The following is a 72,089-nucleotide window of genomic DNA, read 5'->3' on the forward strand; positions in this document are numbered from 1 at the left end:
TTACTTTAATATGTGTTAGTTTATAGGTGTATAGGATTATAGTCTTATACACTAAATATTATTATATTTATAGAGTACACAGAAATTCCCTGAGGACGATGTTGGTAAAAGGCTAGAAACAATGGAGATTTCAGTAGTTCCATAATAAGTCACCAGAGACATGAATGCCTTCCTATGAAGTCAGTAGACAGATTGGGAGAGCATGGGGGGGGTCATGAAGTCGCTGGAAAGAAGTGTTTGGCACTCCCAATATGGATGCAAAAGGACAGAGGTCCAAGTCTTTAGAGTCCTGGTGCTTCCTGTATTGGTATATGGTTGCGAGACTTGAATGTAATCCAGTGACCAGTGAAGACTGGACTACTTTGGTACTGTGTCTATTCGGAGAATTCTTGGTTACCAATGGTTTGACTTTGTGTCAAATGAGCAGTTGCTCATGGAGTCCTAAATGAGGCACATTGCCTGCACTGTGATGGAGCATCATTTACAGTACTATGGCCATGTGGCACAATCCCAGAGGATGATCCAGCTCACAGGATCCTCACTGAGGAAGACCCAAGTGGCTGGACCAGGCCAAGGGGATGCCCACGTAACACTTGGCTGCGGCAGAAATAGGGTCATTTCCGGGGGGTGGGACTGGACAGCGTGTCTGCCTAGGGGGATGCCAACCTGGATCTCAAGCTCTTTTTTTCATGTGGTGGGTGCAGCAACGCGCTGTACCAGTGCATGCTCCCCAATCTGACCTGACCTGTTAATGAGCGATGTTGATTTTTTCTCTTTATTAATACTATTGCTATTAGTACTTTATCCCTTTGTAAAAAGTTAGGCACACCTAGATTCTTGCATTTAATCAAAAACAGATGACAAGCTAGTAGAATAACAAAAATTATAACAAATGCTTATAGAAGTTATTTCAATAAACAATTAAAAGTAATAAGTAGTTTATGAGTTGAAGACATTTCAAAAACATTTGGCTTATGATATGAGTCTGGTCAAAGTTCACTATTAAAGGTGTCAATGTCCATTAGTTTAATGGAATATGACTTAGATCAGTGTTTCTCAACCTAAGTATTTGTGAGCCAAGTTCTCATAACATTTTTAATCGTGCTCCCCTAACATTTTTTGAAACCCTAATAAAATGTATTCCTAAATTTTTTGCTGCTGATACATTGCTACAAGTTTTATTATACCTATTTAACTTTTATCAACATTTATCTAACTCTATACTTATTTTTCTAGTATCAGAAAGTAGTTTAAGTTAATTTGTTTAGGTTTCAATAGATGTATTTTTCATATTTAGATTATTTTCTTTTTTTCACATCTTCGCCTCACAGGTTGAGAACCGCCAACTTAGATCCATGTGTGGGTCTGTCACTCATTATTGGGTCCTGGTCCAAGGACAGAATGGATAAATTAGTCAAAGTAGCTGCAATGGCAATTGTCATTGCAGAATCCTAAGAGGAGCACCAGAATGGGACACAGTTAGCCAGACATGATGTTTGTCCCTATTACTAAAACAAATTAAGAGTAGTCTCACCTATATGTCTAAAATGAGTAATTAATATTAAAATAACGACTTTTTAGCTTTACAACCTTTGTACTGGCAGTTAGATCATGCTAGAATAATTTTATACTAACAATAGAATATTTGAATATTTAACACTAGAATTACCAGAGTCTACGAAAAAACTCGTAAATCCGTCCCACCTTAAATCGCTTCTTAAATCCCTTCACACCTCTCCGCCAGCGTCCTTTGTCCTCTAAATGTGCTGATAAAGAGAAGCTAGAAGCAGCCAGCTATTCCATCCCCCCACCAATTTAGAACTTGCACAAACTTCTCACAGCTCATGCCTTGATTGAGTATCTGGGAGTGAAGTGAAGTTTTAGAGTGGAAATAATAGATCGTTATTTGGAAAACACGCATTTCATGTCTGTTCCATTTCTACAGTAATCTGTGTAAACACATTGTTAAAACAGAAACGTTTTTTATATTCTAGTAGTAGATGACAAAATGTAGGCATAAACTATATAATGTATGAAGCCTGAAGTCCAGATATCAAAGAAACATTTTCAAAAAAGGTACAAATATAACACAAAAATTGCGCTTTTATTCAAAAATATAACTGCAGAAACAAAAAGCCACCTTAACAAGTGAAGCAGAAGTGTTACTTTAGCAATAAGTGCTTTTTATTAAGCAACTGGGTTGGAGCAAAAACCTGCAGCCACTGTGACTCTCCAGGACTGTGATTAAGGACCCCTGCTCTAGATCAGAGAATGTCCAGTTCCATTGCCTCAAAATGCTACTCTCATCTACAGTTATTCCCAGTTTCAAATAAAAACTAACAGTGTCAGATCCCTAGGGCGGTAGTATGTATCGTGATCATGAGTGAGAGAATAAAAGTGAAAAAAAAGTTAAGTTTTACAAGTACAGTACTATAAATATACACGGTCTGTTACAGACGCAAACCAAATGTATGTGTGTGCTGTATAGTATTAACAATAAGAACAGCTCACTACTGGAAACAGTAAATATAGGAGACAGTCAGGATCGAGCCGGTGGCCCCTTGATTACAAGTCAGCAAATCTTACTGCTTCACCACAGAAGCTGTTGTATTGTCCCTGAACCTTTGTGAAAGTGTTTATTTGATCTTTGGACTTCAGGCTTCACACATTCTATAGTTTATGCCTACATTTTGTAACATTTATTACTAAAATATGAAAAAGTTTCTGTTTTAATAATGTTTTTACACAGATTACTGTAGAAACGGAACACACATGAAATGCATGTGTTCCAAATAGTGATCTATTATTTCCACTCTAAAACTCCAGCAGTTCACTCCCAGATAATCAAACAAGGCATGAGGTGGGAGAACTTAGTGAAATTTCTGCAACGGTGGGAGATGGAATAGCAGACTGCTTGCTGCTTGTCTTAATCGGCACATTTACAGGACAAAAGGCGCTGACAGAGAGGTGCGAATGGATTTAAGGTGGGCCGGATTTACAAGTTTTCTCGTAGGCTCTGGTAATTCTAGTGTTAACGTGTCTTCTTCTAACTGTGATATTTGCCCAAGAAGACACCACTGAGTTTAGGTTTCGCCATTCTTTTGGCTCTTATCAGACTGTAATGTGATTGGATTCAATTTGGTTTGAATTAGGCTGAATGACTTGAAAATAAACACTAGCATTATGCAACTCTACTTATTAATGAATAAACTAGCCATTATGTATTATTCGTATCAGAAAACTGCCCTGGTTTTGTGAAAGTTCTAAGCAGAAGGAAGCAGCTCTAAAATGTGAAAAATTAAATTTAAATAAGTAAAACACCTAAAATTTGTATGGATTTATTTATGTGTTTTCTAAATCAACTTAATCCATATTTTGCAGACACAGGAACTGGAGCTTAGCTCAGCATCATCAGACACAAGTTACAAATCAACTCTATATGGCAGGGTACACACATTCCAACACAGACTGGGCTAGTCTTTGGTATATGGGAGGAAGACTGGAGTACCCAGTCTCTTTACACTCCTTATATTGTCCTTCAAGATGTTTCAAGCCCCTATCATGAAAATAAAATTGTGTAAATATTACAAAAAAAGAACAGCAAAAAGAAATCCAGTGTCCATCTGTGGCAAGCAATGCCCCTGAATTAGTAGTTACATAGTGTATTGCTATATTCAAGTTTAGTTTAAAGGAATAGTTATTAAGAAATAGTTTAAAAGAAGTAACTTGTCTTTGACGAAGTAAAAAGTGAATAGGAGTGCTCCTATGAGTGAATGTCACTGCTGTGGAGGTTACATGCTTGCAACACACAGGACTTCATTGAACATGTGGAATAAGCGGAGACCTGTGCAGCTTCACATGTTACCATGGTTCAAGCATTGGCATCTGCCACTATTGGAGGAAGAAGTGGAGAAGCTTAGTTAATGGCTCAGCATAATTAAGTTAAAAGGGGTTTAAAAGACTGTGCTTTAAACTCACCTTAAAGATGGTATGTGTTCACATGAGAAAATGCGTGAGGAAACAAGCCAAATAAATAAAGAATTTGCACAACAATGTAGAGCAGTGCCATGTTAAGTGTAATTGTTTCTACCGCTATTGGTTCAAAGAAATACAGTGATCCCTCTCTATATCGCGCTTCGACTTTCGCGGCTTCACTCGGAAGCCCGGGGGAGATACTGTTCTGGATAGGCTGTCTCCCCTGATCCTCCCAGCATGGAGGCGTACCAGCCGGGCAAAGGTCCCAGCCATCCCCCACAGTATGCATATACATATACAGTAATCCCTCACTATATCGCACTTCGACTTTTGCGCCTTCACTCTATCGCGGATTTTAAATGTAAGCATATCTAAATATATATCACAGATTTTTCACTGGTTTGTGGATTTCTGCGGACAATGGGTCTTTTAATTTATGGTACATGCTTCATCAGTTGCTTTGCCCGGTTGATTTCATACAAGGGATGCTATTGCAAGATGGCTGAGAAGCTACCCAATCAGAGCACGTATTACATATTAAATAAAACTCCTAAATGATATACGGTATGCTTCCCGTGCGGTGCTTCGCATACTTGAAAGCCCAAACAGCACGTATTGATTTTTGATTGTTTGCTTGTCTCTGTCTCTTTCTCTCTCTGACATTCTCTGCTTCTGACGGAGGGGGTGTGAGCAGAGGGGGTTTTCACACACTGGCTTAGAGGATACGGACGCGCCTCTAAAAAATGCTGAAAGACTACCTTCACATTGCTGCCTTCCTTGTAGCTGCTTTGTCCAGCTGTACCTCACATACTTAAAAGCCCAACAGCTTGTATTGATTTTTGATTGTTTGCTTTTCTCGCTTTCTCTCTCTCTCTGACATTCTCTGCTCCTGACGTGCACTCCTTTGAAGACGAAGATATGTTTGCATTCTTTTAATTGTGAGACGGAACTGTCATCTCTGTCTTGTCATGGAGCACAGTTTAAACTTTTGACTAAAGGGTGTTATTTCATGTCTAGAGGACTCTAATAATGTTAGAAAATGTATTTAGAAGGTCGTAAACAGGTTTTCTATGCTCTAACTGTGAAAATCTTAGATTTATAAATAAAGAATCCTATTTCGCGGAAATTTATATATCACGGTAGAGTCTGGAACGGATTAACCGCGACAAACGAGGGTTGACTGTACACACGGCAAGGGATTGGCTTCTTAATCTCCAATATTATATAAAATAGATTTGAGTCCAGTAGTGGTCATCTTTTGACCAAGGGAACAATCAAGGGGTTCTATCTGTTGACCTTTTGTGAAAGTAGGAAGGAGAATTGGCGTGTGCTGTATTTTTTTTATGAATATTTATATAACCCTTTGAGTGTTAGTTTTAGTGGAGGTGTTTTGTGTTTGCATGTACACTTTTTCTTTTTGAATATTTTTGCATCATTTTTGTTTAAAGAAAATTACTTCCTGAACTGTATTTTTTATAGAGGAAGACTGCTTTTTGTGTTTCTTTGCATCATTATTTGGATTTCAGGGAATGTGCTGTAAAAATTGTATATAGTTTTTGTTTTTGCTTTTTTTCCTTTAATATTTTTTGTGTGTGTCACTGAAGAAGAACTGTGTCCTAAGAGCTACATGATGCTAAATTGTTTTTACATGTACTCTTTGTAAATAAATTTCACGATTGTTTTATGCAATCTATTTGTCTGTGTCTCCACCTCTCACCCTGATTTGCTCAATCCCGAACTATAGGAGACTCACAGTGTAGGCTGATTCCAAATTCCACTATGTGGAGTATCACCTCATGATCTAAAAGTAAGCTGCCACTGTCTTGACTTGCATTTTTAGTTTTTTCCTGTATGTTCCTTAGTCTTGCAGTTTTTATTTGACATTGTTTTTTTGGTGTTTTGGATATCAAGGAATCTACTGTTTATGATTATTTTGTGTTTCAGCTCATTTTTAACAATGTTAAATATTAAATGCATTTTCCTGCAATGCCAATTTGTTTTTCTTATGAATGCTGCCATTTTCTAGCTGTGTTGCCTTGATGTGATGGCTCTCGTTGTTAGGGAGCATGTCCCAGAAGTCACATTGTATGACATCATCAGCACCTGACCATATATAAGCCAGCTCTGCCCTGAGACATTTCATCCAATATGTGTGGTCAACTCAGTTAGTTTTCATTATTTTGCTGTGTTTAGACTTTTCTAATTACAAAATTTACCCCATTATTGACTGTGATTTAAGACTTATGACCTGTGTCTAGTTACATGTTCATTTATTGGTTTACAAAATCCTGAGCTGACTGACTAACTTACCAAGCACACAGTTTTGTCCAGGCTGCATAATACCATGAGTTAGATTATTGGCTGCTTCCTCAGTCATCATATCTCTCTGCTGTAGTGTGGAGTTTAACACTGTTCAGTATATGTAGTAATAATAATCAATCCATGTTTTTTTTTTTGCCTCATAGCTGCAATCAATGAATTAAGGCTAGAAAGGCAAATGCTGTCAACTTGTCCCTCCCATAAATGAAATTGGGTCAGACAAGGTTGAAAATAGAGTAATGAGTTGTTGTAGGCAGATATTCTGTAGTACTCTTACAATGCTTGTTAAATGTACAAAAACAACCTGAAGTAACCACGGTTGAGTTTCTGTGACATTTATGTAATACAACCTTTCTATACTACACACACCAGAGATACTGTACATTAAGTACATTAAAACAATTCAGTCACTCATATCTGTTGCTATCCTGCCTGATCAGAATGTATGCAGGCAACTTGGCCCTAATCTCAAGAGGCCCAAAGACAGGGAAAAAACTTTACAAGTCAAAATGGCCATAAAAGAGAAAGAAAAGGTAAGCAGAAGAGAAGAAGGAGAATGCTAATAAAACATCTGGCCAAAAAACAAAAAGATCCTTTAACATTTATATATTTTATTTAAGTAATATCAAAACAAAGGCAGGGGCAATAAAAGGTAAACCTAAAAGTGAATTCAATAACACAAATCATAAACAGTACCTTATACTGTAATAATGACACTAAGTTATAAAACAGGGAATTGAAATCCAAAATGAGAAGAAACAAAATGACAGGAACATATGCAATGCAGCCATTTCTTCTGCTTCTTCTTGAACAGTGGTGGGGGTAGTTCCCCAGGTTCACTGCAAGGTGGCCCTGCCCACCTAGGCTCAAAATACAGACTGCAAGAAACATTACTTAAGAGACAACACACTATAAAACAAACATCAAGCATACATGCAAAAATAATAAAAAAAAAAAATATGAATTAGATCATACAACATAAAAACGAAAAGCATAAAAGCAAAATAAAAATATTTACAAAATGATAAAAACGTAACATTCTCAATGTTCCAAAACCACAACATTTTTTAATATGATCATTAAAAAATGAAAAGACTTTTTAATTAGCCTCATTTCTAAAATCATATGTAAGCACTTTACCAAGTCTTACCTTAATAATAAATAACATCCTTTATTTGTCCCCCAAAACAACATTGTTAAAATCACAGATAATTTCCCAGTAGACATTATTTTGGATATTATTTTTGTTGTTTTGCCCCATCCCCAGTAAGACTCGTAACTGACAGTGGCACACAATTAGATCCACAAAACAAAGCCCTCTGCTGGGGTTCATCAATTCCAACCATTTTTCTGACCTGATTATCCTGAGCGAGGCCAAGGGTCAGCTGGAACAGTCCATCACAGGGCAAATACAAATCACACACACACGCTACGAGCAATTTAGCAACATAAGTTCACTTAACGTGCATGTTTTTAGATTGTGGGAGGAAATCATAGCATCTGAAGGAAATTTACACAGTTACAGTGTGAACACGCAAACTCCATGGAGACACAAACCCCCAGAATCCTTACTGCAATGAAGAAACCAGGAATTCTTATGATTACACTAAGATGTCAACAAGGCAAATATGAAAACTCAAAGTCATTGTTCTGAGTATAATTATACACCTTATCTGGTGTGCAGTATAATAAAATACTGCACTGTTTTGTATAATCCAATGAATCCAATGCCCCAGTTTTCAGTTAATTTTAAGGGCTTAAAAAAGTTATAATTGAGGCATATCATAGCCATACTACAGTAGTTATTCTATTTTGATGATTCTGCTGATTCCCATGGAGGCTATCAGAATATAAATGTTTTAGCAGTGTTTGGTTATTTACATTATTTGGTCCCTAAATTTAATTTACACATAATAAACTAAAGGTTTTTATGGCTATAAAGATGAGTGTCATAACTATAGCAACAATGAATATGATATCTAGCTACTGTTAGGTGAAAACTGAATTTAACAAGCATTTATAAAAATGAATTGTTTTTTATTGAGTAACTGTAATGCCCTTGCTAATTATATTAGTCTTATGTGTACTATTCTCTTTTCTTATTATATCCAAAGATCTATTTTTAAACTTTGCTTACTTGCTAATTATATTCCCAAACAACATATAATGCTTTATTGAAATCATATTTTTAGGCTAAGAGAATCAGGATTCAATTCAAATAATTTTCTTGCTTTTATATTTATAATTCATTAGACACTATATCCAGTATACAGATTTTTTTATTTGCAGGAAATTTGTATATGGCTTTAAATAAAACTGTCACTATAACAATAGTCAACAAAGCAGTAGAAATCTTTTATTGAACTGATATTTAGAATTGTTCATTTTTGTTTAGTTATGCTGAGATTTTGGTATAAAAGATAATAAATGTTCACTAAAATATGTGTTAAATTCAAAGTTTGTGGCAATTAAGTCTTGATGTGCATGTATATTTTTCAAGAAGACAGTTTAAATTACTGTGAAATATTTTATATGCACATTAAGAAATATACAACCAAGATCTTATGCAGATGAAAAAGCTTGTCATTTCCAAGCTCTATGATTTTATCAGTCCTACTTTGCTATACTACATAAAGCCATTGTGCCACAAACAGCTAAGCTTTCTGCTGCTAATTTATACCTTTATATGGTTTTTCGGCAGCATAATAACTGTGTAATTAAGCAGTACATCTTTATTGCCCACTATAACTCTGTAAACATCATGGGTATGATAAGATTTGTTCAATTTCAGAAAAGATTAAAGCTATATTGGCACCTGTAGCATAATATCATCGTTTTTATGGTGATGAAGATTGTTAAAATTGACAGCACAGCATTCTTTAGTTTTTATTGTCCTTTCAGCAGAACAATGAAGATGTGAAAAAACAATAAATAATATGATCTCTTCTATGTATTTTACAACAACTAAAGATCCTTCCAATTTATTCAGTACAGGCTTACTGTTTTTTTCTTTTTTTTAAAGATTTTTCTTAGTGGCTTAGTAAAAATGTATTTCATGTGGCAAACTTAAGCTTGCAGATTTTGGGTAAGTTATATCATTGTGACTTTCAAGGAGAAGCATTCAATTAGTAAAATATAAGGATATACTGTATATGAAGGTTTATCCAAACTAGAATTTTCAGGTTTGTAGGCATGTATTGTTCTGTGTTTGCCAAGATATGAATGCTATTTTTTATTTCTCTTAGTAGAATGATTTTTTTGAAACTCACTCATCCATGGGGGATGTACAAACAAGTGTGTTTCTTTGTGCCAGTTCCAAGCCCAGATTAAAGGATAGGGTTAGGTTAGGAAGGGCATCAGTTGTAAAATTTTGCCAGATCAATATGCAGACAACAATACAAATTTCCATGCCAGATTGGGTTAACAACAGCTGCCACCAGTACTGTTAGCCAACAGGGTGCTGGAGGAAATTGGGCTACTGTTGGATGAAAGAGAAAAAGATGGGAAAGGTGCATGCAGAGGTAGGAGGAGAGGTGGATGGTTAGGAGAGTGAAAGCTGATATGATGGAGAGAAGGAAGGCTGACATATTGTGCATGCAAGAGACCAGATGGAAGGGGAGTAAGGCCAGGTTTAATCGGAGGCGGGTTCAAATTGTTCTACCATGGTGTGGACTGGAGTAGAAATGGGGTAGGGGTTATCCTGAAGGAACAGTATGTCAAGAGGTGTTTTGGAGGTGAAAAGAGAGTCGGACAGAGTGTTGATTATGAAGCTGGTAATTGAAGGTGTGATGATGAATGTTGTTAGTACATATGCCCCACAAGTTGAGTGTGCAATGGATGAGAAAGAATATTTCTGGAGTGAGTTGGATGAAGTGATGGACAGTGTACCCAAGGGAAAAAGAGTAGTGATTGGAGTGGATTTCACTGGACATGTTGGTGAATGGAACAGAGGGAATGAGGAGGTGATGGGAAAGTATGGTATCAAGGAGAGAAATGCAGAAGGTCAGATGGTAGTGGATTTTGCGATAAAGATGAACATGGCTGTGGTGAATATGTATTTTAAGAAGAGGGAGGAACATAGGGTGACATATAATAGTGGGGGAAGATACACACAGGTGGATTATATCCTATATAGGAGGGTCAATCTGAAGGAGATTGAAGACTGAAAAGTGGTGGCAGGGGAAAGCGTAATTAGGCAGCATAGGATGGTGGTCTGTAGGATGAGTTTGGAGAGCAAAAAGAGTAAGGACACAGCCAAGGATTGAATGGTGGACACTGAATAAGGAAAACTTTAAGGTGGTGCTCAGGGAAGAGGTAAGACATGCACTAGGTGGAAGTGAAGAGTTACTGGGTAGCTGAGCAACTACAGCATAAGTGGTAAGGAGACAGCTAGAAGTGTGTTTGGTGTGACATCTGGACAGAGGAAGGAGAACAAAGATACCTGATGTTGGAATGGGGAAGTAAAGGAGAGTATATAGAGGAAGAAGTGGGATAGTCAGAGAGATGAAGAAAATAGACAGGAGTACATGGAAATAAGGAGTAAGGTGAAGAGAGAGGTAGCGAAGGCTAAAGGAGGGAGAAAAGGACCTGTACCGATAGGCTAGGCAGAGACAATGAACTGGGAAAGATGAGCTGCAGGTTAGGCTGATAAAGAATAATGATGGAAACATACTAACAATTAAGGAGAGTGTGTTGAGCAAAAGGAGAGAGTACTTTTACAGGTTGATGAATGAAAAGAATGAGAGTGAGAGAGAAAGTGGGATGATGTTAAGATCGTGAACCAGGAAGTACAATAGATGAAATGAAGAAGTAAGGACAGTTATGAAGAGGATGTAGAATGGGAAGGTTGTTGGTCCAGATGACATATCTGTAGGAGCATGTAGGAGTTTGGGAAAGATGGCAGTTGAATTTTTAACCAGATTGTTTCATGTAACCTTGGAAACTGAGAGGATGCCTGAGGAGGGGAGAAGAAGCGTGCTGGTACTGAATAAGGGTGATATGCAGAACTGTAGTATCTACAGAGGGATAAAACTGATGAGCCACAGCGTGAAGTTATGGGAAAGAGTATTGGAAGCTAGGATAAGAAGGGAGGTGATGATTAGTGAGCAGCAATACGGAAAGAGCATGTAAGAAAAGAGCACTACAGATGCAATGTTTGCTTTGAGGATGTTGATTGAGAATTATAGAGAAGGTCAAAAGGAGTGGCATTGTGTCTTTCTGGACCTAGAGAAAGCATATGACAGGGTGCCTCGGGAGGAGCAGTGGTATTGTATGAGGAAGTTGTTAGTGGCAGAGAAGTATGTAAGAGTTGTACAGGATATGTATGAGGAAAGCAAGACAGTGGTGAGGTCTGATGTATAAGTGATGGATGCATTTAAAGTTGAGGTAGGATTACATCAGGGATTAACTCTGAGCTCTTTCTTACTTGCAATGGTGATGGATAGGTTGACAGATGAGATTAGACAGGAGTCCCCGTGGACTGTGATGTCTGCAAATGACATTGTGATCTAGAGACTACGAGACTAGGGAGCAGGCTGAGGAGACTGTAGAGAGGTGGAGATATACTATATAGAGGAGAGAAGAGGAATGAAGGTCAGTAGGACCAATACAGTATACATGTGTGTGAATGAGAGAGAGGTCAGAGGAATGGTGAGGATGCAAGGAGTAGAGTTGGCGAAGGTGGATGAGTTTAAATACTTTGGTTATATAATACAGAGTAATGGGGAGTGTGGAAGAGAGATGAAAAAGAGAGTGCACGGTGGAGTGGGCTGAGAAGAGTGTCAAGAATAATATGTGATTGACAGATATCAGCAAGAGTGAAAGAGAGTGTCCAGAAGACATTAGAGAGACCAGCTACTGTATGTTATATGGGTTTGAGATAGTGGCACTGACAAAAACATAGGAAACAGAGCTGAAGTTGGCAGAGTTAAAGTTGCTAAGATTTGCATTGGGTGTGATGAGGATGGACAGGATTAGGAACAAGATAAATTAGAGGGTCAGCTCAGGTTGGACAGTTTTGAGCCAAAGCTAGAGAGGCAAGATTATGCTGGTTTGGGCATGTGCAGAGGAGAGATGCTAGGTATATTGGGAGAAGGATGCTAGGGATGGAGCTGCCACGCCAGTGGAAAACCTAAGAGGAGGTTTATGGGTGTGGTGAGAGAGGACATGTAGGTGGTGGGTGTAATAGAGCAAAATGCAGAAAACAGGAAGACATGGAAAAAGATGATTGTAATGATGAACGGGAGCAGCCAAAAGAAGAAGAAAGAAAAAAAGAAAGATTTTATGAAACTACATTTTTTGCGTTTTCTTTAGGAATCTTTTAAAATATTGGAGGCATGTCCTTCCATCTCACAATTGATTTCAATTAAACTCTGCTTCTTATCACTTATTAAAATACCTAAACAAGGGTCTCTTTTTGCAAAATAATATGGTGCTTCTTTAAAAAGATCAATGTCTGTGGCAGTACCATGGTTTGGTGTGGTGTGGCGTGGCAGGCATGCATCACCCCACAGTTATTAACTGCAAAATGTCCTTCTGCCAGTAGATCAAGTAAATTCTGTACTCTGCAAGTAGAGGATTCTGGGGTGATCAGGACAGAGTGATGTAGTGCTGAGTTTATTTTCTGAATAACAGAAGTGTGGAGCAAGCATGATAATCGAACGGCTTTAGCAAATTTCAAATATTTTATTGAACATTTCAACATTTTTTGTACATGTTAATTGCTGGTTCTGCAGAAAAGAAGGAACATTTTTAATGTGCTGCTCAGTCTGCAAAACATTAGCTAATTATTCTTATTCTTGGTTTACTCCCAGAAGGGCTTAACGTCGAGAAGGACAGCTTCATTGAAATTGCTTATGCAACACTACTAGCACATAGACTTATTCTGCTTAACTGAAAGATTGTCAACCCACCTTTTATAAGTCAGTGGGTACCTGGGGTTCTATACTATCTGAAATTGGAAAAAAATCAAACTCTTACTTAGCGGATCTTTTCAAAACATTTTTAAAATATGACAAGATTTAATTAATACAATTTTAGAATAAACAGTTATTGGGGAAAAGAACATTGTCCCTTCCCTTATTTTCTTTTCTTTCTTTCCCATGCTTTTGGCTCTCCTCTCTTTCTCTCATGGGGTGTTGAATTCTATTTTGTTAATTTTGAAGTGATGGTATGGAATGTTTTTTTCTTTGTTGCATAAGTTTGCCTTGATTGTATTGAATGTTATTTTGCTCCAATAAAACAATAAAAATATATTCTTCTTGTTATTATCAAGTTTGTCCTGCATTGCTTCAACAACAACATTTATTTCTACGAGTATAGCACATTTTATACAAAGGATGTAGTTCAAAGTGTTCTACAACATGTCAAAGAAGTAGTTACATGCAAAAGAAAAACAAATTAATAAATAATGCCCACACAATAAAGATATATAATTAAGAGAAACAGAGTCCTTAAAATGTAGCATTTTTTAAGTTGCTAAGTGACTGTCTGATGATGAGGTCAGATATATACATTTATATATATAATATAAAAAAATGTATAATAGAAAAAAAAATTAAATCCAGTTGAGCTGCAGGGGGTTCCAGGCCAAAAGACTGCCCTGCCCTCAAATGTTGTTAAGTCTTTCTTCATTTGTCTAGAGCAAAGGTTCCCAAACTCAGTCCTGGGGATCCACTGTGGCTGCATGTTTTTGTTCCAACCAGATTCATCATTAATATTGGGGGCATATGGCTCCCCAAACCCAGACACAGACAGGCACAGACACAAGTGTAGGTGCAACACACGTTTATTTCTCATGGGGCAGCGCTTGTCCCCACTCCCCACTACAGAGCACAGTACAAATGCACCAGCATTAATGCTCAGTCCCTTCTTTTTTCTTCTTCTTCTTCTTTCTCTGCCGTCTCCTCTCCTTTGCCAGCAAGCTTTGTCCTCCTCCTCCTGACTCTGGATCCCAGTGTGGAGGTAGGCGGCTCCTTTTATTCAACACTTGGGAGTGCTGCAGGTGGTTTATCAGGATTACCTGGAATCATTCTCAGGTGTGGTGGAAGTCCATTATACAACTCTGCAGCTCACACTGGTGGCCCCCACATAATCCAACAGGGCTGCACCAAACTCCTGTTCCCAGTGTGCCCTGTGGGAATCCGTGGTGCCACAGCCGCCCAGGAGGGCTGCCCTCTAGCTTCCCAAGGGAGGTTTTGGCTCAGTGATTCTTTCTCCCCTGGTCCTTCTATTCCAATGGCATCCCAGCCAGGTAATGGCTGTGGCCACCAGACACACCAGCATGTATATGACACAAGTAACCCACGGGTACTTATTGCCTCTTCTGTTGCATGCTCTGTGGTTACATTAACACTGCAAAGTGGTGTGATTCCAATTTTTGCCTCATGTTGGATTTTTGGTTTGGCTGTTCAAATATGTTTTGTAAGCAGTCTAAATCCAATATGGGTGTGTACAGATACAGTATCTATCCTGAATGTCAACTGCATCTGAAAAATTAATAAAAAACAAATTAAGCTACAGATTGTACTTACAGTAGTAGACCACCATGAAACGTAATGACCTGAAGACTGCTGCCCTACTTTACACTGATTACAGTTCAGAATATCTATGAATTTAATAGCTTGTGATGGCATCTTGAGAACAAAGACTCCTACATCAGGATGCTCTTTGTTGAGTACAGCTCTGTCTTTAATATGGTTATCCCCCATGAACTCACCCATAAACTGTCTGCACTTGGCTGCACCCCACCCTCCGTGACTGGCTCCTAGACTTCTGACTGGCAGGCCCCAGTCTGTCAGGATTGGTAATAAGATTTCAGCCACCATTATCGCAAACACAGGCACTCCACAGGGATGCGTCCTGAGCCCCATCCTCTACAACCTGTTCACCCATGACTGTGTCGCCTCCCACAAAGATGACATCATCCTGAAGTTTGCAGATGACACTGCAGTGATTGGACGCATCACTGGTGGGGATGAGGTGGCCTACAGGAGGGAGGTGGACAGTCTTGTGTCATGGTTTGAGGACGACAACCTCACCCTCAACACAGACAAGATGAAGGAGATGATAGTGGACATGAGGAAGGACAGGAAATCTTACCGGTCACTGTTCATCCAAGAGCTTGAAGTGGAAAGGGTGAGCAGTATTAAATACCTGGGCGTCTACATCAGTGAGGACCTCATTTGGACTCTTAAGACCACACAACTGGTCACGAGGGCACATCAGTGGCTGTACTCTCTGAGGAGGCTGAGGAAGTTTGGTATGTCGACTAAGATCCCCGGCAAATTTTACAGCTGCATTGTTGAGAGCATCCTGACCAGCTGCATCACCATGTGGTATGGCAACACTACTGCTATGGACCGCAAACGCCTGCAGAGAGTGGTAAAGACTGCTGAGAAGATCACCAGGACCTTACTGCCCTCTCTGCACAGCATCTACAACTGCAGAGTCAGCAGGAGAACTCTTTTCTCACGCTATGTCTATACTGTCATTCGGTTTGTTTTCCACTGCAAGGATATCCAATTCAAGTCAGTTTGTTTTTGAATAATGCTCTTCACTGAGTGCAGACACAGAGCACTGTGACAAGTTGTTAGACAAAAATGTAAATACAGACTTTACAAATTAATAATTGCATTATGAGCATATAGACACAAATTAAAAAAAAAAACAAAAAGAAGGTAGTCTGAAGCTGATTCACATAATGAAACCCAACAGTATGTATTAATTAAATTATGGTCGGGCACTAAATAAGGGGTTGCAAAAGGTACATTGCGTGGGAGCCTATAAGGAGTCTCACTCATTTAGCTAACCCAAACACCAACCACTATCACTAGAATCTATTCCCCCTGCCAATCTGTCATAGCTGAGAAAGGGAAAATTGTTTAGTCTTCAGTGGGGATAAAGTACAGGGCTGACTGAAGTACATCACTATGGGGTTAAAAACAGCTTGCATAGCCATTTCAAAACAGTTTGTTGCACCCATGATTACAGTCAGTTGACAATGGAGAGAGTGGTAGAGAGAAATGATAAATATTGCATAAATGGTAAAATAAAATAGTGTAGTCTAAATCTGAAAAGTTAATAATTTTGGTGGGTTTTGTTTACCCTTCACACATCTCTAAATAGGTATGAGTGAAAAATAAGAATTGAAGTGCAGTGTAAATGTAGCCCTGTACCTGTATATATACTCCTGTATGAACATTTTAAGAGCATATATCTTCAGAATGGGGTCCATAGTAAGAATCAGACCTGACAGATTTTGTGGTATATCACTAGACAATCAGAACTGAAAAATAAAAACATTAAATAGAAAAATGATTAATGAGAATAAGCTCCCATAGTAGTGAGGAAAAAAAACTTCCTAAAAAACAGCCTATTCAATAAGTCTGTGCATTTATCATACTGGGATTTTACAGGAAGCAGTTTCTCATCTGGCAGTTATTTTTGGAATTGCAAAATTTGTAAAAAGAAAAAATATAAAAAATTAGATGCTATGACTTTAGTGGGTTTGGGTTTATACATGTTGGGTTGGGTTTGGCAAGATGCCACCATATAAATAATATGACACAAGCGAGCATGACAAATTTATGAGCAACATTGTGTGTGCAGTTTATTGTAGCCAGAGCCACAGCAAGCTGAATGATTATATATGTAAAAGGTGAAACAGGAGCAGAAAGTGGAAGGTTGCATCTTTAATCTGCACAGATTATTTGCTTATAAATGTAATGTATTAACCAATTTTGTAAGCTGAATTTGTCTACTATAGGAATTTAGGGAGACAGATCTTATGCTGATGACATCAGTTCTGTAATAGACAGAAAAGCTTATAACCACACTCACTCACTTATGCAAGGCCATTAATGGAATAAAAATGCCTTGGGAAAGGCAAACTAATGCAGAACAATGGAAAATTTGCACATTTCATACTGTGCTTAGGCCAGGAATTGAAGCAGGACATTTTCGGTGTGAAGGATGGCCAGCCATTTATCCCGGCCAATACCCCCAAGCCGCCAGGTGGAGCCCTCCTTGCAGCATGGAGGTCCCCAGAAGACCAGCAGGGCATCATGGACAATGGAGTTTTTATGCAAAGCCCTGCTGGATGCCATGGGGGCCACAGGAGGGAGCTGCAGGGAGGACCGAGGGCTTCTTCGTGCCCTGTGACCCGGAGGTTCGTCATAGGAAGAGCGAAGGACTTCCGGGTTGAAGAAAAGGACTATTTACCCTGACCCGGAAAGAATAAGGACTTGTGGACTGTTGGGCAGAAACACCTCTGGGTCAGGGAGTATAAAAGGACTATGGGAACTCACAGACAATGAGCTGAGTTGGGAGGCAGGGTGGCTAAGCATCTGGGAGTGGAGGATTGTGATTTATTGGTGTATTGTTTGTTTATTGAAGAATAGTGGAGTGGTGGTGCTTTGTGCACAATTATTATTATAATAAATAATTATTGGATTTTTATCTGGTGTCTGACGTGTGGTCCGAGGGTACAAGGGTGCGAGAAAAACCCGTAATCTGTCACATCGGGTAGCTTCTGTCCCATGTAATGTCTTCAAAATTCAGTTTAGTAACCAAAATTAAGTTAATTTAACACATTATCAGACTGTGTTTCCAGCACAACCTGCATACGAAGTCCACAGCAGTGGTAATGCGCATAGGTGGTATAAATGTGAGTAGTAAATACTAAAGCTACAGTGAGTGAGCACCCTTAATTTTGATTAAAACAGTATTTCTTTGATGGAATGTTGTCATATTTGTTAAGTTTAGGAGTTTAATTAAAATAATGTAAAATGCTTGTTCAAGCAAGTCATTATTCTTATTATGTTATTATTCACTGATTAACAAGCTAATGTGTTTACAACCAATCAACGCTTTTGCTTATAAAAGCAGAGCTTGTAGAATGCTATATGTTGTATGTTGTATCATGAAATTGTCCACAAAAGGTGCTTTATCGTGCAATCTTTCTTTTTTAATCTGTGGACAGGCAGATATGCCCTAATAATATTCCTAAGCTTATTAACCTTGTTTTACTTGTACACCCTGAAATACTTACCTATAGATTCCTCAACAAAGGCAGGGCTTGTTGCTTCTGGGGCCCCAGCACTACTTTAGTCTGTTCCTAGTTCACCTCCACTCTGCAAGGCTTTAACATGAAGCCTCTGAGTACTTTCGCCATGTAAGGCCATTTCGCTTTCAGGACCATAGCAGTACATGGGCTGCTCTCTGTTTACTATCATTGAAAGAATTTAACCTGAACAAGAATCTCCCTGTTGTTTGTAGGCTGATTTATCTGGGGAAAGCAGAGAGTAGATGAATGGAAGGAAACTCTTTTATCCAAATTTTGGTTAGCAGAATCAAACTCTTTCATGATGTTGAGCATTAACTACAAAAAACACTCTTTGCAGAAGTCTCATTAATCTTTGCGGCCTCCGCAAACCTAGCCATGACTTTCCAGATGTTTCCAGGATAGTATGTGCCCTGTGACAAAACAAGACGACTTGAGTGCAGTTCAGCATTCTACGATTCATTGAATAAGAGCCAACAAGTAGAGCCAACAAGTTAACATGCATCTCAATATTTGCCAATACTGATGTGATCTAAATTTGAATAACTCCCTCAGACCAGGGGTCGCCAACTCCAGTCCTGGAAGACCACTGTGGCTACAGGTTTTCATTCTAACCCTTTTCTTAATGAGGATCCTGTTTTGTTCTGCTAATTAATTTTTGAATTAATTTTAACTGACTTGCTCTTGAAGACTCAGACCCATTAATTGTTTCTTTTTCCTTAATTAGCTGCCAAAAAATAATGATATACAAAATGAGCCAAAAAAACTGGTGTCCATCATACAATATCTGAAAATAAAGAACGATGAAGGTTTCAGGAATGTTGGTCTGCTCGGGTCCCCAAAACATTTTAACAGTGCTCTTAGAAATAGAAAATCAACAGTTTCAGAAATGTCTGCTAATGCACCACGAGAGCAGCAACAAGCCACAATTAAAAAACGTGTTTAATTAATGACAATAATCGTTGGAGTTTGAGGCCCTGACTTGGTCGGTCTTCTGTTGGCTCCCTCACTTCACATTTCATTTCTGTTTGGGTGCTATTTTAGGAAAGAAATGAAGCAATTCAGAGGAACGATGAAGAACTCTTAAAAAAAGCAATTCAATTTAAGTGAATTCACAAGAAGTTAATTAGCAGCACAAACAGGGCACTCGTTTACAAAAGGGTTAGAATGAAAACCTGCAGCTACAGCGGTCCTACAGGACCAGACTTGGTGACCCCTGCCTCAGACTTATAAGTTTCTCTCCAGAACACAAAAACACACCATACCCCCAAAATAAAACCTCCCAAATCAACTCCTGTGCTCAGAACGTAATTAGCTGTTTAGATAATTTTGTGTACATAAAGGGATTGCCTTTAAGAACTTTTGCATTGAACTACTTTAACTTCTGATAAACAGAATTGTATTTCTGTAATAACAGAAATGTTATTTGTGCCAAACACACTGACTTCACTAACAGACAATCTGCTATGCTTGGTGATGTTGACACTTTGTTGCTCCACTCTTCTCATCAGAATCCTCACAAATGTCCAATAGACCATATTGTACACCCTTAGTCTCATTGACATACTGGACAATATATGGGAAAAGCTTTACGTTACCTAAATTTGATGCCTCAGAACATACACTGAAGGCAGGCTGCTTTTTTCAGTTGTTCTGCTAAATTAACCTGGCTGTACAGTATGGTGTTTAGACATTCTAGGCTATAGCTTCACTTTTAGTTCAACCATCAGCCATTTTGGTAGAAGTGCTTGAGTCATAAAATTTTTGTGTTGATCTTTGTACCACAATTTGTGGAGAGAAACCACTCATATTCATTACACAGTCTTTGGTAGACAGCTGTCAGCTGGTGTCTTGGTCCATTTCAAAACATTTCTTTGTTATAAAAGGAATTAGTTTTTCTTTTCTTCCTTTCCATGCATATCAAAGTTTGAATTTGTCACTGTTCTCATGGCTCTAAATTTCTGCCACCACCATAGTTTACACTAATTATAGAAGGACAGATGTTCACATTGCTGAATAATGATCATTTGGACTAGGCTTCAACCATTTGGCATACTGTTTTTCCCATGCTTTTGTTATATGATGCAAAACGTTTGGGTCTTCTAGCTGGATTTCTCACTCTCTAATGCTCATTTGTTTTGTCTTTCATTTCCACAATCTCTCAGTTCAGTTATCTATTGGCCCTACCTAATAATATCATCAAACCGCACCTTTTATTGTTGCTATACAGAGGGTGTAAGTTAAACCAAGAAAATGTGTACTTTGTGTAGAAGTTTGATTAGGTATAAAAATACAGAAACAATGGAAATGCCTGCAACACACAAAAATGTTCAGATTCTGGGACATTTTGTGACTTGGAATGGAATTAATTCTTTTCAGAATAGATGGTGAAAGTCAAGAATGGTCCTAGAAAATCATGGACAGGTGGTAACTCTACCTGTCACCCCTTCTCATTACAATAGTCTGAGTTAGACTTTCTTGTAAGATTGCTGCATTTCCTCAAAAGGGACTGAAGGAAAAACAATTTGTGCTTGTGTGCCTTGCATGTATGATTGTTGGTCTGTTAGTTCTTTTGGAAACCATCTTATTTTCAGAAAAATATTTTTGGAGACCCTGTACATTTTTTGCACTTTCTGAAATCTAGCCACTATTATGTCAACTTTTACTCAAATTGTTATCTTTCCATGTAAGAGAAAACATACAAATTATTTCTGCTAACAGATCAAAATATTTCTGATTTTTATATTATATTTTTATGCTCTTATTGCTCATGTTAAAGATGTCAATTTCATGAAGTGAAAGTAAAATTGTGTTACAGTAATTATACATTATGAAATTTGTCGATATTGAACATTGTGAATGCAACAAGCCAGGCATCCTAAATCTATGAATAGTACCAGCTTTTTCAGAACTTCATCATTAAAGCTGGTGAGCATGAGGGGGTAATTGGAACAACTGGACAACTGGAAGAACCTGCTTAAATGTCCTTTAGGGCACCAAACTGTGATAGTTGGTAAAGCTCCACTATTGAACCTAGGCACAGAGGAAGAGGTGCACTGTTTAGGGACATTAGCCAGAAAATTTCTTCATCCTCTATCATCCCTTCATGGAAACTGACTGAAAATTCTGGACCGACATAGTTGGCAGGAATGAAGTGTCACAGTGGGCCGCTTCTAAGCCAATCCCTAGAAGGAGAGAAGTTATGTATATTTGTTCTTTTTTAATTAAAACTGATATATAGCAAAAAGGAATGTCATACAGTAAATTAAAAGTGTTGAGAAACCTTAATCTTCCAAATACAAACTGGGAAAACCTCATTAATAATGGAACACACACATGTGATTCAATGAAGTAATAAGTGATTGAGGTTTATCTCAGTATACAGTATCACAGTACCAAACCAAAGATTTGAATTCCCAATTTACCGGGGTTGGCAGCCCTTTAGCGCCATAGTGGCTGCTGATGTTCATTCTCTCCTGAGTCCTAATTTGTAGTCAGACTCTTGTTTTAACTGAAATCCTAATTTGGCGTGATACTCTTTTTAATTTCACAGAATTGTTTTTAGTAAATATATCACTAGATGACTGTTTAATAATGAAACTAAATTAGTTACAGCTCAAGCTGTAAGTGTGGCGTACTCCTCATGGTATGCTACTGAGAATGAGGGAGGCTCGAAATGCTGGGTGAGTTAGGGTTGCTGTACTGCATAAATGTGTTTGTCATTGTCATCTATGCAGCTGAGTCAGCCTGTTTTCAGTCCTGATTAAGTATGTGTTCTGTCCCAAGGGGTGTGAATAAATTTCTTATTGTTGGTGTCCATTGGATGCTGAGTGGGAAACTGTGCAAATCTTTATCTCTGGGCACACCCTAACTGCATGTAGGCTGCAGTCCAACACTGTCCCGAGGAAGCACAGGTGAAGTATTTACTGTAATAAAACATGATTTATCAATGAATATAAACAATAATTTACAATAAAAATATGTTTTGCTCTAGTGGTAAAGCCTGAGGTGCTAACTTATGTGGTTATAAAAGTGGCAGGTACAGTTGGACTAGATTCTTTAGTTTAATAAGGATAATCATATAGTATTATTACTCAAAGATATGTTTATTGTTAATTTATCATTGATACTTTCTGAATCACATGAAAAGCAAACATTATTTTTAAGCTGTGCTGTCATGGTTATAAAAGTGGGGAAAAAAGTAAAAGAGCAGAACACACCTACTATACATCTAACTCCATTCTCTTTCTCAGTATAAAGTCTTGGACACATCCATAAATAGATGCAGGTCCTCTAAAATGTCTTCTACCCCTTGAGAGTTTTCATATTTCATTATTATACAACATTTAATTACAATGGATTTAATCTGGCTTTGACTTTGAATCAATTACAAATATATAAAACAAAATAATTGATTTCACAAATGTTTACACCCTTTAAGTTTAGCGTTTAGTAGATGCCACTTTGACAGTCATGACAGCCTTGAGTCTGTTTGCATTGGCCTCTCTCAGCCTTGCACTATATAAGCCACTCTAGGACATCAACATTGCTGTTTTTAAGCCATTTCTGTGTAGTTTTGGCTTTATGCTTGGGGTTGTTGTCCTCATGGAAAACAAATCCTCTTCCATGGCACAGGGTTCTTCCAGTCTGCATCATGTTATCCTCTGGGATTTGTCTGTATTTTGCTTCATTCATTTTACCCTCTAACCTCAAAATCTTTTCAGGGCATGCTGCACAAAAGCATCCCCACAGTGTGATGTTGCTAACAACATGTTTAATAATGGGGATGGTGCGCAGTGTTTCACTTATGCCAAACGTGGCATTTACTCTGATAAACAAAACGCTCACTTTTATTTTCATTAGAACATAACAGTTTTTTCTAGCTGACATCAGAGCCTCTGTGTGCCTGGCCAACTCTAGTCGCGATGTCATGTGTGTTTTTTCTCTCTGCCCCTCTCCCAACAGTTGTCTTATACACTGTCTCTAAAATCTCAACTAGCTTGTACCTTCATCAGAGTTATGATTGGTCTCTTGGTGGCTTCCCTCTAGTCTTCTTTTTATTAATTACTCACTTTTTGAGGACAGCCTGCTCTAGGCAGATTTACAGCTCTGCAATACACTTTTCATTTCCTAGCCACTGATTTAACTGGGATGCAAAAGTTATTCTGTGACTAGGATATTGTCTTGTAGATCTCCTTGGAGTGTTCTTTTTGCCTTTATTGTGTAGTGTGGGCCACCATACTAGCTCACCACCAATTGGACCTCCCATTTATACTACAGTCAGTTGAAACCCCTGGACTACAGAAAGGTGATCTCCATGTAACTAATTATGTGACTTTGAAAACCAACTGGCCACACTAGTGATGATTCAGGTGTGTCATTTTAAAGGGGTGAATATTAATTAGATTCGTTATTGTCTTCTTTATTCACTTTGACCTTGAGGGGTCTTTTTCTGTTGATCAGTATTATTCCTGTTAACAAAAACTAAAAGCAATATGTCATTAGCAAATAATCATCATTTCATTAAGTAAAAATTAAGTAAAAAATGAAACACTTTCTGAAAACTAGAACTAAACAAAATGAAAAAATAAAAATAAAAACAAAAACGACAGTTTTTGTCATTTTAATTTTGATTTGTTGCCACGCTAGGCTTTGTGCATACTGTACATACAATTGTGAAATTACCAGTATATTAATTATATATTATTTTAAACTAAGAGTGAGAGACAGAAGTTAGGAGCATGCACTGATACAGCACATTGCCACGCCCACCACATGACAAACCCACTCAGGATCCAGAGTAGGACCCGAGTGCAGCCATGCAACGGGTGACACCTCAGCACCACACTAGTTCAGATGGAATGGAACCAGTGTAAGGTTTTTTATGGTGGTTGGAGTGCCAATTCTGCCACCAACCCCCTGGTTTATCCCTGCAGGTTGGAGGGCCTACACGCAGGACTGGATGCAGATTAACGTCAATACCCAGGATGGAGTAATTGCAGGTTAAGGGCCTTGCTCAAGGGCCCAACGAAGTAGAGTCATTTTTTGGGGATTACAGGATTCAAACTCAGTGCAGATCCCTAACCTCAGAGCCTCCACTCCCCCCCAGAAGTTGTAAATTTGGGAAGGATCGAGCATTGATTTGTGCACATGTGCAATTTTCCCTCACTGCTGGCATCTGAATCTCTTGGATTTTATTGGTCTTTTCCTCCATCAGTCAGCTTTCCCTTGAGAGCAGATTCCAAAGTCTCATCACTTGTCAGTGACTTAATCTGTTGATTTCAATCACCATCATAGATGCCCCACTAACAGTGAATGGCAGGCAACATTTACTAAATTTAAATGAAAAGGTGATTAAATTAAAACATGCTGCATATTACTTTGGCAGATAAAGCTAAATAGTTTGAAAATGTTATCTTTATACCCAAAGAATGTAGGAATTTCAGCCATTTAACTTTACTTGCCACAAACATTGCTTATGTATTGATAGTATCTTTGCAGTGACAAATAAAGCAGATGCATAGAATGCAGTCAGATTTCTCAACTGAGCCAAAGTTACATGTATACGTTTAGTTTTAATCAGGTTATTAGTAGTAATGTTTGGGCAGTGCGGTGTCAACTTCTCCATGTCAAATTCTTGGTTGATTGCAAATGGATGGATATATTTAGGATGACGCAGTACTGCAAAGTTTTTAACAGAGGATCTTCGTCTGAATATTTACTTTACAGCAGCGTGGAAGTCTTACAAAACAATAGCCATTGAATAGTTGATTTCCGTTCTGTGTATGGCTGTAAAACTGATGATAAAATCCGTACTTCTCTAATTTATTGATCCTTTTCATTATCATCATGGCTCATCGTAACATCAATATTTATAGTACTAGCTAGCGTACAAAAATTTTATTATTTGTTCATGGCTTTCTTCTATTTTCCTGCTTATTTCCTAATGTAATTCAAAACTATCTTTGCAACTATTTATATTAAGAGGGACGTTCAAAAAGTTTACACATTCAAAAATTCAAAAACAAATTTCGTCACTTTTCTACATAGTCACCTTTGTTTGCAATGCAATTTTCCTAGCGTTGTACCAACATTTTTAATGCCCAAGTACTACTCCTCCCGCCTTAAGCATTTACCAACGAAATATAAACGTGCGGAAACTTTTTGAATGTCCCTTGTATATTCCTTCGACTATTTGTGAAGTACTTTAAGCATTTGAAAGGTGTTATAAATAAAATGAATTATTATTATTACTATTAGTGTACAGTACCACAAGTTCAGGTTTGATTGCTGGCCTGGTTAGTGTCTCAATGGAGTTTGCATGTTCTCCACATTTGTATCTGGACCGAGTGTGCAAAATTTCTGATATTGTTTTAATATCTGGATATTAGAAGTGATCATTAAGCACTCTCAATTGGCAAAATCTTTTTATTCCTACTTGTGTTGTTAAATTGCATTCTCCTAGGTTAGGCTCACAGGGAGTTCCTCATGTTTTGCATGTTGCTTATTAAATTAATGATCTGAGATGTTGTAATAACAGATAATCAGTATTTAATGTAAATGGTATGCTTATAAAAATGCAGTATATACATTGAATATTTCTGTTATTATTATTAACACAGTTCAAGTAGTGACTTCAAGAGTATTTCAAAAAATAAGCAAAGCAATAATTCCCTTAAAAAAGAATATTCTTTTAAAGTTTCGAAATAGGTAGATGACATATAGTCTGCATCAGGAGATAAAAAAAATAAACATAAAATAAAAGAATGTGTGTTCAGTGATCTTACTGCACTAAAAAGGGATCTTAAAAATAAAAAGAAATGTGTTTTTGATATTAAATACTAATTTGCTTAAACTTGTTGCAGGTTAAGGTAACATGACTTCAGAGCACATTTCTAAGTTGATTCTTGCATTTGTCTGACTATACTGAAAGCCTTGAACTGTCACATTAACAGGAGAAAATGGAGGTCTGTCACAGACAGTAAAATTGTATGTATTAAGTTGACAGGTACAACATGAATGATATACAAAAGAAACTCAGTTTTTACAATTGCAAGACTTAGTCTGTGTGCACAAGAAATAGTGAGAAACACAAAATTAATGAAATATAACAAAAACTAAAAGTTAACTGATGAAAAACTATTACTAAATAAAAGCAATAAGAAAGCAAAACAAAAATTAGAAAAATGGCAAAAAGCTAAAACTAAATAAAAAATAAAAAAATAAAATCAAAAACTAAATAAAAAAATGTTAAGATTTAAAATATAAACATAAATTTAAATTAGAAAATCCATTGTAATTCAGGTGTCAGAATAAAGGACCAAAAGCCAGAAAAAGATTTGGGGTAGACACCCCGCATATTGTAGGTTGGTCGCAGTAAGATGCAAAGAAATCGATTTTCAAAACTGAGTTCAAGACAGAACTGATGGTTTTAAAGTCTGGCAGAGGAAGTGAGGTCATCAGTGCCGGAACCAGAAGTGAGCTCATCAGGGCCAAAAAACTGGAAGTGAGGTCATTGAGCCCAGAATTAGAAGTGACAGCATTGGGGCTAGGGGGAATTTTCTGTAACTGGTCTGCAGGAGAATAACAGAATGGGTTAGTGCACTCTGCCACCCCCTGGTCCAGCATGGTATTACCCTCATTCAAGCCCTTTGACTGCCTCCCATGCTCATGTGTGTGACAGGGGGACAGAGGAAAATTTCCAAGGGGATGAATACTTTTTATAGGCACTGTAACTGATTAGAAATTTACATTATTTCTGTCCAGGATATTGATGTATTACAGCAACTGAAAAAGTTTAAAATGTCATTTTTACTTCTCTTAAGAATAAAATGTGTGTGCTCCTGTTGTTGTGGATTTAGCAAAAGGATTTGATTTATTAAATATCCTGTAAGACTGAAAATCATCGTAATAAATCTTAACATTTTTGGTTTTCAACTTATTTTGTTGTTAATCCTACAACAACCTAAAACTGCCCATATTCCAGGTTTTTACTAATGCACAGAACAAGTTTGATCTCAATTTGAACCCTGTAATAAAAATAATTAATATTGTTACCGGAGTTTAAGATCTGCGTGAAAATGATGCTGACTGGTAATGTTGTTTTACCTATACTGAGTATAATGTCTCTGATCTTTCCTTTAATCTTAAGACTAACAATTCAGTGTGTGTGATTTTTAGAAAGAGGAAAAAGACTATGATCTCCGTTTCCCACTGAACTTCATGAAATCATTTTGAAATAAGTGAAGGATTAAATAAATTGTTTTATACTGTTTCCTTGTTGCACCTTGTCAATATAAGATCTGTAATGGCACCATGCAAGCTAAAATTAAATTAATTCTTATTTTTGTATCACTTTTTTACACTGTTTTCATGTTCTGAATGTTAGTTTTTGTGTGTTGAACCATTGATAGCTGTGCACTGCTTGACTTAGATGTTGCTATGAGTCATGTTTTCAGTTTATTTAGCAAATCTATAATTTCTTCACATGAACATGGTGTCTTCTGGGCAACCTACTCGACAAATCCCTTCAATATTTTTTATGTCAGAACTTTTTGAAGGGTACTGTTTATGAAAATACTAGCTGTGTATGCACATGCTGTAAAAAGCCCAGGCTAGTAGAAACCATTGAAATCATCAAAAAAAAAAAATTGAAATGTAGAGTTGGCGGTTTCATTTTGTGGACTTGCTAGCCCCCCTTGTCTATCAGTGGCTCATTAGTCTTTCCTCAGCGGTTTCACTTTGCTTTCCCTTTCTTTCAGATCCTTGCTGTAGCCTCGTATGTCTTTCTTCTTCCGACTCGTTAACTTGGGGCCACCTTGCTGGCTGTTTGAGCTTCATGCTGTAGCCTCGCACTTTGGGCCGCCTCACACTTCCGGGCTGGACAGACAGACAGACACACTTCCATGCATAGACATTTATATATAAGATATCTCATAAAAATTAAAGAAAATATTTCATCAGTGATATCCACTAATGAGCAAAAAAAAAATTGAAATTATGAAAGTTTACTATAGATGCTAGAGGAAGCATTGGAATCTAGTCATGGAAAAATAAATAAGCAATATTTTTTCACACTTGTAAGGACTAAAAAGTGGTAATTGGTCAATTGTGTCATAAGGAGGTAGAGAGAGAATTCAGGTTTCTTAGTTCTCTAATAATGGAAGAGGCAGTCAGTCAGCCAGTCATTTTCCAACCTACTTTATCCTAACGCAGGGTCACGGAACATACACACACACACACACCAAGCACACACTAGGGACAATTTAGGATTTCCAATGCACCTAACCTGCATGTCTTTGGACTGTGGAAGAGGCAGATTTTCATAAATTTCCCAGGATAAATTAAACTGATTTTGAAAGCAGAGCCTTTACTATAGTGACCCTAAATAACAGAAATAACTTTACAGATGATTTTAAAATTCTGATTCTCACATAAGCAGTTGCAAATGATTTATTCATCTCTTATCTTGGAAGTTTTCTGAATGATATAAAATTACAGCATACATTTTAGTGTAGCATGGTCTTATTACAGTTGCTACTAAAGTTATTATCATTCTGTTTATTTACTTTTCATTCAGTAGGATAGAAGATGCCACTTTCTTTGTTTTGGGATGGATCAAATGTCTAATTTTAACAATGTTCTAGAAGTGATTCCCTGAGGGTGATCCAGCCCACAGGATAATAATAATAATAATAATAATACTTTTTATTTATTTGTAGGCGCCTTTCTAAACACTCAAGGACACCGATCAATAGACAAACACAGATTATAAACAAAAGTAAAATACAGAAGTTAAAATCAGACAGAGCAATTGTAATCAAAGGGATCATTTGTCTTAAACAAATGAGTTTTAAGTTTAGATTTGAAAAGTGAAAATGATTCAATATTTCTAAGCTCAGGTGGTAGTGAGTTCCAGAGCTGGTAAGATGGACGAAGGAGACAGTCAAGTGGATAGAGGAAGAGGATCTGAGGGTGTGGAAGGGAATGGCAACATGAAGGAGGTCAGACAGATACGGAGGGGCAAGGTTGTGGATAGCCTTAAATGTTAGTAGGAGAATTTTGAATTGAATTTGGAACAGAACTGGAAGTCAATGAAGCTGCTGTAAAACGGGTGTGATATGGTGAATAGAGGGGGTTCTAATAATTGAATTCTGGACCAATTGAAGTTTATAAAAAGATTTGCGAGAAAGACAAAAGAAAAGGGAATTGCAATAATCCAGACAAGAAGTGACAAGGCTATGAGCAAGGACAGCAGTGGTGTGGGAGTGAGGGAGGGGCAAATATGATTAATGTTATGCAAGTGGAAATATGCAGACTGGGAGATGTTATTGATGTGGGACTGAAAGGATAAAGTACTGTCAAGGATGACACCCAGACTCTTAACATGTGGGGAAGGATGTGAGACAGAGAAATTATCAATAACAAATGAAAAATTATCAGTTTTTGATATGTTGATTTTGTACCAATGAGGATAACCTCAATTTTATCACTATTTCATTTAAGAAAATTTGAAGAAAATCAGGATTTGATTTCTACTATGCAATCAGTAAGGGAGGAGGGTGTAAAGGAAGCAGTAGGTTTGCTAGTGAGATAGATCTGGGTGTCATCAGCATAACAGTGGAAGCTAATGTTATATTTACAAAAGATATTGCCAAGGGGAAGGAGGTAAATAATGAAAAGGAGAGGCCCCAGTTCAGAGCCCTGGGGCACACCTATAGTAACAGCGGTGGGTTGGGATGTAAAAGTTTTAAGCTGAACAAACTGAGTGCGGCCTGAGAGGGAGGATCTGAACCAATCTAGTGGAGTGTGGGAAATGCCAATCGAAGATAATCTATTGAGAAGAGTATTGTGACAAATAGTGTCAAAGGCTGCACTCAGATCAAGAAGGATGAGAATAGTAATTAAACCAGAATCAGCTGCCATAAGGAGGTCATTAGCAATTTTTATAAGTGCCGTTTCTGTACTGTGGAGGGGACAAAAACCAGACTGGAACTGTTCATATAGATTATTTTGAGATAAATGAGAATGAAGTTGAATAGCTACTATTTTTTCAAGAATTTTGGAAATGAAGGGTATATTAGAAATAGGACGAAAATTACTGAAATTAGTCAGATCGGCACCAGGTTTTTTCAGTATTGGGGTTATTGCAGCAGTTTTAGTACCAGTAGTGAAAGAAGAGTGGATTATAGCAGAAATAAGAGGGACCAGAGAGGGGATGCAGGCTTTGACCAGAACTGTAGGGAGGGTGTCCAGTTGACAGGTCAATGGCTTAGATCTGAGATTTCTGAGAAGCTAGGAAGCTGAAAAGAGGAAAATGAGTGAGTTGGTGGGTGAAATTCAAATGCAGTACTTCAGGAATCCACATAGAGAGACCGGTGAATCTTTTGGATTTTTTCATTAAAAAAGGACATAAGGGAATTGAAAAATTCAGTTGAGTAAAGGTGAGAAGGTAAAGAATCCGGGGGTTGTGTGATATTGTTAAGTTGTGAAAACAATGACTTGGTGTTTCCTTCATTGGAAGAAGTAATGAGAGTATAATAGATTTAGTATGGGCAATACAGTCCTTGTAATAAAGTATATGGTTTTTGTACTGTACATCTCTTTGTGAACAAAGAGTCCAGTTTTTTTTATATAACTGTTCAAGTTGCCGGCCTTTGGCTTTCAAAAGCTGAATTTCAGGCATGGACCAGGGAGCAGAAAAGGAGGAAGAAACAGATCTAGTTTTTAATGGAGCGACAGAGTTAAGAATACCGTTAAGTCTAGTGTTATAATGTGAGACCAGTTCTTCAGGAGTGGATAAATTGTCAATGTCTAGAAGGGAATCAATACTAGAGGAAAGAGAATCTAGGTTAATATTCTTAATATTACGGAAGACACAAGATGGGAAAGCTTAGTGTTGGAAAGTGCAAGTATAACATTGAATGAAATAAGAAAGTTATCAGTTATGGGGAGTTCATCTGCAGTACAATCAAGCGGGGTAACTCCAGAACAGCAAACCAAGTCCAAGATAAGTCATTTGGAATGAGTGGGAACATCAGTGTGCTGCTGGAATCCAAAACTCTCAAGGCAGGATGTAATGTCTCTAGTAATAAGGACATTGATATTATCCATATGTATATTGAAATCCCCTAGAATTATTATGTTTGATGAAACAGTAGATAAGGAAAACAGCAGTCGTTCAGAAAGTCATTATTTGGTTTAGGGGGCTGGTTGCTAGTTGCAATGATAGTAGGAATGGGTCCATTTAATTGATATCTAAGAGATTCAAAAGAACTGAAGGAAGGAACAGATAACGGCAAGACTTTCCAATTCTCACGATGCATTAACGCGAGACCTCCACCATGGCCAGAGCCACGGGGTTAAGAGATGTAAACAAACACCTGGGGAGTGGATTCGTTAAGTTGGGAAAAGTCATGGGGTTGTTGCTATGTCTCAGACAGAAAAACTCAAACTTGGATGAGAGGCCCCTTGCTCGTGAGTGAGCGGATGTTCAGCAGACCAAAGTTAACAATGGTGTTATCGCATTTAGTAACAGTGTTAGCTGACCAGGCTAGGCTGGCTAACACACTGTGGTCAGCGACACTGTTACGTTAAATTACGTCGAGGACGTCGAGAACTAGACCACATGGAGTTTATTATTTTTGAACTGTCAGCTTCGATACTCCAGCGGGACCTGCGGTGGATGTATCTCTGACGGGGGAGGAATACGATGTCTGGGTGAAGATATAGGTCGTTCAGCGGAGGCTCGGACAGGTGAAAGTGGAGTCGGAGTAGCTCGGCAGCTGAGTACTGGAGCAGGCCCATCGCAGGTTGGATAGCAAGCGACATGAGGGACCAAACAAACATGAACCAAATAAATATACTACCGGTCCACAAGTTAAGTGAGGACGCAGACAACTCGGATGTCTGGAGAACAAAGCCAGGTAAGTCTTAAGGCAGGGATAGGCCGAAAAATAGTTCATATACAGCCAAATCAGCAGTCAAACTGGAAATCAGTCTAGCTTTAAATGATTGAAAAATAAAACTAAATGAATAGATGTGCCCGAAATGAAAATGAAAACAGCTGCTTAGTCCATTAGATTGTGAGTGAATCGTAAAATAAAAATAAAAAAAAAAGTTAAAGAGTTACCAGAGATCAGCGGCGAGCAGTCACATCAGCGTTCACTCAACCGGAAGTGAGGACCCAAGTGGCTGGACCAGGCCAAGGGGACGCCCACATAACACCTGGCTGCGGCAGATAGAGGGTGGGATTGGACTGTGTGTCTGCCTGGGGAATTGCCAATCAGGATCCCAAGCTGTTTTGTCATGTGGTGGGTGTGGCAACGCATTGTACCAGTAAATGCTTCCCGACCTGATCTGAAAATATTATGCCATTTCTTTAAAAATTTGAAACATTCCTCCACTTTGTCAGCACCATCTCTCCACTCCAGCATTGTGGGTAAAGGTATTTGTAAAAAAAAAAAGAATAGAATAGAAAACTAAATAAAGAACCAGACTATCAATGAGAGCTTGCTGAAGGCTTTTGTGTTGCTAATTACCAGCCATCCCACCACAAGCCAGCTCAATAGTAGATACCCACTTACTGATATTGGAACTGGATAACCCATTGATCCTCATCACAGAGAGTTTGAAAAGTAACAAAATTATATAAAAATGACTTCCAGAGATAAGATGTGGGAGGAGCCCGAGAAGGCTCTGTGAGATGTAAATGCCACCTTGGTCACAATGGTGCTCAAAGAAAAAAGCATCAGCTCTAGGATAGGAAAATGGAGAGCAGAGAGATCCAGGAGGAGAAAGATATGGGGGTGAGAAGAGAATAACATTAGTGAGGATCAAAGTAGGAGCGTGTTGTGGGGTACAAAATCTGTACATTTTGGTTTATATTTACATTATATTTTGTTAAAGACAGAGGTGTGTTGCAGAGGCGTGTTAACCAAGACAGTTCTACAACATCCAGAGACTTGAGGAACTCTGGGTGTATCTCATCCACCCCCGGGGCCCTGCCACCAAGGAGTTTTTTGACCACATCGGTGAACTCAGTCCCAGAAATGGGGGAGCCCACCTCCAAGTCCCCAGGCTCTGCTTCCTCATTGGAAGTCATGTTAGTGTGATTGAGGAGGTCTTTGAAGGTGCACATATGAACACCCCTATGCTTGAACATGGTGTTCATTATGGACAATCCGTGACGAGCACAGAAGTCCAATAACAAATTACCGCTCGAGTTCAGATTGGGGGGGGCCATTCCTCCTAATCACACCCTTCCAGGTCTCACTGTCATTGCCAACGTGAGCACTGAAGTCTCCCAGCACTACCCTCTAGCAGCCCCTTCAGGGACTCCAAAAAGGGTGGGTACTCCAAACTGCTGTTTGGCGCATATGCACAAACAACAGTTAGGACCCATCCCCCTACCCAAAGGCAGAGGGAGGCTACCCTATCATCCACCCGGGTAAACCCCAATGAACAGGCTCCAAGTCGAGGGGCAATAAGTACAGTATGCCCACACCCGCTCAGCGCCTCTCACCGGGGGCAACTCCAGAGTGGGCGAGAGTCCAGCCCCTCTCAAGGAGATTGGTTCCAGAGTCCAAGCTGTGCGTCGAGGTGAGCCCAACTATATCTAGCCGGAACCTCTTGACCTAGCGCACTAGCTCAGGCTCCTTCTCCTTCAGAGAGGTGACATTCCACGTCCCAACAGCCAGCTTCTGTAGCCGAGGATCAGACCGCCAAGGTCCCGCCTTCGGCCACTACCCAACTCACACTGCACCCGATCTCCTTGGCCCCTCCCATAGGTGGTGAGCCCATGGGAAGGGGGACCCACGTTGCCTCTTCGGGCTGTGCCTGGCCGAGCCTCATGGGTGCAGGCCCGGCCACCAGGTGCTTGCCATCGAGCACCACCTCCAAGCCTGGCTCCAGAGGGGGGCCCCGGTGACCTGCATCTTGGCGAGGGAAAACGGCGTCCAAATTTTTTATTCTTCATAGGAGGTTTTGTTGATTTTTTTTGATCCCTTAACATTCCATACAAAATGAGAGATGGGGGATCTGACAGGGGCCAATATCTAACTGTAAAAGAGGGGAGTATGGCACTGACCAATTTAAAAATGAGGAACCTTATTAATTTTGATAATAGATAATACATCTTCTTGGGGACATGGTGTATAATGGTAAGGGTACTTAGGTCCAATATATGCAGGGTGAGAGAGATAGTTGGGACAAAGGGAGAAAGACAGATAAAAAGCTAAAAGAGTTAGGTGCAGCCCCTTTCTCATTTAATTGAAATTGGAGCCAATTTCAGTTAAAATAGGATCTAAGGAAGGATTTATCATTTGCTGGATTTATCATGACAGACCCAACATTAAACTTTCATTATCAAGCCAAGTTCTTTACACTGTCATACACTGCAGAAAACCCACAGAGGGGTTGAATGTCATATCTGGCCAAAGCCTAATATAAAATTAACAAAAAGCCGCATATATCTATCTACCACAGGGTGCTGGTGCCTATCCCCAGATGTGTACTAGCCTACTCACACACATAACCACATTTACTCCAAGCATACCAATTTAAGTGTATCAAGCAACCTGCTATAAAACTCTTCAGGATGTGGTTGGAAACCAGAGATGTTACAGAAAAATATCTATAGACAAAGGGGAAACTCGCAAACTCTACACATTCAGTACCCAGTAAGGGATTTCAGCCTAGGACTGTGCAGCACATTGTGTTATTGCACGTGTCTTTGTGTTTTATTGTAAAACTAAAATAATTGAAATATATGCACATTCCTAGATATGGTCTGTTAGTTGTACTTTATCATATTAAGGCTAGATTGAAAAATAAAGTCTTTCTTAAGATGGATGACAGGCAATACTACAAACATAGGTATGGAGCTAGGGAATGATACATTAAGAAATTTAAAACTTATCATACAAATAAGTACACAGACTCAAATGCACATTCTTGGGTCCGGAAGGCTAAATGTTATGTTGAATTGGCATTGAGAGGAAATTTCTTTGCAGGAATTAAAAGAAGATATACTGAATTTGATCATAATGGAAAGATGTGCAACAATAGAAGGTGTCAATTGTCAGGTTGTAGGAATGGGGTCAAAAATATCTTAAAAATGATAAGCCTAAGGCTGTATTATACTTAAGAAATCAAATAAGATTGAAAAATAAGAGAATGCATTGACAGAGTAAATTTGTGTTGGGAAAGTGTGTTTTATCATCATGAAATATTGATTTACACATTGTGTTGCATTAACAGGCAAGTAAAAAATAGCAGCTTCAAAAGATCAAATCTTTCCCAGAAAGGTATACCATTTGTTGTGCACCTACAACAAAGTGGAAGTACATACAAAACAGTTTTGACAAACATTCATATAAAAATATAGGCTTTATTGATTCTTGTGCCAAAAGCTGAAGTGGTCATCATTTAACATATGATGTGAAAAATTGCTTAACTCTTTGAAAACTGTCTTCTTAATATTTTGATTTAAAATGTAGATGATTGGAAGGAATACTGAAAATGTAATAGAATGACCATTACTGTAAATGTCTCTGATTCTTAGTTGTTCTCACGTTTTAAATTAGGTAATATCCTTTTTAGTTTAGTTGAAACTATGCTTTTACTTCATATGCCACAGAATAGTTTATTTATTGCTTTTGAATAACCACTAGATGACACTGTTTAACTGAATACCATTTTCAAAATAAATGATGCCAGTCTAAGTTAGATGAAGGTTTATACTATATGAAACAAGAACATTTATTTTTATTGAGTTAAATACCTAACAGTATTTCTTATGACGAGTATAGTGCTCTGAGCGTGTAACTGGGATGTAAGCTAAATTAAATATGCTGAATTAAACCAAATTGTTCACAGGATGACCGCAATAGATACTGTCTAAATAAAAAGCATATGAACGTTCATCTGATTAAGTAACTGAAATGGATAGCTGGATCTATAATGAATTATATTATATGGTTATATTCTAGTATTTATATTACAAAGTGTAAGAAAACTCTAATCCATTTTCTGAGCCTATTTTTCTTATTATAGGTTTGAAGCGGCAGTAGCTTTTTCCACTACAAAGCACACTAACACATACATACATCTATATTCACTGGTATAGAACCAGTAAACAGACACTAAGCTACCTATCATGTGTGATTGTTTAATGACACTGAACATAAGGTAAACAAATGTACAGTGGGTACGGAAAGTATTCAGACCCCCTTCAATTTTTCACTCTTTGTTATATTGCAGCCATTTGCTAAAATCATTTAAATTAATTTTTCCCTCATTAATGTACACACAGCACCCCATATTGACAGACAAAAAAAAGAATTTTTGAAAATGTTAAAGATTTATTAAAAAAGAAAAACTGAAATATCACATGGTCCTAAGTATTCAGACCCTTTGCACAGTATTTAGTAGAAGCACCCTTTTGAGCTAATACAGCCATGAGTCTTCTTGGGAAAGATGCAACAAGTTTTTCACACCTGGATTTGGGGATCCTCTGACATTCCTCCTTGCGGATGTTCTCCAGTTCTGTCAGGTTGGATGGTAAATGTTGGTGGACAGCCATTTTTAGGTCTCTCCAGAGATAATCAATTAGGTTTAAGTCAGGGCTCTGGCTGGGCCATTCAAGAACAGTCACAGAGTTGTTGTGAAGCCACTCCTTTGTTATTTTAGCTGTGTGCTTAGGGTCATTGTTTTGTTGGAAGGTAAACCTTCGGCCCAGTCTGAGGTCCTTAGCACTCTGAAGAAGGTTTTTGTCCAGGATATCCCTGTACTTGGCCGCATTCATCTTTCCCTCAATTGCAACCAGTCATCCTGTCCCTGCAGCTGAAAAACACCCCCACAGCATGATGCTGCCACCGCCATGCTTCACTGTGTATGCTGTATTGGACAAGTGATGAGCAGTTCCTGGTTGCCTCCACACATACTGCTTAGAATTAAGGCCAAAAGGTTCTATCTTGGTCTCATCAGAATCTTATTTATCACCATCTCAGAGTCCTTCAGGAGTCTTTTAGCAAACTCCAAGATAGAACTTTAAATATAGAAGTGCAGTATGTTTTAGTAATTTACAATTACATTATAGCTGTAAAAAGTACCCCAATCCTGTACTCAGTAAAGAGTGCTATTATGAATGCCTGGTAAAAAGGCAAGTCCAGTTGGACAAATGGAAGTTTTAGCCAGGAGATGGCAGGCATTCAGATTGGTACATCAAGAGGAACATTAAATAGGCAGGCATTGATCTGAGCATGTTTGAATAGGAAACCAAGCGTGGAGCCAGAAACATTCTGTAGTGAAAAAGTGCAAACTTAACCAGTTAAACTTTCCTTTTAGTGCTAGTACTTTGATATTTAATAGGTCTTTGAACCAAACTTCCAAGTGCACCACCATATTTAATTGAGGAAGTGTGATAATACGGTCATAAATCGTGTGTTTATCAACTTGGGTTGCTGCTTCAAACAATATGGTGGAATCAATGCAACAAACACACAAGACGGTGGCAATGTGACACCTGGGAAGAAAACACATTATACAATGGTGGCAGCAATGACATATTAAGAAAAAAATAAATAACAAAAATAAAAAATAATATTACATCCAAAATACCTGAAAATGGTTCAAGAGGAAATCATATGAGCTCATGACAGCTCTCTATACAAAAACAAAAGCCAAGCAAAATGACACCTTTTATTGGTTAACTAAAAAGATTACAATATGCAGGCTTTCAAGGCAACTCAGGCCCCTTCTTCAGGCAAGATGTAATACAGAAACTGGAGTTCCCTGTGTTTATATACACACTAGGACAAGAAACAAAACTGGTAAATCTTTAAGTGAGAAATCGTAAATGTAAAAAATGAATACATTTTTTTAGGCTAGGGTTCATTTAACAAGAGAGAAGAACAAAGTATGGTCAAGATCTTTGGATAACTGTCTGACAAAGTCTTTTGAAGTTTCTAATGAGTTTTTCAAAACAATGTGGATCTGTAGTCAGGTTGTCTGTGTCAGTCTGAACACATCATCATGAACACATCAGATTATATTATACAGGAGGCACAAAGACAATTGTCCAATACTATGCATTATTGCAAACTGCAAGAAGACCCAACAGATCTCTACAAACTAAAAAAGATAGTAAGTAGCTTTCCTCTTGACATGAGTGATCATGTAAACAATTTAATTCCTGAGAACTCCAAAATAGGTTACTTCTACATGCTTCCTAAAATCCACAAAGAAGGGAACCCAGGAAGGCCTATAATCTCAGGAATTGGCTCTCTCACAGAAAATATTTCAGGTTGGGTGGAGCACATCCTTAAACCCCTCACCCGTAATACAACCAGTTACATCCAGGACACCACTGAAAATAGAAATGATAAAATTCACTCTGATCTAATCTATTCTCTTTTGGACAAGATTGCTACAAATGGGGAATGCAATGGGCTGTCGGTTTGCACCTCACTATGCAAACCTATTTATGGCAAAATTGGAAGAAGATTTCATGTCAATGTGCATTGTAAAACCAATGTTGTATCTCCGTTACATAGATGACATCTTCATAATCTGGACTGCCAGTGAGAAGGACCTCCTCCATTTTCATAATGAATATAATTCTTTTCACCCCAACATAAAGCTGAAGCTGAATTACTCAAAAGCAGAAGTCAGCTTCCTTGACACCACTGTTCAACTGAAAGACAACACCCTTGTAACTTCTGTTTTTCACAAACCAACAGACAGAAGGACCTACCTAAGAAGTGATAGCTTCCACCCCAAGCATATAAGGCGCTCCATTATTTTCAGCCAAGCAATATGGTACAATCGCATCTGCTCAGACCCGACAGACCAGGATAAACAACTGCAGGAGCTCAGAAAAGATTTCTTCAGACAAGGTTATACCCCCAAAACAACAGACACTCAAATAAGAAGAGCTACTGCTATACCCAGAGACAACCTTCTGGAATATAAAAACAAAGACAACAAGAACCACATCCCCCTTGTTTTCACCTACAACACACATCTTGAAACACTTCGAAAAATTATAAAAGAACTTCAGCCAATGCTAATCAATGACCAAACACTGAAAAAAATATTTCATGAACCTCCTCTCCTGGCATACAGACAACAACCAAACCTTCAGCAACTAATTGTCCGAAGCTCCCTAAGTGAACCAACAGAAAATGGCACATCTCCTTGCCTAAAGAAAAGATGTAAAACATGTGCCTACATTTATAATACAGACCGTATAGTTATACCACACTGCCGACTTGAACATCACATAAAGGGATCGTTTTCCTGCAGATCATCTAATGTGGTCTACCTAATTCTCTGCATGAAATGTCCTGACACTGCACTCTATGTGGGAGAAACTGAACAAACACTCCCCCAGAGAATGAATTTACACAGGTTCCACATTAAACATGGCAACACAGATGTTCCTGTAGTGGCCCACTTCAACAGCCATGGACACTGTGAGAGGGACTTTAAAGTCACAGTGCTTATGGGCAACTTCAAAACACAGCAAGAGAGAAAAGAATGGGAAGTTAAACTCATGCTAAAATTTAATACATTACAACATGGCTTGAATAAAGACAAGAGGTTTATGGCCAGATATGAGGATTGTTTACATCTCTCAGAATGACACAGACAACCTGTCTACAGATCCACATTGTTTTGAAAAACTCATTACAAACTTCAAAAGACTTTGTTGGACAGTTATCTTATCCAAAGATCTTGACCATACATTGTTCTTCTCTCTCTTGTTAAATGAACCCTAGCCTGAATGAATCTATTATTGTTTTACATTTAAGATTTTTCATTTAAAGATATACCATTGTTGTTTCTTGTCCTAGAGTGTATATAAACACAGGGAACTCCAGTTTCTGTATTACATCTTGCCTGAAGAGGAGGCCTGAGTTGCCTTGAAAGCTTGCATATTGTAATCTTTTTAGTTAGCCAATAAAAGGTGTCATTTTGCTTGTCTTTTCTCTACATTCATAATGGCTAACACGGTACAACACCCTAGTATTACAAAAACAAATAAATTAAAAAGATTGAGAAATAAAATTCAGCATTCAGGCAAGAAGGAACCTTGTTAGGTAAGCCATTTATAGGCTTATTATCAAATTTAAAAACTTACAAACTTTAGCTGCTTGAGTGAAGTAAAAAATGAATCAGTCCACTATACAGTATTAAGAGTTCAGGAAAACACAGGATTGTATGTGACAGTGGCACTAAAAGAAGTGAGATTTCAGGACACAGTCTGTTGTGGGTACACAATTAACTCAAACACAGGAAGTAAAGGGTTATGCTTAGGGTATCTTTTTCAGAATTAGGTGATGTTAAAAGTGATGTTTTTCAGGGATCAGCACTGGAATTGCTGCTTTTTAAAATATATATAAACAATATGGACAAGAATCTAATCAATAAGCTGGTTAAGTTTGCAGATGATATCAAACTAGGAGGAAGGACAGATAATGTTGAATTAGCTAAATTATTACAGAGAGATTTGTGGCAGATGAGATTTAATGAGAGTAATTGTACACTATTACATAATGGAAGTAAAAATATTTGATTTGAATATACAACGGGAGGTCTGAAACTTGAAAATCCTCATGAAATGGTCCAAGGAGTAATATTGGACTCGTCACTGTCTACATCCAGACAGTGTACAGAAGCGATCTTGAAACATAATGATATCTAAGGTTAAATATTACAGTGTGTGGCGTACAAGTCAAGGGAGGTTATGCTTAAGTTACTGTACATAACACACTTGTGAGGCTTCACCTGGACGACTGTATTGAGTTTTGGTCTCCATACTACAACAAAGACATAGAAGTGCTAGAGAAAGCACAGGGGTGAGCGTCTAGGCCGATTCCTGAACTAAGGTATGGTAAGTTGGAAACATGAACATGGCAAAAAAAGTTTTGAAACATCCAAAATGACCTGCCCAGAAGAAGGCTACTTTAAACCACTTAAGCCTCAAAAGCCTGCTGTCTTCAATTGGAACAGGCCACAAAAATGAGGATCTGGCTTTCAAAGTTTGAATTGCAAAAAAGTCCCAAAATATAAATATAAATGCGTCAGATGGGAGAGAACCATCAATTTCTAGGTTATTAAGACAAGTAAAACAAAATATCCTTAAAAATACTTATTAACATTAATCCTTAAAATATTTTATTAGCAAAATAGAAACAAAAAATATTGAAAAGGGCTTAAAAGGCAATCCAAGATGAATAAATCCCAATACACAATCCATAAGCAAAATCCAACATCCAGAAGCAAAAATATCAAGAATAACAATACTCACTTAACTTCAAATGCAAGCTCAGTTGTTCTACTGTGAAATCTCTCTTTCTTGGCTCAATATAAAGCCAGAAGTAGGACTCAGCAGCAGTGATGTCAGGGTGGCCCTGTGTCCTGGGGCTCCACCCATAAAGAACAGAAAAATCTCAGAACATTTAAAGTCACAGAACACAACTATCGACAAAATGGAAACTACACAAAATGTGAAAAGAAATAGTTAAATAACGAAACAAGACATAAAATACAGACTGTTATGTAATGTAAAAAGTATGAGCTATGAGAAAAGATTGAAGGAACTGAACTTTTTCAGTTTAAGCAAATGAAGATTAAGAGCACACATGATTAGGAATTAGTACAGTGGACACTAGTTGTTACTTTAAAATTAATTCTGCAACAAGAACACCAGGATACAATTTGGCATTATTTTGCACAAATGCTAGGAAGTTGTTCTTCATGCAAAGAACCATAGCATTGACGCATTGAATAAATTAGTAAGTAGCGTGGTGGAGAGTACTTTAGGGACCTTTGAATCACAACTTGATGTTATTTTGGACAATCTAGGTGAATAAGATGGACAAACTTGTTGGGATGAATACCCTGTTCTCATCACTATTTTTCAAATGATCTGAAAGAATCTGTTTTTGAAGAACACCTTAATTGTCTTGGAAGTAAAAAGATGAAAGTCCTTTGGTTACCCAGTCAAACTTCCCAGTGGCAAAATTTGAAAATGGTGGGCTGTTAGAGCTTTCTTTGAAATTTAAAAGAGGATGGACAAAGTCTTCCAAGAGTTATAGGCAACTGCCCTATTATTGAGGCAAAGTGCCGCCCAGCTGGATACTGTTTGAACACTAGATTCTTATATAAGCAGCGGGTTTCAATGTTTGATTTTAGTGAAGGTATTTGCTGACAACAATTATTGTGCTGAAAAACTTTATTCTTGATATTGAGAGCATGACAATACAAATACAGATTAGAAGAAAAAATAAAAATACATTGTGTAATACTACAGTATATAGCAAAAATATTTAAAGGCCTGAATGCTTAGGTAAAATTAATTAGTTTCATTAATATTTCTATTGATAATTTGTTTTTACATCATGGTGAGACATTGAAATCAAACTACATTAATCTTTTTTGTGGTTGCCTAGTCTCTAATGTTACTTTGCAAAAGCTGTAGACATACAATGCTTTAAAACCTAAACTGTATTTTTCTTTTTTCCTAAGTTTCTTTTTATGTGACCTGTTTGAATGTATCAAGCATTCTTTCAGCATCCTCTTGGTTTTAGGCAGGTTTATATTTTTTTATATTTGCAGATAGTATTTTATATACTGTTCATTTTGGGTATGGATATTGCATTGTAATCCTGTGAGGTCCTTTATAATAGCAAATGCTATTAATGACGCCATTACTATATAGGTGAACAGATAAACAAATATTGCCCTTTCGCCAAACATACATGACTAATTTTATTTTTTTCCTTCTGACTGTATTTGCATAACAGCATCAAAATATTAATCATTTCTCCTGTCATGGGAATCTACTCACCCATCAGTAAATATTTGTAAGTGTGTAGATGCTGTTATTATAGCTTATTTCAATGATGAAAGACAAAAAATAATCTTTCTGTATATGTTTCAGGAATTTCAATCTTTTACCCTTTGTTTCATTAGTGTATAACTATTATTCTCATTCATAAGCTCAATGTTATTAAGAAATTTAATGTGTGCAAAGATCGTCTGCACAAGGTCATTTTTTAATTTGGTGTGTGAAGCTGTAATATGTTTTCCTTACTGTAAATGAATATTATAATTATAGTATAATTATCAAAGTTCTTCTCCCATAAAAGGAAGAAATATAAAAAATTACTACATTACAAAATTCCAACTTTTACAAACTTACAAAGTGTAATACTGTATACTTTTAAAACTATTTTAGATCATCAAACACAAAGTTTTGAAGCCACTAAATTATGAGTGGACTTACATTTTTTGTGTGAAAATGTACAGGATACAATATGTATACACTATAAAATATAGTCCGTGTTTTGAGTACGCATAATATACAGTACTGGTATCCGGGGTGTATAAAAGAACAGGGATCCAAATTTCCTTGCAGTTTAAAGTAAATCATTTCTCAATTATGTAATACTAAAAAAAACAATTCAAGATTTTAAATTACTGTAACTTGTAAGACATTGAAGAAGCTTGGATAACAACAGTTACTTTAATTTTTCTAATAAAAGATTCACAATTATCCAGTATTGCTGGCTAAACTGAGGTTAATGTTTGCACTGTCAGTAATGATATTGTTAAATCAGAAAATGGCAGTGGAAGTTTTAGAATTCCAAGTGCTTTTGTAGTTAGTAATTGTTCTCTTGAAATGTGCCAGGTGATCTTAGAGTTTACTGTTTTGTTTTAACTCAGACACATCTAATCCTCAAATGTATACAGTACATTTGTAAAATAATATGAAAAAACATACCGTATAAGACGCCATGAATACACATCTTATTGATTGTATATGGTCTTTGGTATCTTGTTATCTTGAAATCAAGAGTAAAGTTACAGCTAATTTGGGTGCACTACCAACATCATTTTGTGTTTTTCTTTCACCCTTGTTATTCCACATTTTATTTACTTTGTCATTGTAACATTATACTGTAAGCATACAGTAACATCTCAAAAAACTTACTAGCTTATAACGTCATCTGCTGCCACAGCATACTAACTTTTCTTACTCTCCTTCTTATTGTTCCAAACACCAAGTTGTAAAACTGTCATGAAACCCTCATTTAGCTTCTAGTGCTCTTACAGTCAGGGACAGCTTCCTAAACATGACTTAACTTTGAAATCCAGACTGAAGTCTTATCTGAATTCTCTGGCTTTTTAAGTATGGTCCATTCATTTCTAAATTTTTTGGAATGTTGGCTGTGAAATATCCATGCCAAATGTATATGTTTATCTTGTTACATAGATGTCTCTAATTTTGCCTTATGGTCATACTAGGCAGTTTTACACTATAACAATATTTTATCTGTAAGGATCACTTGGATAGTACTTTAGTTGTCTACACTAGAGGACATCACTGATACCAAACACCAGGCACAACTGCAACACACCAGACTCTGGTCCAAACAATGTTTCATTTTCACACACAAATACCTTTACAAAGGTATTACTTCACAATCATTACCTTAAACTGTGTGTTCTATTTCTCTCCTCTTCCTCCTTCTCCTCTCAAGGTTATCTTATTCCTTACCTCATGCCTGATTCTGTTTTACCTGGCTGAGGTATCAGAGGCATAGTTTAGAAGCACTTTCAAGTGAAACTGAGCTCTGGGACAACAGGAGAGTCTACTCCCAGCAGCTCTCTCCAGCCGATCTGAAAGACCCCGAAATGGCTGCCTGTCGAAACTACATGACTATGCAGCCCTGTAAGTGTCCAAACAGTAGCACTGTCAGTAGCACCAACACCAAATGGGGGAACGTGTCCATGGCAGGCTGTCTCCAACAGTCCTTCCATTACGATGGTCTCATGTACAGATAAAGAAAGAAAATAATACTGGTAAGGATACCAATCCAACCTTTTCTTCCTTTACACTGTTCAAATTTATAAGGTACACTTTATAGCTCATTCTTATATCTATTATTTCAGCATTTTTTCTCTATAAAGCACATAATAATATTGTAAGCTGTTAATGATGCTATATAAAATTGACTTACTAATTGAACTTTATGTTTCTTGTTTTACTGTTGCTTTTACTATGCTTATCTTTTGGTGCTGTCTAGGTGTTATTTAGTTCTTTTGTGCTATCCCTGATATTTTCCTTTATTTATTTGTGATTTAGACCTATAATTCTTTCTGAATGAAAATATCACAAAAGATATGTGAAAAATAAAAGAAAGTTAAGTTGACCTTTTTTGCAAATACTATTCTCATGTTTACCATATGCTAATCACAATTTATTAAGGTAAAAGTGTTATCCTGCACCAAGTTGTATTCTCATACAACCATCTACTTACTAAACTCTTTATCAGGATTCAGGGTCACAAGGAGTCAAAACTGGAGTACTTGAAGAAAACGTACATGGAGACAAAGAGAATGTGCTAACTCCTCAGATACAGTGATTGTGCTGGAAATGAAAGCAAGGTTCCTTGTGCATGGATGCAACTCTGGTAATCTGTGCCACCCCAAAGCAAAAAATTTTAATAGATGCAGCTCCCAAGTATTTTCTTTCAATAGTATACATTGTGGCCACCAGGGTGCGTTCCAGCTTCCCAAACAATGACACAAATATAAAATGAAGAAGAGGATTTATTTCAGGAAACTGTTCTCCGGGAAACATTTCCCACAGCACAGTCACAAAGCTGCACATAGCAATACTCTACTCTCTTCTCTCTGTCTTTTTCTATTTTTGTCTCTGCCTCCTCCACTTTTCCCAGCAAACTTCGTCCTCCTTTCTCCCAACTCTGGCTCCTGGAGCAGTGGCAGGCAGCTCCTTTTAAGTAATCCCTTAAAGTAAGGTTATAACCCCATGAAGTAGGGCAGATTACTCCCTGCAGCACACCCTGGTGGCATCCACAGAACCCAACAGGCCTAAGCTAAAGAACTCCAGTTCCCATGATTCCTTGTGTGAATCTGGGGTACTGATGCAACCCAGGTGGGCTGCCATCTAGCATTTTGGGACAGACAATGCCCTGTGCATGCTGTCTCCCCTGTTCTTGCTGACTAAGGGTATCCTGGATGGGCCAGGTTCCCAGCCGCCCCTTATAACATTCATCTATAATTCCAGGATCCTCGGTTCAAATCACAAGTGGACCATTGACTATTTGTAGTTTACATATTATCCCCATGTCTGCAAAGAATTAATGTCTAGCTCTTCACCTGCGTCCCCAATGAGTTGCAGATCCTCTTTACTGGTGACTCTAAATTGGCCATGTATGACTAATTATGGATATTTTTTTAAGTGTGCCCTTTAAAAGAGTAATGCTACTCTTCTGACATTAGTGGAGTTTGTATACTCATATCGTGATTTTCTCTATATTTCTCCATATAGGTAGGTCTCCCTCCTACATCAAAAATGCATTTGTAACTTGCATCCATTACTGGCATTACATTCTTCAGGTCACCAAGACTGAATTTCATTAATTCCTTGGCGTTACATTTTTTTCTTTAAAAAACGTGTAAAACTGTTGCATTTTTTTGGCTTGAAAAATTACATAATTATTAAATATGATCGTTCTATTGTAAAATGTGCAATACATTAAAAGTACAAAGTCAGAAGTATAGAAAGTATAATAATGATACAAATAATAATAACAATGGTGAATAATAATGACAATAAAAATTATGTGAATACCATATATACTGTCAAAATGTGTCATTTGTGTGGTATATTTTGAATCATTGTGAAGTACACAATCCAATGTCACAGTCAAGACAATAGTAGTATGATACCTTGCAGATTTCAGATTCATCAGAATTACTTTTGATTTCACTGCCTGTTTCAATTTCACTTCCTGAAAACAGATTCACTTCGTCATCACTGCTTGTATCACTATCGAGAGCATGCAACACCTTGGCTACTGAACAGTATTTCTTACAAGACACCATTTTGAAGCTAGGAGAAGACGTGTCTGCTCCATTGCCTACTTAACACTAAGGCCCGTTGCTTATGCAAGATACACTTATATTGTTTCCGGAGCAATGCTTGGCACTAACACTGTTGCCACTTTTACAGCCCAAGTAATCCTTGTGTCTAACTCTTATGTGGAACGCATCTATACAGTTGCCCGAGTGATGCTCGGGTCTAATGCTAAGGAGGATAAAGGAAAAGTCCAAAAATAATATTTACTATATGTTACTTTCCCTATATAGTTTATAGTGATGGCTAAATCATAACATGGCCAATTAGGAATTGCCAATCAACAGCAATCATTGTCTTTAAAGTATGTGGCAAGAGTGCCACAGTACCTGGAGGATATCCACACAGACATGGGGAGAATGTGTAAACTCCACAGCAGCAAAAGAGTGAATTCAAGCAAAATGGAGTACTATTATGAACAATGATACTCTTCCTCTCTTTTTCACACCGAGTACTTTATGCCAAAAAATTATTCAGCGGAAGTGTCTCAAGAAACGCTACTGGGGATCCTTTTATGCTAAAAGCCATACATCTGCATAATGCTTTACTGTGACTGTGACAGCCAAGATGGAAGTTTGCTTTCTAGTCATTCGGGTGTGTTTTCAGACCATAGTGTGTGTGTATATACTGTATCTATATTTATGTATGTATGTATGCATCTATTTATGTATTTATTTATTTAAAGACCTTTTAAAAGCCAAATTTCCTCTTTGGGAAATCTGTCTATCTATCTATCTGTTGTGGCAGACAGCCAAGTCCCATGCCCGGCAGGGATGCCCCTGCTGCATCTGTTCCAGGGGAGCAACCATGGGCAGCTCAGTACCCCCCCGGGATGCTTGGTGGCAGCCTCCCTGGTGGATCGTGATCCCCCAGCCTGTCGCATGGCTCCATGGGAGATGGAGTCCTCCACAGCCTGGTTGGGGGCTTGGATGGCCGCTAATGGGAGTTGCATGGAGTCAGCAGCCTGGCTGGACGATTCTTCAGCCCCACCCAGAGGTGCAATCAGGACCAGGAGGTCAAGCACCTGGAACACTTCCGGGTGGGTTATAAAAAGGGCCAGCCACCACTACTCAAGGAGCCAGAGTCGGGAGGAGGAGGTCTAAGCTTGAGGAGGAGTGGTGGTAAAGGAGAAGAGAGTGTTTTGTGGTGTAATTGTGCTTTTGGGACTGTGTTGGGCTGTGTGGCATGGAGAAGACGTGTCCCACAGCTGAAAAATTTAATAAAGCCTTTGTGTTAATTTGGTGCGTGCCTCTGCATCAGTCTGTGCCGGGTCGGGCGCTTATATGGCGCCTCATTACACTGTCTAACTTAAATACATTTCTGTTTCATTTTTGTAATGGAAAAAAAATGGTTGGTTCAATTTCTGTTCCAACAAAATAGCTAGGAACATTATTTGACATCGGTTTTAATACAGAACCTCACCAATGTCAGGAGATGCTCTATATTAGGGGTTCATTAAGTTTTTAAAGCAAGTAATACCTGTGATATAGCAGGTCCACAGCTCCCGTCATAAAGGCCAGTTTTAAATAAATAATTGCCACACTCGCGGCTTAGTGAGGGGGTGTGGTTGTGTGGCTGAAGCGGGTCCTGGGGAATTTGTGATATGGGCGTTTCTCACCTAAGTGCACAGGTGAGAAGCGGTCCGCATCCGTAAATGTTCCCGGGAGCTGCAGGTGAATCACGTCCCCATTAGTGCGAGGTGGCTGAGGAGTGTGGCGAGTGGCTGGGGCTGCTACCCAGCCGGGACGCCCAGGAGGACCAGAGGAGGGCTTGCGCCTCCTCCAAACCACGAGGGGGTGACCACCCTGGTTGCTTTGGGGAACCCAACCCTGTAGGGGCCCGTGGTTACTGTCAGGTGGCGCCCCAATGCATAGAGAGCCCTGGACCTCAGCACTTCCACAATACCCAGAAGTGCTGGGGGAAGAGGATCGGGGACACCCGGAGTGCTTCGGGGTACACAGCCGGTGCTTCCGCCACACAGGGGAGTGTCGGTGGAAAGATACTGGAGGTTACTGGAGCACACTGGCTATAAAAGGGGCCGCCTCCCTCCATATGATGGCTGGAGTCGGGAGAGAAGGAAGGATGAGGTCTTGGAGGAGGCAAGGAGGTGGCCTGAAGAGAGAAAGAGGCAGTGTGAGGCCTAGTGGGTTGTGTGGCACTTTATTATTGTATATAGTCTGTAAATAAACGTGTGGTGGTTCTTTGCAACATGTCTACCTATCTGTGTCCGGGGCTCGTTCCACAGGAGAAAAGAGTAAAAGAGAAAGAAAGAGGAAGAACAGAGGTTGCAGGAAGCAGCGAGGAGAGAGAGCCGGTGTAAGCAAGAGCGAGTGAGAGCGCTCGTAGGCAACTGGACAGTAGTAAGATCAGCTGCAGGAAGGGCAACTCCCCTGTTGAGAAGCCCATATGGGAGAAGCAGGGGAGCCACCAGATAAAAGCAGACACCGTGCTTTGGATTTTAAAGGGAATGCTTCCAGCATTGTTTTTTTTCTGTTTTTTTAACCTCCACTCAGCACCTGTTTTTATGGATTATTTATTTAATGAAGACTTTTTGAAACACTACTTTATTTAAATTGGACACTGTTTTGTTGTTGTTTTTAATAAAAGCACTTTTGCACATTTTGCACCATCCCCTTGCTCTATTTGTTGTGCCTCACTGCCATGCTCATCGGTGACATTACCGACAGTGACGGGTTCAAGGGCTGCCGGACGGATGATGGGAGCATGCAGCGAACCCGCATCGTCACAATACCTGAGACTAAACAAAAGATTAAACTATCACCTAAAATATAATATTTTCACAGAGGCCACATAACATGTCGTTGACCAACATCAGCATTTGTGTGCACACATACCTCTGCAAGACACTCTCTCTCATCATGACAGGTCAAAAGGGCACACATTAATGGACTTCTTTGCCTGCAAATAGAAACACATCTCCAAGAAGATATTGTTTTTGATCTTAACAAAAATTAAGAGCAGTGCACATTTACTTTTGGTCAAATATAAGGATATATCGGCCAGAAATTATTTTGCTAATTTTTGCTAACCACACTAGATCACCAAATAAAACTGCCAGGTGAATCAAGTCTTGAAGAAATTCACAACTTTGAGTGCAGCATACATTTTAAGTACTCTGAACATTTTTCTTGACAGACAAAACCTTGCGGTGGGTACAGCAGTGTGTCTAGTTAATACCTGGGCTAACATATCTGATCTGTGAAGCCCACACTACTCTGTTGGTTCATTATTGACAGGGTACTGGAATGTATTTACAAACTGTGATGCATTTTTTGAGTTGATATCATTCTTTTGATAAACACACCCTGGATCTGAAACATATATTCTCCTATAGTTTATACTGGTAGCAATTTATAGACCACAAATCATCATGGAATGAGCTCACAAAGTCATATATAAGGTATATCAAAAAAATTGGCTAAACCAGCAACAACTGTTGGAGTGAAAAGCATCTGCTTATTTTAATGGATTGTGTATTTCAGACATCATCTGTCATATTATTTAGTGTGCGAGTAACTATGCGAGAGGCACCAGACCTCGCTGTTTAGCAGCTTTTCTCCCACATTTTATATGTGCCAGCTTTTGCTTAAAGTAAACATAGCATCTCACCATTACTGTGGGAAGTAAGTAAGTAAGTGCTTCCTGCACTTTTGAAACTGGAGTAGCACTGTTTTTCATGGTAGATTTTTGCTGCTTCAGATCTTCTCACAATAAAAGACAATGGGCCTATACTGTACTTCAGTAACAAATACTTTGTTGTCAAGTGCTATGCCAGCTTCATGATTTCATTGTTGAAAATTTCATAGCACAGAGGATTCTGTGGTGCTGACTCTTGCTATGACTCAGAGAAAAAAAAAAAATCCTAAACTAACATTATTCACGCCATGCCGCCTTGTATCTCTTTTCTGAAACTTGTTAGCACTAGCAGTTTTTTTCTGTATGGGGCTTACAGAAAAGCTAGAACTGGCAACTGATGCATCACCCTGCATATTCTCAATAGCTGTATCTGATCTACCAGAGATGGCATCAGTTCTCTTGGTTTAATTTGAGCAGCAAGAAAATGCACAGTTTTGCAAGGCATTTAATTTTTTATCAATGGGTCAAACTTGTTAAGGTGAACATAAACATTTCTGCAAAGTAGAGGGAGCATGCAGTTATTCATGTACAGAGCCACACACAAGAAGCTGATATAAGTAAATTATGAAAATCATGTTAGTGTTTTTTCTTTTAGAGTAAGTGCAGAAATTTGAGAAAAAAATTGAAAGTTGTCTTATATTTTTTTAATTTTTTGATATACTACCTTTCAGTATCTGAGTTATCATCTCAAATAACATGAATTCAACTTGCAGTTATTTTTTTTTTAGTTTCAAAAACAACTCACTAACACATGAAGAATGAAGCTGCATCATTGTAATATTGAAAGAAGTGATCAATATATGAGATGTGATTAAAACATTTAATGACCTCTTCTAGATCACTTAAAATTAGCTTTAAAGTAGGATTCACATTACTGCAAAATATCCATTGCTTAATATTGAATTGTAGGTTATCTGTTTAGTTGTAGTTCATTTGAATGAATACTCAGATGACATGCATTATTTCCACATATTATAAACACACGAGATTTTAATTAGATTTCTTTCACTTATAAAATACATGCAATCAACAGGGATTACCTAAATGATCAATTATGATGTGGCAACACATAAGCAAATTCACAGACAAACAGCCAGTTATGCTCGTGAAGCAATATTCATGCTATAGCCCATGTAGCTGCTATACAAGTCAAAATTCAGATAAATTATAGATATGTATTGGTTGTCCCATACTTTCTTTTATGTTGTAAAAAAATAACTTCCAGATTTTGCTTTATAGGATCGATGACTACAAAAGCAGCTCCAGAAGGAGTGGTATCACATCTTAAAGATTCACCCCAATAAGGTGGAAGATTTGAATTGTTGGCAAGAATTGCAGGAATTTGACATTTTCCAACAAAATATGGTCACATTTAGTGAATGGCTCTCTTTTTCTTATATTTATGAAGAAATTATTTACATATGTTGGTCTCTTTAGCACTCCGCCTTTGTCTTTTCTCATACTTTGAGGTGGGTTACTTGACGGTGTATAATTTAATGCTACCGTAATAGCATATGGCTTTTAATATGAACATACATGTTTAATGCAGGTGACTTGGATAGTTAGACAGAACTGAAAGGCATTCTACTATAAATAGATAGATAGATAGATAGATAGATAGATAGATAGATAGATAGATAGAAACCACTTTTTACAGAAGCTCAATAAATAATTAAATATTATTGTATAGTTAAAACAACTCCTATCTCAAATACATATCAAATAACTAAAAAGAACGAAAAACTAAAAATGAATGAAAGTTCACAAACACAATGAGGCATTATGCAGACATGTTGCGGTTTGTATAAATGAGCCCCAGTAGCATTTCATAACACACCTTTGGTGAATAATTCGTTGGCTGAAATTACTCAGTGTTAGTGGGTCAGAGAGAGGATGTGCAGAATTGTTCATAATGTCACTCAGGTTTTATCTTCATTCTTTCCCCTGCTACTACCTTCAGTGGTAGTAGTTTGTTAATTTGGTGAGCCTCTGTGAAAAAGATGTTATCGATCCAGCACACCACAGCGTGGAAAATCGCACTGGCCATAACAAAGTTATAGAATAAGTTAAGCGTGCTTGCATATACATTAAATTAATGCAGTCTCTTAAGAAATAATAGTTTGCCCTGCCTCTTCCAATACAGTTCCTCTGTGTTATGAAGCCAGTCCAGTCTCATATTGATGTGTACCCCAAAGTACTTGTAGCAGAACACCAACTTCACATCCACTCTCTGAATAATGACTGGACATAGAGCTTCTTTGCTCCATTAAAAGTCAATAGCCAGTTCCTTGGTTTTGTTGCTGTTGAGTTGCAGACAGTTTTTTTCTGCACCAAGAAACAAAGTTCTCCGCCTGACTCCTATACTCTGCCTCATCCATCCATGCTAGTGACATTACCTGGTGTTATACTTATTGTCCAAGGTGTACAGTGTGAAGAGAAAAAAAGACAGGACAGGTCCTTGTGATGCACCAGTTTTGCTCACAACCATATCAGACATACAGCCACTCAGCATCAAAAAATCTGTAATAGATAGATAGATAGATAGATAGATAGATAGATAGATAGATAGATAGATAGATAGATACTTTATTAATGGTTCTATGTATGGATAATAACGGTTTCACGTTACTTATGACTTGACCACCTGGGATGGATTGGATCTTCATGATCTTTGGTCTGGGACAGTCCCATATATATTAGTATTGGCTTGGTATATCAGGAATTGAGAGGGGAGGAAATTATTCATACATCTCCTTTTTGGTTTTTAACATTACAGTCTCTACTGTGCAGACTCCTGGGTGTTACTTACAGCTTTTGTTTTCACTCGTCATGATGGAGACTGTGCGTAATTTTATTTATCCTTAGGTTTATTTCTTAAGAACAATTTAGAAGGCTGAATCTGTTAGTTTTGTGTTGGTCTGTTGTTTATTTTATATGCCATAACAGCTATATAAATAAGCATTAAGCAAGGGGACATTGTATAGGACTTGAATATATTGGGATTTCAGTTCCTATTATGTACTTACAAAAACAATTTTAACTCCATTTTCTGTATGAGATCATCTTATTGTAATGATACAGAATGTAAAATAATGAGGCACCATTTTAAGATGACTAATATGATTTGAGGTTTGGTACATATGTGAAGCTTTTTTTTATCACAGCAACTTAAGGAATTGTTATGTATACCCATGGGTATACAGCATAATGTATAATTTATCAGTTAATATAATTGAGGAGTAGACTCATAGGCTGTAGCATGAGAATTATTAGAGGAGTAAAAATTGATGTTTCTGTGGATATTTACTTTTATGATTAATTAAATGTAATTACCAGTTGGAAGCAAAATTACTTTGACAAACCAAAAGATATTGGTGTTTCACCATCTCATAAGAGTTAGGTTAACTTAATAAAAGCAAGCAGAGGAACAGGAATTTTTATTACAGCCCCCTGAATTATGTTAATGAGCTTGTTTACAAAGTCTGTGTAATAGATAGTATGAATTGTATTTTAACTACACATTATTTTTAAGGCTTCTTGGCTCCTTCAGTCTCACATGATAAGTGATACACCCCTGCCCTTATAGGTACTTAATGGACTCCTTTTTCCAATGTTGATGAATGACAGAGAGGTCAAAACTATTAAGCACACCTAACAAATGCATTTCCTCCTTTGGAGTAACCACTGACTACATACAGAATCATCCGTAGGTATCCACAATAAGGAATTATCTCAAATAATCCAAAATACATCATCATTTCCTTTGTTGCGGCTACCTAGAGCATCAGCTTATAAGGCTAAATAATTTTCCTTCTCTTTTTTCCTAATCACATCATTCTTTTTTTAGTGATGCAAACATAGAGAAAACATTTTAAGTAACAAATAAAAATGAAAATCTTATAAGTAGAACTATAGGCAATCTACTTTTGTTTATTATCAAGTCTTTCAAATGCAGCACCATTCCAGTCCTTCAAAATCTCCAGCTTCTAACAAAAATAAACAATTTAATTCACATTCTCTATTATTTGGATTACCTGTTTTCGCTGTGCCTATAAAGATGTCTCGACTTTATAGAGCTCTCTCTTTTAGGTCTTATTGTATTGTGCGGCACAGCAACCAGCAGACAACCCTGAAAATCATTCTAAAGATGACCTGACTGAATTCTACTTATACCTTCAACCATGTTGCTCTGTTACAATGGCTTCTAGAGTGGCAAAGTTCCTGTGCCTTTCCTGATCCTTTTTTAAGTTTTAATAAAGAGTGCGAGTTCAGAAATTCAAAGGGCACTAGTCTGAAGTCCTCTCAGCTCCATAGAACCCAGAAATGCTACAGTATGAACAAAGACGGTAGACACTGAAGAGTATATTATAGGCCAGTTATATTAACAGTGGGTAAAAATGTGTTGTGCCTGTCATATGACGTACTTTAAATTTACAATATGAGCACAGCATAAGGTGTGCATTTACCAAAATATATGCAACGTGAAATACCACCAAAGTTTAGTTTCTCTATTTTATTCTGCTTTCAAAGGAAATGCATATAATTTTTTAATTCATATTTTTATGTAAGTAAAAATACTTCATTTTAGATTTTTTAGACTAAATTTTAACAATACTGGGCTGTTTTATTTAAGAAATTATAAATTAGAGAAGAAACAAGAGAAACCTACACCTTTTATCATGCAGCTAGGAAAGTGTTGGGACTTGCACCCCAACTTGTAAACTGTAGCTGGGGTGGCAAATTCTAAACTCAAAGTGTGAAATATTTTCTAATCTAATAAAAAAAAATCTGACACAAATAAATTGACATCCTAATAATTTAATAAAGGTGCAAAATCTAATCAAACTTTTTCTAATTTAGAGTTTAGCTATTTTGATTGTTAAATTTAGAAATTTTGAACTTTAAAAGTCTAAAGCTTGAGCATTGGATTGAATTCCTAATTTACAAAACCCTTTCTTTCAAAGTTCTAAATGTATATGGTAAATATTGTGAACTTCTGAGCAGAGGTTTAACTGTTGTTTGCACTTCCTTTTAACTCTTTGAACTTTAAAACCACAAACCTGAATAAATCAAATGCTGCCAAATGCTTGCTAACCCTTACAACTAAAAAGTGAAATTTTCCACAAAATGTAACAAGAATCAATCCATTCATTCTCATACAATATCCGCATCATTTTTTCCATGGACACACAAATTTTTTTTCCAAAATGTTCAAAGACATCAAATTGATTTAATAAATTGAAAGCTATCAGTCCATTTTTTTAATGAAGACAATATGTCCTCCATATATAAACTATGGAGAAAGCAAAAATCAAAAATGAAAAAGCACATTTAATAATACAGGTAGATCATGTTTCTCTAAACATACTAAAATTGTATAAGGAATCAGGAGACTCTCCAGCAAAATTACTCTGCTTAATATTATGAACTTTCCAAAAGCCTTTGAAAAACTCTGTCTTTAAAGACTCACAGCATTGGTGCATAGATAGTTACATCTAAGTTAAACCCAAGAAAGGGTACAAGGATCCTGTTCTGGATAAACTGTTCTCTATGTAATTTATTTAGACTATTCAAGTAAAATACAGAAGACATAGCAACAACTAAATCTGGATAGTGGACATGGAATATGAAACTTGTACAAAATTGTGTACTGGTTCATATCTATACTAATAAAAGGCAAAGCCCTCACTGACTCACTCACTCATTGACTCACTCACTCACTCACTCACTCACTCATCATTAATTCTCCAACTTCCCGTGTAGGTAGAAGACTGAAATTTGGCAGGCTTATTCCTTACAGCTTACTTACAAAAGTTAAGCAGGTTTCATTTGGCGACAATGTCCGCCATGTTGAACTTTCTTATTTATGGCCCCATCTTCGCGAAATTTGGTAGGCGGCTTCCCTGCGCTAACCGAAACCGATGTACGCACTTATTTCGATGGTATGATGCCACTGTTGGCCGCCATATTGAACTTTCCGATGTCACTAATTTTCCAACTTCCCGTGTAGGTAGAAGGCTGACCCCATCTTCACGAAATTTGGTAGGTGGCTTCCCTGCGCTAACCAAAACCAATGTACGTACTTATTTCGGTGGTATGACACCACTGTCGGCCGCCATATTGAACTTTCCAACGTCACTAATTCTCCAACTTCCCATGTAGGTAGAAGGCTGAAATTTGGCAGGCTCGTTCCTTACAGCTTACTTACAAAAGTTAAGCAGGTTTCATTTCGAAATTCTACGCATAACGGTCATAACGGTCAACAACGTCCGCCATGTTAAACTTTCTTATTTATGGCCCCATCTTCACGAAATTTGGTAGGCAGCTTTCCTGCGCTAACCGAAACTAAATTTGGTACTTATTTCGGTGGTATGATGCCACTGTCGGCCGCCATATTGAACTTTTCAATGGTCTTTGTTACTTATGGGCCCATCTTCAAGAAATTTGGTACACGGGGTCCCAACGCTAACTGAATCCTACTTATGTACATTTATACCTCCATAGCTTGCAGCTCGGTCACCGTGTGAGGTGGCGTTGGGTCCCCCATCCCAATGCCTCCCACGTTGTTGGCTGCCTGCCTATATAAGGCCGTCTGTTGCTCCAGTCTCTTCATTCCCTTCTTTGCTTCGCCACGGGATTCACATCTCCCTGCTGATAACTACAGCCTTTTTATTTAATCCACGGCTTCTCCACTGTTTTATTGTTCATTTATCACAATTATAGTTATTGTTTAGGTATTTTATACTTACTTTACTGTTCAGGTACCCATTTCCTTTATCATTCCAACTGTACCCCATTAACATGTCTATCGAGGTGATCACCATCGATCAAAGAACTGTCACTTACCGAGTGGTTTCCATGCCCAGAGATGGCACCTGCCTTTTCCATTCTCTTTGTTACATATTGCATGGCCATATCTGGCTCACTCTTGATATCCGGAGGAACATTGTGTCTTATGTATTGAACGACTAGGACAGGTTCAAGGTGTGGACTGATGACAGTACGGAAGATAATTATACTAGACAGGAGCACTATAAGAGTGAAATGCTTAAGCCCTTCACCTATGCATCTGCATGTGAGTTGATGGCTGCCGCTGAATTGTTCGGTTGTCTCTTTCAAGTCTACCAAAATGCCCAAATATTTTACACCTTTGGAGAACCGCTAATGCCTCTTAAACATCTTAGATTGACAGGTGACGATTTCAGTAATGGACACTTTGATGTTTATGAATGTTTAAACTCTCAAAAGCTGGATTTGAAGTTATCGATGAAACCGGTTGTATACTTACAACGCTTGACAGATGCTGAATGTCTCTTCAACACAAGTCCTACAAATACTGTCGTAATTGAAACAAACCATGAAACTCAAACCGATTATGACAGTAGCAATCCAAGCTGTGAGATTTGAAACAAGATTACTGTTCACATGGCCAACTGTACGTTGCATGCTCAAGAGTAAGCTCAGCACACAGCTTGGTCATATTACACCCAGAGGGCCGAACTCATAATGTGGTATACAAAGAGATCCTTAACAAATAATTATTGGTATTTTTTCTTTCAGTTTAAAAAGGTTTACTTTTCTTCTTAATAAAAATTTTAAGGCAGTACTATTTTGCTAGTTTACTATATATTTATTATATTGTGGAGTTAAATCCTAGACAATATCCATCCATCCATTGATTTTTTGTACCTGCTAATAAATCTAGAGCAGCAGGTGCAGGAGGCCAGAACCTATGCCTGCATAATAGAACACAAAGCAGGAATCAACCCTAGACAGAAATGGCCAGTGTTTTATATGGGTTCTTTCACTCACTCACATAACAAGGCTTATTCAAACATTACCACTTCAGAGTCGCCAATTCACTTAAAATGCATGCCTTTGGGATGTAGGCACAAAATCAGGGTAACTGCAGACGATGACTTTAGTGTCAACAAAGATGTAGAGACAGAAATTTTCAGTTTCATTCATTCTGTTGTGTTTCTGAAAGTTGTGAAAAGACCTATATTCTCTTATAACTGTACTTTTGATATTCAGTAGAGTCTTGCTTATCTGACATAAACGGGCCGGCAGAACGTCTGATAAGCGAAAATGTTGGATAATGGGAGGCATTGAGAAAAAGCCTATTAATCGTCAAACTATGTTATAATTTTACACATTATGAACCTAATAATCAATGTTTTACAACAAAACAACAGAAAAAATGAACTGAAAAAATGAACTTACAGTTACAGAATTGTCTGAAGCTAAATACAAAAGCTCAGTCCTGTGATTATTTAAAGACATTCTTGATCATAGTCTGCTTTCCTGACGAGTGCCATTTCTTCGCTGCCAAGTCTCATCATTTTTGCAGCATCATTATGTTGATTCCTGTAGCTTCTTCTTGTTGCTCAATGTATTTAATTGCAGTTTCTAGAACCTTAACTCCGTCACTCATACAGTCAACATCCGTATGAGCGTATACTGTTTACTACAGCATTGTGACTGCATGTGTGTGTGTGCTGTGACGTGCATGCTGTGACGTGCGAGTCCCTGTCTTGCACCCGAAAACACAAAGCTGAGTCTCAGTACTTTAGCAACACCAGCTTTATTCAGCTTGAAACAGCAAAAGCTCGGTTATTTATTGTAGCGGGATCTGCCACTCTCCTATACACAGACACAACAGTCAGACAGGGTCGTGCCCAAGTAATACTGTGCCCTGCGCATTTATAATGTTCCTTGTATCACCCATTGACGGCAGGCGCTTATAGCATGTCCGCAATCTTTTTGGATTGACTTTTACAGCAGACTGCTCCAGCACTGGGAGACTGCGATTGCTTTGGGGCACTATTCCGCGTGTCGTCCTGTTGGGTGGAATCCCACAAGAGTTTAGAAACTCACTCACACCAGCCATGATTATTTTCAAAGGTAAAGTGCAGGTTAATTTGTTTAATGTATTTTTACTTTATATTTTGTATTAATCATTTTTATATGAATAGTTTTGGGTTGTGGAATGAATCATCTGAGTTTCCATTATTTCTTATGGGGAATTTCGCTTTGATATACTATATGAGTGTTTTGGACTGCGAGCACGTTTCTGGAACAAATTATGCTCACAAACTGAGGTTCCACTGTAATTAGCTGTGGTAGAGTCGGGAGCAACAAAAAATAGACTATGCTCACGCTCGGAACTTGCAGTTCTTGTTGCCAACTGATGCGTTTTTTTTTTTTTTTGCGGTGGGACGTCGAATAATACGGAATGTCGGATAAGTGAAGGTCGAATAAGCAAGACTCTACTGTAATTATAATCTGTTCCAGCCCTTTACTGCAGCTGTCTTCAGGTGATGATTGTTCATTGGACTTTTTGCCTTCAGCTTTGTCTTCAGCAAGTGAAACTGATGTCCAGTTGGGTTAAGTTCAATTAATTGACTTGGCCATTGAAGAATACTCCATCTTCTTTGCATTGGTTTGCTTTTGCAGTATGTTTTGCCTCATTGTCTATCTGTACTGTGAAACATTGTTGTATCAGTTACAGCATTTGAGCAGATAGTATAGCCCTGTACACGTCAGAATTTATCCTGCTACTTATGCCAGCAGTCATATCATCAGTAAACACTAGTGACTGACTTCCATTTACAACCATGCATGCTCATGGCATAAAACTGCTTCCACCATGTTTCACGGGTGATATGGTATGCATGAGATCAGCAATTTCTTTTCCCCTCCATACTCTTCTCTTTCCAGCATTCTGGTATATATTGATCTTAGTTTCCTTTGTCCAAAGGAACAAAATTGTTTCAAAACTGGACAGACTTAAAAAAATATATTTTCTAGCAAAGTCTAATTTCTCCTTCCAATGCTTGAGGTTTACCAGTGGTTTGCACCTTGTGGTAAAACATCTGTCTTTACTCTCATGAAGTCTCTTGATTGTAGACTTTGACAATAATAAGTCTACATACCGTAAGAGTGTTTATGGTTTGGCTAAATGTTTTATGGGGGTTCTACTACACCAAGGACAAAATTCTGCAGTCATCCAGAACATTTGTGTTCTGTGGTTTTCCAGACCTTCTGGTGTTCCAGAGTTCACCAGTGTGTTGCTTCTTTTTAAGAATGTACCAAGTGGTTTATTTGACCACTTCTCCTGCTATCTCTCTAAAGGGTTTGCTTTGTTTTCTCAGCCTAAAGATGGACTGTTTTTACTTGCATGGACAGCTCTTGGCATCTCATATTGAGAGTTCATAGTGGCAGCTTCCAAATAGAAATTCCACAATTGGAATCAATTTCAGACCTTTTACCTGCTTAATAGTTAATGACATAATATAAGGCAAATGTTCAAATACTTCTGAGTCGCTGGAAATTAGAGGGAGGTGCTAATAATGGCTATCATTCCTAATCAGCTCATGCAATATTTTTTGTAAACCCCTTAAATTAAACCTGAATGTCTACACTTCAATCACATAATGATTGCTTTATTTCAAATTCATTGTGGTTTCATACAAAGTTATGAAAATTGTGCCACTGTCCAAATACTTATGGACCTAACTGTATGACTCGTGTGAAGATCAGAGGGGAGCTAAGCCCATGACGCCTGCTAATACAAACGATGCACCTGAACTGCTCTTTACCATGCCAATAAATACTCAGTTGTGAAACAAAACCATAAAATGTTTAAATAATACTGTGACTAGAGACCAATAACAATTTACATCATCTGAGAAAGAAGTACTTTTCATTTGTAAAATATACTGTAGCTGTTCTTCTCAAAGCAAAAACAAACTGAAAAGGCCACAGCTTAGTAATAGTATACAGATTCAAGAATTACAGCATAAAATGAGATCAACAAAGTTGAAACTTTACTAGTTTATATTCACCTTATGAGTGACCTCTTTTCTGGAAGTAACACAACAGCATTTTAAAATTTCTGGCTTGAGGAAACTTAACAAACAACATGCAACCAGTATGGGAATAGAGTTCTTCTTATTTATCAAGATAGAATTGACTCATGGTAACAAATTCATACCACCTAACAAACTGGAAGGACAACTTATGTAAGTGGCTGTCTGTGATGTATGGGGATATTTTTAATTAATTTGATTTATTCCTCTAAGTGGACTTGATGAAAAAAATTACACAACATAAAAGCATATAAGTACCTCTACAGTGGTAAATTTGTGTTCTCTCAACCTGGGTAACAGCATGGATTTTGTGGTTTTGAAACCAGAGAGAGGTACAAATAAATGCAAGAACCACATCATCTGGGTGCTCTTTCAGTTGTTAGGTGCTGGGGAAATAGTTAGGTGCTTCTGTATTGCTGGATAGGGAAAGTTTTATGGCAACAACACTGCATTTTGTGAAAGAGGAGGCTATTTTCTTTATTACTGTAATTTTAGATTACATTTTAACAAATTTATGTATCTACCATCCTATCGAACACAGTCTCAAGCAGATGTTTCTCTAAATTGATCAGGCAAGAGGTGTGTCTGTGTCACCACACTGAACTGCATTGTGACGGGTTAGTCTGCTAACAAACAACACAGCAGTGTCGCTATACTCTTGAAATCTAAGTACTTCACACTACATCAATGCTTATTGGTGCCTGGTCTTTTTCGTTTTGTATTTGATCATTGATCATTGATTATCCTCTTCTTGTATCGTCATCCTCTAGAATACAGAAATACTGATTGCCTAAATTGTGAGCTTCGCAGCCATTTGCTGACCTAGAGAATACCTTGGGCTTGAACTGCCTATACTAATGCAAAAACATATTCTTTTTAGAATCACACTGCTCTCAGTTGTGAAAAGACAACTCATAATAATAGGTACTCATATAATTACTCATAAAAATGAACCATGAAACAACACACACTGCATAATTTAAACACAACAGTATTTTTTATTTGATTTTTTTTAAATACAATTAATTAAAACAAAGTAAAAATTACAATTACAACAGCATTTCTCTTTTTACATTTTCTTTTTTTGCTTTAGGTAATGCAGGGGCTTTATACCAGATCACTCTTCTAGATAGAGATGCCTGTCTGCTGTATTCTTGTTCACAAATTGTAAGGCACACATGTGGGTTTTTTGTGCTGCTTTTTCAAGTTATTTGTTTTCAATCAGATTTGACAGCCCTTCTTAGCAAAATGTGCTCTGCATCCATATTCTGATTGACACAACACCATGTGCCCAAATCACTCTGGGTTCAATACCACTATTCATTAAACAATATTGTAGCAGTCTCTAAAAAGTGCAGGATTTTTCATATCTGGTTACTGCTACAATATACTCTACCTGGGGAGGATCAAACCAAATGTATTTTGGCGGCATCCAATTTGCTGTCAAGAATAAGATGGTTAGACTGAATATATTTATTAGTAAACCAAGTGTTGTACAAGGAATGCTTTAGTTACTAATCAAGAATAAAGATGCAGCTATTAGTAGCTCTAAAGATAATAATAGCTTGAATAGAACCATAGCATTCCTGTCATATAAGAAATCAAAGCATTTTGGTACATGTCGGTTGGACTTGTATGTAAAAATTTTATTGTACTCTGTGCACATGACAACATCACTGCTATTACTACTACTACTACTATTACTATTGTAACATTTAACATTAACATAATTTTAAGAATATTCATTTAATAATAAACTACCTCCTGTGATAGCATAGGATTACTGACTAAGTAACCAGCTTCCAGATGTAAAAACACTGCTTTAAAAACTCTAGTGCTTACCACCAGTTTAAATTGATGAAAGAACCAGAATTTTTCAATATATTACCTCTTGATAAGACCTAATTTCAGCTAGTTTGTAGAAACAACACCCACTAACATTAAGAAGGCCCCAAAACCATTAGAAGTGTACAGATTTTTTTTTTATATATATTTTAAACAAATGTAGAAGTATTTTTTTTTTGTGTATACATCTCTCCCATCACCTTTCTGTTCTCTTTATCCTGTTATGGCGTTTAGCATATATTCAAGTGAATGCATCCACATCAATAAAGAAATAGCCACCAGACATTCATACTGTTCTGCTTTAATCCTTGTGATTTTTCTAACTGGTCATAGTTGGAATTGCAACTGTGCCTCACTGCAGTTCATTTTTTTTCTGGTGCTGTTTATTTTCCCTTACTACCATATTTTTGCTCTATTTTCTGCTTGGTTATATTTGCACTCCAGTTCCTGACGCTAAATTGTGTCTTATAGTTTATTCACGACCATCTTTCAAATTAAGAGTGTCAGGTGCTGGGGTCAGTAGGCCTGCTGTTACTTGAAAGAGCTAAATAAGGTTTCTCTTGCTTTAGCCTGTGCTCTGACATTAGCCAGTGTTCCCTGCTATGTTTTGGAACCTCTTATCTTCTTGATAAATGGTTTAGTATTCCTTCTGAGCAATTTGTTGTGGAATTCTTAGCTTTTAAAATATTGTCTGGTATTTAAGGATTTTGAGCTTCCAATTTTAGATTTTGACAAGAACGTTACTCTATTTTTACTTATTTTTCTCACATTTTTGATTTACTTCATATTTTACCCTTTATTTCTGTGTCAATTGATATCATTTCTTTAGCTCAAGTTAAGCAGTGTTTCTGGTAATTTTCTTGTTTACAGAAATTTCTGGTTTCTTTTTTATTTAATGTATTGTAAGCTTGATTAGTGTGTTTAATTAGCTCGATCAATGTTATATCTCCAGTAACATGATTAGGTAGTTATTGCCATATTTCCAAGCATGGTCAGGGGTTAAGAACTTTTGTGTTGATGGCAGAACTACAACCAATAAATACCACTCTGATAATAAGAAACAAAATAGTAATAGCAATAATCACACAGACATGTTACATTGTTGTTTTATGTTCTTTCACTTAATCGTGTTTAACCAAATTAATTTATTGTCTTTTTTTCTGGCATCTTTTTGCCATTAAATACAATTTCTTTAGCCTATTATTTAGTTTGTCAGAAAAACAAAGTTGGATATCCTTCTGTATAAAAGCGGTCGGGATTGTCCTTCCGTCCCATGAGTGCTACGCAGGCATGGAGTTTCACACATGCCCCGTCCATTTTGCAATGCACGATGGGATTTGTAGTTTCGTTTTTCCAGGTAAAAGATGATTTTCTACTCCAGACTGTGCGATATCTTCTTCTTCTTTCTTACTATATAAAAGCGGTCGGGATTGTCCTTCCGTCCCGTGAGTGGAAAGCGTAGCGGTATTCCGCTTATCACAGACTTACTACTTACAGCTTGCGGTACGAAGCGACATGATGTGAGCAGAGTTCTGGTGCTCCCATCGTTCCCTTGCTTTTGTGTGTGGTGCACTGGAAAAATAGACAAAATTATGTCTCTGGAAATAATTAATGTTGATGGAGTACAACTGCCTCACCGCGTAGTAAATATCAGGGGGGTTCAAAAGGGCGACCTCAATATAGAAAAAAAGTTTAAATTTCATCACAAAAATAACAGAAACTACGAGTATTAAAGTAATACCACTCAAATGCAATATAACCAAATTAATGAGTTTATATAAAATATCAAATTGATCTACATATTGAATTGCCTTAAGAAATGGTCAACTTAAAAGTCGGTCGCCTCAAAAGGTGGGTCAGCCTAGTATCATATAAAAGATGGGGGAAATAACCTGCATTTGGTACATGTTTTTTTTTTGGTGAACATTGCACTAGTATAATAAAGAAATACTTTAAATTACAGTTTACATTAGTAGGAAACTGAAATTTTAATATAGCTTTTATTATAAATAAGTTGTTGCCTGAAATGTTTCCTTCACCCTGGTGTAATATAATGTAATATATTTACTGTTAATAAAGTATCTATCTATCTATCTATCTATCTATCTATCTATCTATCTATCTATCTACTGTACACACACACACACACACATACATATATACATTTACATATATATATATATATATATATATATATATATAAATAAAATTATCTGTGGTGGGCTGGCGCCCTGCCCAGGGTTTGTTTCCTGCCTTGCGCCCTGTGTTGCCTGGGATTGGCTCCAGCAGACCCCCATGACCCTGTAGTTAGGATATAACGGGTTAGATAATGGATGGATGGATATATAATTATTTGTGAAAATAGCATCCTTATTCTTCTGACTGATAAGAAACTACCACTAAAAGTAGGCCACTACTGTATATTATTACTCTAATAAAAAATCTGTATTGTTTTCTGAAAAGTGAATGAACAGATTCTTACATTTCAGTTTCAGGCAAAACTTAACATTCATGCAAACTCACTCATCTGGTTCTTTATTGGTATTTACAGTATAAGATAAGCGTTTAAAAAGTCTAAACTGAATATGTAGTGGAACATAAATTATGTGATGATCTCATTAAAAAAGAGATACTGACAAATGAAATTTTGTCTTAATTTTTAAAGCTATATATGTTCCCTCTCTATATATAATGTAGTATATTTTGGCTTGTAAAACACACTGATTTACATTTTAATATAACAGCACTGCATATTTTAACTTACAGTCATATACAAAAATGTATAATGTCAAAAATCTGATTTTTAAATTATGGGGGAAAGAGAATATAGAACAAATAACATTGCCAGCTAGTTGTACTTTATTCTTTTTAAACTATAACCCATTTTAATTATTTCACAAATCAGATGACTAAAACATAGACAAAAGAAAACCTTCAGTACTGAGTATTTCTTGATTTGTTTTTATCACTTTTATCATTTATTTAGAAATGACAATATTCTTTATCCTAAACAACTATCTCAATGGGGATTGCATTTACAGAAAATATATTCCACAATCTTCTTTTCACAGATCATGTCATTTATTATTTCTAGGTTTGTAGAGTACTACAGGGCTGTCATCGTAACAGATTTAATATTACTTTACAATGTGAAACCATACAAAAAGCATAATGAGAGAAAAGGAATTCATTCCTCATAGTCTGTGCCTTGGAAATGAAGAGGTGAATGTATTCTGCTGCCATGGAATATGAAGATAGGGTCTCCTCAGGTGACACATACAGAGTATTATTAATGGCTTGGTTTTTTATTATCAAAATAAAACTGTTTTGAAACCAGGGAAATTTGGAAGGAAGGAATCATAAATTGGTGTAGGTTGACCATAGCTTTATAAAAAAGACGTCTCAGATAAAATGAAAACCGAAAGAGGCATTAACACAGTTCACCATGAACTGATACTTGGAATATAAGCTGGGATATGATTTACTTCATCCTTTAATGCCAACAAATATGTGGAGTGCAGATCCAATTTGTATACTTGAATAAATAAATAAATCAAAAAAACAAAAGGTGAAAGTGTACCTGCATAAAGAAAAGAAAAATCATGCAACATATGCCTTTCTTTATTAACTTTAAACAACTAATATAATCAAAATGTACAGCTGCAGCCGAAGACAGCATAAAATGCAATTTTTTTTTCTTTTAATGTTATTAAGCCTGCCATTTTATTATACAGTACAGTACATAGTGATATCTCTGCATTTAAGGCAAGTGAGGCACTGTCCTCTTATTTTCAAGTAGATGGCACTGTTGTACAAAAATTAAATAAGTAAAAACTCATCCTAATAATTCACTGTATTGTTCATATCTTATAGCAAATTCAACTTAGTTTACATTATTATTTTTCATAATATGCTAAATGCATTTTTAATTTAAAAATAATGTTTCTCTAAATTGATCAGGCAAGAGGTGTGTCTGTGTCACCACACTGAACTGCATTGTGACGGGTTAGTCTGCTAACAAACAACACAGCAGTGTCGCTATACTCTTGAAATCTGAGTACTTCACACTACATCAATGCTTGTTGGTGCCTGGTCTTTTTTGTTTTGTATTTGATCATTGATCATTGATTATCCTCTTCTGCAATATGCTAAATGCATTTTTAATTTAAAAATAATCTTTTAGGTGCAGGTGAAATTTTCTTTGTTCTAGGAGCTGCTGGCTTGTTTCCTGGTTGCATGGGTAGGCCCTTCAACACTGCAGTGTTCTTGCCATACATTTGCTCATGTGAGTGCATGTGCAGCCTGAACGCTTCAGTGCCACGTTGGCATGTTCACACGATTTAAAACATGTGTGAAGTTGTATATGCTTTTTTGGAGTCGTTGACATGGTTATCACGAATCACATCGATTACTTATGTACAGCACGATTCAGCATTTTGGTCATTGAACAAAAACTGGAAGTTTAGGAATATTCATCTGTGTTTCTGCTCTCAGTGTTGGGTATTTAACTTTAGATCTTAGATTCAAGGTCTGCTTATAATTCCAAAAGCCAAGCTTAAAAGAAGTAATGAGGCGGCCTAAAACCTGGAATACTTTACCTATAGAAATTCACCAGTCTAATACTGTGGAACATTTTAAAAAATTTCTAAAAACCCATTATTTTAATATGGCTTTTTCGTAGCTTCATTTCAGTTGTATTCCTAATAAACTGTATGGTTATAGAATAATCACATTCTTCAGGGATCTGCAATCACTTTCCACTATTATCTTCTGTTCTTTTTTGGTTCTTCGGTGGTGGTGATCTGCACCATCACCACAGAAGAACTGAAAAGAAAACAGAAGAGAATAGTAGGGAGTGATTGCAGATCTACGCCATCACCACCTGATCAAGGCACCATGAGGCCCCCTGAGATGATGGAATGAAGGTAGGTATCTCATCTGTCCAGTAAACCAAGTTCATCAAATCCTATTATGTGAAGAATTAAAGGAAAGAGGACTGATTTAAGAACATTTATGTTAGGTAGAATGGCCAGTGGGAGCCGGGCAGTCTTTTCACCTTGAAATCCCTGCAGATTTTCTTTTTTCTCCAGCCTAACTGGAGTTTTTTTTTTTTGTCCTACCAGTCACTTGACCTAACGTTGTTGTGTAATTCTTTAGTTGTGCTGTATGACAATACGTTGATACAGTAAATCTTCATATTGTTTGAGTTATGTGTTTTATCAGTTTGAAATTTTATCGTCACTAGTGCTGATAGCCTAATAATAGCCTACATTAAAAAATGTAGTTTGTTCCTCACATGACCGATCTTCCACGACTCCTTTCATGAGGCTCCAATGATCTTTTTTTGCCTACCAACTGTACACAAATTTAAAATGTCATACTTCTAAAGTCATTTAACTATTGTGACAGAGTGGTGGACTGCCAAGGTTATGTCAGAGTTAATACAAATGACTTCTACTACTACTACTACTTTTGCTACAATTGCTTTAATACTTTGTAAATTAAGGGCTTGATCCACATTCCTTGTTTTGCTCAGATGTTGGACTCCAACACCTCCTTATCTTCACTTCAGATTTTGATATTCATGGAGAGGATTTCAAATTATATTTGAGGCTTAGGAATAGGGAGTGGTCCTGTTTGCAATTGATGTTCTTCATGCCGCATCTGAAGCACCTTTGAGCTATGTACTGTCCTGTATGATTAAACCTAATTCAGGTTTGAGGTACATGAATGAATATATCTATTAAAGATTGGGGAAACTGTCACACTCAACAACAGAACAGAAAATCTTGCATTTTACTTCCAAACAGTTGGTAGTGATGAAAGGGTTAACATAGTGGATGCAAACCACATAAATCCATTTTTTGACCAAGTTTGCTCAACTTGCTTTTCATGAAAAAAGTTAGATTGGATTATGTAACCTGCAACGTCATAATAATTGCTACTGAATAAGAATACAAAAAGTAATTTGACAAGATGAAGCAAAAATGTTTTTTGTGTGTATCTAATACAAGAAACAAAATGAAAAATGCAAAGAATAATAATAATTAAAGCACAAGGGAATGCCTTTAATAAAAACACAGTTATTGCATATGTCATATAATTTGAGATATAAACAGCAAATAAATATATATACATGACAGTTGTTTACACTTGAGGCAGTGCCCTTGTTCTAGCTTTCATACTGCTACATAAGCAGTTTAAAAAACTGAAAAAAGTATACTTTTATAAATAACTCAACGTACTTAACCCTTCTAAGAAATATGTCAAATTATTTTATGTTCCAGGAAAAGTGAACATAAATATTTTATTTATAGAATCATGTTCATTTTTATATGATTTGTATTTAAAAACATTTTCTGCAATGTTGCATGGAGTTATTAATATTATTCTCATATTTGATACTATGATAATTTTTAGAGAATAGGTATAGACTAGAAAGAAATTGTTTTTGGCTAAATACTGTAACTACTTTCAGCTTTGGAACTGGGCATAATTTTTAAAGTATCCTGTTCCATGTATTTAAGTTACACTGTAGTACAACATTGTCAAGTTCCAAATACTAGCTACTAGAAAAGCTTGAGCAATTAGTATGACCCACAGTCAAGTCATCCTCTTTTTAAACATTTTACTGAAATTCAAAGCAAATAGTTTGCACAAAAAATGAAAAAGATGATAATACACAAAAAAAAATGAAAATCGTCATTTCTATGATGTTTTGTTTAAGCCATAAGTGTCTTGGTTACATTTCTTTAAGTTTCTATATGTAATCACATGCAATATTTACAGTGTCTTGATACATTCGCACATATGGTCTGAAAACTATATGCTGCTATATCTTTCTGTCTAACATCATGATTCTATATAATTGTCCACGTAAAAAACTGAGATTATTGTATTCTTACACCAGAAATATAGTATTCCACTAACAATCATGTTTGTTATTACAAATAAAATCAGTTATATAATTTTATATCTTTGTTATGAATTTTTGTTTTAATTCACAAGCATCCATCTGTAACAATAACATGTGATTCCTTGATGCACTTTTTATCCTGTTATGCTATCCCCAAGTGGCTTTCCTTACAGTATTCAGTGCTGTACAATTACTGCAATTTATTTTTAGGAAACTTTTTACACCATCTAAAGTTTTTACCTCATTCAATGAGAATTATTCCTTGATTCGATTGGTGAAACCTAGAAATTCATAAATAAATATAACTACATGAATGTATTTTGTTTTTGTACTTGTGTTTACATGTACAATACAATGTCTGGATTTTCTTAAATTTCTCCTTGTCAAATAATTCAGCGCTAGTTCTGAAGAAGAAATAATGCGTCAACCTGGTCCTATGGCCTTCATCTATAGATTTGAACATCACTCTCCTCAGGCTTGGTAAATCTGTCTTGATTCACAAATGTAAATATGAAATGTATTTATTTTTCTCATATGGCACATGAACTTTACATTTATGCATGTTGACTTCTTCTTGGATGATTTTATGAATATACTTGTATGTATTTTGAAGATTAATTGATTTCCTTCAATTTAATTTTTAGAAATGTAAAAAAATGAGCACACTATTTTTTAAATTATCTTCAGCACTACTATAGTCTTCACAAATTACTGTGTACCACCATATACTGTACAAATATTACAGATATCAACTGCATTTATTTAGGCTTTACATTTCTTTGGTGTCATGGAGGGGCTTGCATGCCTTAGGGAATCTTATGTTCCTAAATATGTTACCAATGCCAACCTTGATCTAAAGGGAAATGAAAAAATAATGAATAATTTAAGACTCTTGTGTGTCAAATTATGGACATTCTTAGATAGTTTTGTGTTAGTTCTTTGTGTTTAGTGTTATTTTTTGTTAATATGTGTGCACTGGAATGTTACATTCCTTCTTTTTGACACCCACTGCACGCCCAACCTACCTGGAAAGGGGTCTCTCTTTGAACTGCCTTTCCCAAGGTTTCTTCCATTTCTTCCCTACAAGGGTTTTTTTTTGGGAGTTGTCTTCTTAGAGAGTCAAGGCTGGGGAGCTGTCAAGAGGCAGTGCCTGTTAAAACCCATTGTGGCACTTCTTGTGTGATTTTGGGCTATACAATAAATAAATTGTATTGTATATAAGGATGGGGTCTGCTTCGTATAAACTTCAAAAAATAAATGGATTTTTACTTAGAAATCTATTTTAATTTGAAACCCTCATTGAAGAATTTCAGGAAAATATCCAATGCTAGCCTTTGCTCTTGTATTTTGCTTTGCCTTTGCATACTTCACATCATTGATTTTGTCTGTTACAACTTTTCCCATGCCTTGACAGCAATTTTGCTTTTATTTTCTTATTCCAGAAAATTATTAAAACATTCAATAGCAAATGCATTTCTTATTCCATTGGGC

Source organism: Polypterus senegalus, chromosome 5 (assembly GCF_016835505.1).
Source record: "Polypterus senegalus isolate Bchr_013 chromosome 5, ASM1683550v1, whole genome shotgun sequence".
In the NCBI taxonomy this organism is placed as follows: domain Eukaryota; kingdom Metazoa; phylum Chordata; class Cladistia; order Polypteriformes; family Polypteridae; genus Polypterus; species Polypterus senegalus.